Consider the following 66,332-nt stretch of genomic DNA (forward strand, 5'->3'; position numbering starts at 1 on the left):
AATACCATAAAGGGTGTACAACCGAATGATGAAGACATGATGAAAGTGTCAGCGCCCAAGAAACCAGTTCCAAATTTGCCACGAGTTCCTCAGATACATCCAGACATGTTGGGGCACGAGGGGAAAAATTCAGACGGGCGAGTATCTGTGTTTTTTCTTCTTCCATGCTGACGTGTGTGTGTGTGGGACTTCTTGTGATCCTGGGGGTAATGTATTGGACTAAATGTGAGACAGAAGACTTGGTGATTTTCATTCATTAAAGTCCTTGGTCAATTGTGGGACAAAGATGCTTTTATGCCCTTGATCAGTGGTAGTGTATGATGCTATTTGGGGAGCCAAAGGTCTATTGTGACTTTTGATCAAGTTTGTGGGTGGAGAAGAGGGGGGTTTGGTTGGGCATGTTGAAACCTTTTGGTTTTGAGGGTAGTGTTTGTTTGGGGGGCCTGTTGAAAGTGTTTTGAATGGGTTGTGTTTTGGGGGTCTGGGTAGAAATCCAACAATGTAAACAAACTGTGTGGGAATAGAATTAGGTCTCCCAGAGCATTCACTCCTGGCCCAATTGGGAATCAACAAGCAGTTGTCTGGACAGTTATTTTTATATCCCTTTGGTGTAATCTTTAAAAGTATGTGGAACATTTTCACAACTCAAAGCACATAAATAAAATCAGATCATTGAAATGTCTCATGCTTCAAAACTGTACGTACATGTTCAATTGACTGAGTACATCAAACCCAGGCATTAAAACTTTACACTGTACATGAAATGAGTTTTATGATATGGAAATGTGAAGTGCACATTTGGAATCACAGGGTACATTACCCCCAGAAGCCTTTGCAAGTGTTAAACCTGCATAAACATTAGTGATTCTCTTTCACCCTAAAACAAGACGGCCCCTCTCTATAGCCTTTGTAATTGGGGTGTGGTGTGTCTGGACTTGTAGATGTAGCCTGGTTTTGATTACTATGAACACATCAGATGTAATTATTACATTTGATTTTTAAGATCAATAAGGATCTCTCTCTCACACACACACACACACACACACACACACACACACACACACACACACACACACACACACACACACACACACACACACACACACACACACACACACACAAACACACACACACACACACACATGTAATAATTTTGCACGCCCAATTTTTCAGTTTTTGATTTGTTAAAAAAGTTTGAAATATCCAATAAATGTCGTTCCACTTCATGATTGTGTCCCACTTGTTGTTGATTCTTCACAAAAAAATACAGTTTTATATCTTTATGTTTGAAGCCTGAAATGTGGCAAAAGATCGCAAAGTTCAAGGGGGCCGAATACTTTCACAAGGCACTGTAATCTGTAATAGTTTGCAAGCCCTGCTACATCCGATGAGCGTTGGAGCCGGTGTAGTACGATTCAACCTTTGTCATGCATTGACGCTTTGCCTGTTTGATTGTTTGTCAGAGGGCATAGAGGGATTTCTTATAAGCGTCCGGGTTAGAGTCCTAACTCCTTAAAAGCTGCAGCTCTACCCTTTAGCTCAGTGCAGATGTTGCCTGCAATCCATGGCTTCTGGTTGGGGTACGTACGTACTGTGGGGATGATGTCATCCATGCACTTAAGGAATCAGGAGGATATAATTAGTCAGATTTGCCAAATGGAGGGCGAGGAAGAGCTTTGTACGTGTCTCTGTGTATGGAGTAAAGCTGGTATAGAGTTTTTCTTTCACTCTGGTTGCACATTTAACATGCTGGTAGATATTAGGTTAAACAGATTTGTTCCCTGCATTAAAGTCACTGGCAGTGCCGCCTCTGGATGAGCGTTTTCCTGTTTGTTCATGGCCTTATACAGCACATTGAGTGCAGTCTTACTGTCAGCATTGGTTTGTGGTGGTAAATAGACAGCTACGAAAAATATAGATGAATACTCTCTTGGTAAATAGTGTAGTCTACAGTTTATCATGAGATACTCTACCTCAGGTGTGCAAAACCTCGAGACTAGATTTCATGCACCAGCTGTTGTTTACAAATATACACAGACCACCACCCCTTGTCTTACCGGAGGCAGCTGTTCTATCTTGCTGATGTAGTGAAAACCCCACCAGCTGTATGTTATCCACGACTAGCTGAAACATAAGATATTACAGTTTTTAATGTCCCGTTAGTCGGATATTCATCCAATAATTTGAAGTTGGCTCATAGGACTGATGGTAGAGGCAGATTAACCACTCGCTATTGGATCCTTACAAGGCACAATTAGTTAAGAGCCCGTTAAACAGAAGCCATTTCCTCCTGCGCCATTATCATATCATATGATATCCCATGCTGATCCTAGCTTAGCCAACTAACTATAATTATTCAGATCGCCACCAAAATTCAACGAAGCTAGTAGCTACTAGCCAGCCTATTTGTCTTCTTTAAAGTTTTATGGCAGACGACACCTATTGGTGTATTGCCGCTACCTACTCTACGGGGTATTGAAACAAAAATATTCCATTGTGGGAAGGGGGGGGGGGCAACATAATACAAAAATTAATCAAACAACCATCTCACTCCTTCAGTCACATTGAAATCAAATCCTTACACAGGCTCAGGTGCCTGTGAGGACAGAGCATTCATCGACAGGATTCCTTGAAATGCCTCTGTAGAAATATTCCTGAGTCACAAAATATGCTCAGCCGCACTCTCAATGCCTATTCTCTCAGATTTCCTCTCTGTTTGCGCTGTCCAGTTGATAACCAAAGTGATAAACGCTCCGAAGTCCACCTTCGTAACATGCAACACGTCAGATCCCTCTATTGACAAGGAATATAATTTTGTGTCCCTACTCCTTTTTTTCACCTTTTATTTAACCAGGCAGGCTAGTTGAGAACAAGTTCTCATTTGCAACTACAACATGGCCAAGATAAAGCGTAGCAATTCGACTCATACAACAACACAGAGTTACACATAGGAATAAACAAAACATACAGTCAATAATACAGTAGAACAAAAGAAAACAAAAAGTCTATATAAAGTGAGTGCAAATGAGTTAAGGAAATAAATAGGCCATGGTGGCGAAGTAATTACAAAATAGCAATTAAACACTGGAATGGTAGATCGGCAGAAGATGAATGTGCAGGTAGAGATACTGGGGTGCAAAGGAGCAAAATAATTAAATAAACACCAGTATGGGGATGAGGTAGGTAGATAGATGGGCTGTTTACAGATAGGCTAAGTACAGGTACAGTGATCTGTAAACTGCTCTGACAGCTGGTGCTTAAAGCTAGCTTAAAGCTAGTCTCCAGCTTCAGAGATTTTTGTAATTTGTTCCAGTCATGGGCAGCAGAGAACTGGAACTGAAAAAGAAGGGTCAGCACTGCAAATATTGACTCTTTGCATCAACTTCATGTAATTGTCAATAAAAGCCTTTGACACTTATGGAATGCTTGTAATAATACTTCAGTATTCCATAGTAACACCTAACAAAAATATCTGAAGACACTGAAGCAGCAAACGTTGTGGAAATTAATATTTGTGTCATTCTCAAAACTTTTGGCCACGACTGTACATGTGAGAAGGGAGAGACTCTCATTAAAAAAAACAATATAATGGATTGAGTGGGCTTCCGCGATCCATCTCTAGCCCATTATTAGCTGTAGTTGTCTGCAAAAGTGAACCATTTTCCCTCTTCTCTGTGAGCAAAAACCCCCTCGCCCTGGGATCCAATGAGATTCCTAAACAAGTAAATGGATGCGGTACCTTATGGCATTGCATGGTTAAGTGCCCAATCAGAATGCATTTTTGGATTTGAACTACAATGAAATTATTACATCCCCCTCCCTCACCCCTCCTCAGATCATGAGAGCACACTGTCCCGGTCTGTGCTACTTGCAGCACTACACTGGCAAACCCAAACAGGGTAATTCATATACCATTTGTTATGTTTATGGGGAAACCAAACTAAAACAGGGGGGGGGTAAAAATTCTATCTGGACGGGTCCATGACCAGCTTAGCCAACCCGTAGCGCCGGCCCTGGTTGTTAGAATTTTGGAGAGTGAAATGGTCTGTCTGAAAAGTCTACATTCTGATTGTCTACAACTGTCTAAAAATGTGGCCACAATCAAAAGACACACTGCGATCTGATTGTGATCAGATCATCCTGCCCACCTCCAGAGGTAGTCAGACACACATTGTGTCTGAATATCTTACAAGTGTAGACTGATCTGGACAGAGAAGCCATTTAAATCAAAATTATTCCACCCTCATTGACAGGTGGCACCATTGATTGATTGGTCACATCAATATTTGTCTTACATTAAATAAATCATAGTTTGAAAGAATAGCTGTGAAATAATTTGCATAAAGAAGGGACCAGGAAATCTGGTCACAATGCAGACAGTGGATGGATAACAGAATGGATAATCAGAAGGTAGACAATATCAGGACAGAGAACCCATGTTAGCACCAGGTATAAACGGGGCTATAGAGAGGCATTGGGATTGAGCTGGTACATACCGAAGCAGTGCCGTAGATTGGTTTAAGTGTCCAAGTGAACCAGAGAGGCCCTTTAGCACTTGATCGTTTTTCTGCTATGGTGTAGACTACAGTGCTGCTGACAAGTGGGATGTTACATAACCAGTTCAGAGTGCCTTCCCATGCAAACCAGTGTTAGTTAACAATAACAGGTTAAGTTCAGTCCAAAAAGGAAACTGATGGTGGACAACACTCCTTGGCTGGAGAAATAACTTTTTTTCTTTGACAGTGACTGCCCCCACCTGGTAAGTATTGAAAAGTACCCCTCTCTGCATTCAAAACAAATACGACTTGTGTTGGTGCTTCTTCTCTCACCTCCTGGATTTTCAATGATTCTTATAATGTTTAACCTTGCTCAACTGGTAGCATCACATTTGCTAACGGTTTCCAATCGCATCAGCCCAGGGTGAAGAGTTTGTTTTATTATTTTGAACATGTGGGAGAATTGCTCACAGACAAAGTAAGCAATTCAGGCCCTCAAATGTTGAAAGTGTTTATTTGTTAACAAATGACTTTGCAATAACCATAAACAGGCATAGTATCAAACTGAATATAGAACAATAGTTGATAACAGGACAAAATGAAGGCTTGTGCTTTACAAAACCTTGGAAACAGAATTGAGGGCAGAGGCTGGGCAGTGGGTTATTGGAATGCTGCTTCATGTAGAAGTTGGTGTATTTTCAATTTTACAGCACTCTTCTTTCTATGGGGGAGCTTCCTAAGATACGGGAGTAAACTAAAGAAGAACATCTCATCCTCTATGTCCTCCAGTCCATCCATCTGCCACCTCCTCTTCCGGCTGGGCCCATTGGATCCAGACACAGTGTCAGGAGAGGGAGCATCCTCATCGTCTGCCTGGCCCCCCTCGATCTCATGGATAATGTAGGCTGATTTATCGTCCACACCTTCTGTGGCACTTTCCCTGTTCCTCTCCCTTTCCTCCTCTTCCAAATCATCTGTGGTGTCTCCTTGCAAGCCCTTGGGCTGGATGAAGGGGGTAAGGAAGGACATGCTTCTGCTGTGCATCCAGGTCTTCTTGTGAATGTCCAGCTCCCCAGATGCTCTCCTCTGCTGCTCAGCCCGCTTGAATTTGACAAAAGTGTCCCTCAGGTTCTTCCATTTATTCCGACAGTCATCCACTAAACACCCCAAATGACACGTAACACAAAAAGAAGAGGGGAGTGGGGTCAGGATATCTGCATCGAACACAAATAGAGCAAATCTCAATCTGACCTATGGATAGTCTGATCATGATTAAAATACACACATTACATTTCTTGAATGTTATGTAAACATGTATTTATTCCTAATTTACCTTATTGCAGGGATCACAATGTTGTTTTATTTGAGGGATAACAATTGGCAGGTAGCTAGATAGCTAAGGATGTAGCTAGGTACGTAGCTACATAGGTGAGAGAAAGTTTGGTCAACAACAGTTCAAATAGCTAGGTAGCGATAGTTAGCTAGTTGGCTAGCTTACGAGCTAACGTTAACTGGGTCGATAGCAAGCTATTGCTAGCAGCAAGCTGACCTTACCAGGCATTTCCACTTGCAGACTTACAGCCCTCCATGCCCTTGCCTTTCTCTGTGAGTCCCTGTATGAGTTTAAAGTTACGTTATACAACTCAGGGTAATCCGAAACCGCCGAAATGATTCTGTCAGCCATTTGCATGTTAGCTTTCAAAGCACTCGCTGCTGCTACTACTCGCTTTGAATTCAAAGACAGTGCGCATGCGTATCAAATGTTTCCAAACGCTGATAGGTTCAACTTGAAACGCTTGCTTGCTGGCTAAAAGCCTTTACATGGTCTGTCTGATCTCTGCATTGGCTGTGCAGCATTTACGAAGATATGGCCTCTGCTGAAGTCAGAGCATACACACTTCTTGCGTTCCGCTGGGCAGCCGTGAAGGAAGTTGACAAGGAAGTGAGTTTGTGTTTATACAGGACCTCCCGCACTCACCTACCGTCAACCAATCATGTCAATGCAGAGCTATACGTAGCCCTCCACATTGTTACAACATTTGAGAGGCGCACAGCGATGCAGTACAGAGCTCAATTTGGCCTCTGCATTCCTCCAGAGGCTCTATAATTGCGTCACATCATCCATACGGTGCCTCCACCACATTTCAGATCAAGCATAAATTGACTTTAAATCAGCTACCACAATGCTTGAGACAGATGTAACTAACTAGCTAAAACAAATAGATTTTATTTATGAAAATCAAAACAGAACAATTCTAAAATGCAACGTTAAATGTTGCGAAAAATACAAATCATGCAGTAGCATGTGCAGCCGGATAAAAATGATGTAGTTCATGTGATTTGATAAAGCTAACTGTTTTACGACAGGAAACACTACGACGAGGTGGCCGAGTGGTTAAGGCGATGGACTGCTAATCCATTGTGCTCTGCACGCGTGGGTTCGAATCCCATCCTCGTCGATTATTTTTTATCCCTAGCCAAAGTGTACAGTCATCAGTAATACACAGCAATTATGTATGTTCTCTGCTATCCAAAATATTTTGTCGATATTTCCACGCATAATGTACAAACCACATTTAGTCAGAAATTCATTTAAATTGAAGGCATGCATGGAAAATGTATACTGCATGTTTTTAATTAACATTTCAGAATGGTATTAATATAGTCAGATAAAGTGCAATACAGTAGAAATCACAGAGGAACACCAACAAATACACACAGCAATATAAATATTTGCTCTCTTAGTTTGTTAGCACAACAAGTTCAATGCATACTATTGTTTTACTATTTTTCCTTTAGTTTATTTTGCCTCATTTTTTTACTTACATTTTTTTGCATTGTTTGTTGAGTTGTAAGTAAGCATTTCACGGTAATTCAGCGCATATGACAAATAACATTTGATTTGTTTATTAGCCTAGTTCTTTTTCAGTGCTCATTATCATCTTGATAACCCATGTTGTGGGATCCTGTCGTTCTCTGCTCAGTGGCTTGAGAACCAGCTGGGACTCCTTGGGAGCTTGTGGCACCATATTCACTGCTCATCCTCAAAGAAAGGTGACTTCTCTCCCTTCTTTTCTCATAGGAGCATTCAGTGTCTTTACTGCCTGTGTTCTAGAAGGAAACAAAACCGCTAGCTTAAACATTTTTCAATTCGGTTCAGAAAAAGAGTTTTGTTTGAGTGTGACTGCTAAATTATTAAAGTTAGTGTATGTTTAACCAAGAATTTGACTGAAGATTGGAAACAAATGCATATGTGGTCGACATTTCTGACTATGTTGTGCAGGCTTTATGTGTCGGTCCAGAAACCTTTCCTGACCACTTTACCTGACCAGAAAACAACTCCGGGGCTTAGTGCCTATCACCAGGTTGTACCTGGTCAACTCACATGGTCAGGAAAAACTCATGACTCTTATGTGATCAAGACTCCTGGCCGTATGTGAGTGTAATGTTTTATGTACCTTACCTTGTTATCACGCTGATGTTCATCTACAGCATACTGGTATTTGGCAGTGTTGAGACCAAGTAGACCAGCCAGTTTTTCCCCAAGAAAATCACAAGCTGAAGGAAAAAACATGTTATGTAAGACAATGCTTTCAAAAAAATTGTTTCAAGAGCACACATGAATGGAATGCAACTTACTGCGCAATGACTTCCTGCCCAGAGACCAAGTAAAAGCTCTCCATGGGAGTTTGGGCTAAAACACACACACACACACAGATTAGTGCTGCATTCCAACTGTGCTCATGGACTAAACATTATTTATACGAAGAATCAAAATCTTAACTGTTTGAACACTTCCCTACCATGTCTTCAGGCTCCTTAAACACCTCCTCTTGTAATGTATCCTCCTCCTCCTCACTGTCATCTTCCTCCAGAGTCTCACCGCTGGCGAAATGGATGACCCTCCTCTGCAGGGAGAGTGAAAGACCTCTGAACTGTCTCTCCTGAATGTCAGGACTCCGAGAGACACACTGTTAATGACCCCATATCCTCTCATACCTGTCCTGCATAAACAATTCATAAAACATAAGGTCTGTGGTTGTGCTTGATAATGGTGTGTGTGCGTACTACATTAGCTTATGATAAGCAATTTCTACTGACGCCATCTGTTTGCCAAGGGATAGTCTTAAAGGGCTATTAGTATGTTCCATACAGGAAGCAATCATAAAAGTAGCTCTGAATTGGGATACTGAAGACATATTTATAAAGAAATGTCTGTAACCTTATGACAGGTAAACCCTTTAGCCTACATATGAACAGCACTTACTTCCTTGAAACTGTCGCTCATTCTTCACACTGAATAAATTATTTTCCTTTCCTTGTGCTGCTGCCTGTAGAGCAAAAAATGTTTTCTCAGCTCAGAGTACATACATTTCCTCCACTCTGATGGCACTGGAATGGTCAATCAAGGCAACAGAAAAAAAGCAAGATACTCGGTCCTCCATTAGTTTGAAACCTGATACTCAACACACCAGAAACACGTTTTAGTCATGCTTACTGTGTTCACCAGTCAGAGACTGCGGTCATTGGATGACAGGCTACTAATTTCAGTTCTCTTGTAAGGCTGAGGGTTGGGCTTGTTCCACTGTGTAGAATTTCAAGGTTTATTGTTAACTGCTATATGCAGTGATGTTGTTCCTCTGGCTAATGATACTTGAGTGCAGCACACACACACCCTGCTCTTACATCAGGAAAATAAGTGTTCGATTGCGACATAAAATAGTAACCCAAGGTTTCTTGACATTTTATTTTAAACATTTTCCATGAAGAGCACCATTAGATGAAAGAGTAATGACCTTCAGGTTGACTTGTGTAAACATTATGATACAGCAAGCTGTTTTCATAAATGTGTTAATTAAAAATATATCTAATTGGTCCTTAAAATGTGAAAATGAATTGTTCCAATAATAAAAAGGTATTGTAGAGAACATACATGTTGTATATGCCTTAATTTCTGTGTGACTATTAAGATTTAAAGTGCAAAGGCATTATAATGTGCTTTGAGGTTGAACAGAAAGAATGCACAATTTTCTAAATTGATTGGCAAGTTAGTATACCATACTGGAGGTTTACGTTTTCCCCTATTGTACCTCCTCAGTAGATGCTAGCTGTCATTAACATACTTTCAAAAACAACTCTTAGGCAATTACAGCGAATCAGTACTCTAGAAACTACAGTAATATGTATATCATTGTCATCTACAGAAAACAAACATTTGTAATTCATTTGATTAATTTACATACATAGTAGGCTACTTCAACAATTTTCCATATGTAAAATAATGTGCCATAATACAACATTACTCCCTTCACTGAAATGGTTTAAGCGGGTTATGATTGTCATTCAAATATGATGTCAGATTGTCAAGTCCATTTCTTTCTTCATTAACCATTACTCTAGTGTTCCTGCACTTGTCGATCACTAATAAATCCAGTCTTAATTAGGGATAGGCCCATTTTTTCTACACTTCCTGTCTGAATGACATGCCCAAAGTAAACTACCTGTAGCTCAGGCCCTGAAGCCAGGATATGCATATACTTGGTACCATTGGAAAGAAAACATTTGAAGTCTGTAGAAATGTTAAAATAATGTAGGAGAATATAACAAAAGAAATGGTAAGAGAAAATCCAAAGGTACACCAAACAGATTTTTTTTTGAGAGAGACCATCTTCTTAGAAATGCAAGAGAAAGGTCATATTGAAAATTAGCTCCCTGGATGCAATTCCTATGGCTTCCACAGGGTGTCAGCAGTTTATGTTCAAGGTTTCAGGCTTGCAACTAAAAACGAATGAGAAATATCAGTTTTAGAAGGACACGTCTTGGAAATTTGTGTTTGGGCGCACCATGAAGACATTACACATCTGCTAAAACCGGTTTCCTATTGAACATACTTCTTGCCTAAATAAATATTATAGTTTGATTACATTTTACGGTATCTGAGGAGTAAATAGAAACGTTTTTTGACTCGTTGAAACAAAGTTTAGGGGTAGATTTTCAGATTATTTTCTCTGCAAGTTGATCGAGTGGATTACTCAAATCGATGGCGCCAACTAAACTGACTTTTTGGGATATAAAGAAGGATATTATCTAACAAAACGACACTACATGTTATAGCTGGGACCCTTTAGATGACAAATCAGAGGATGATTTTCAAAAAGTAAGTGAATATTTAATCGTTATATGTGAACATATGAAACCTGTGCCGGTGGAAAAATATTTTGATTTGCGCGCCCCCCAGTTTCACCGGAAGTTGATCCTTTAAACCAGCAACCATGGCCACTAGTCAAGAGTTTTTTTTTTTACAACACATTTCTGAGCGTCAGGAAGACCTACATCACCTTCCATAGGGCACAATGTTACGGAACGTTCAAAGGTTTCGTGTAAAACAGGCCTGCTCCTCTCTCATGCAGAGTCGTCATGCGTGACATTTATATTTAGAACATCGAGCTTTCCTGAGAACTTCCCAGATGATATTCCATGTTCCTACTGAACAGCCAGCCTTGTTCAGGTTATTTTGACCCAATACAAGCACCGCCTATTCTTCAAGTCTCCAATAAAGAGGGGAATATTAGACAATGGTTATTATCATAAATACAGGCCATACCCAGCAATGACTAGCCTTGGGTATGAATAATGTGATCATGTGTGTACAGTGTCCTTTCAGTTGCAAAAAAACTGTGATTCAATTAGAGAATCTCAGCGATTGAAAAATAAAATTGAAAACATACAAATGATTGGATAATCGTCGTGGAGTGTTATAAGTTCTTACTATGTTAATTGTCCGTTTCTTAAATGACAGCAAAAAATAAAGATCCAAAATCCCCAACAGGACGAGTGAGAGAACATTTCAAATATAAAGTCTGGCCCAATAATATTTGATCACGAACACAAAAAAAATAGTTGTTTTCTATGTATAAAATGAACTACAACAGATGGTCATACTACTGTAAATCACTGATCATAAAACAATACAGATAAAACAAACTAATGCATCAATAAATCCATGCAGTCATGTTTTTCTTGTCACCCCCTCCCCCCCTCTGTGTTTATGATATGAGGCACCCTGTATCTTTCTGAGGCATCAAATCTGGTTCCTTCATTGGCTCAACCTCTTCTTCCTGCTTGGGTTTGGCCTGCAATCAAAATGGCCAGAGGGAAAAAATGTGAAACCATTTGTTCCAGAACCAGACAAAAAAAATTAACAAAATCCTGTGTGTTTTTACATGATTATTATCAGTAACCTGACAAAATATGTGAAGACAAAGCTATAGTAACCAAATTATCTGTTGCAGTGCCAAATGTCTGAGCAGCATTACCTTCTCAGCTTTGGCCCCCTTGGTGAGGTCAAAAGTGGTGTAGACTTCAGGGGTGCACTGCTCGCTGACGGCTGGGAACTCAAAGGATATTGGCTCGGCCAGGCCATAGCTAGCCTTCAGCTCCAGCTGGGGCACCTCGGCTGGGACCTTGTGAAAGTATCTGGAGCAATGAAATTTGTGCATAAATGCTACAACTACTTACTGTTATTTACTATACACAAATAAATGTTATTCTGGATGTGTGTGTGACTCACATGAATCCATTTTCTCTCTCGCACTTTTGCAATGTATTTTTGATCAGGCCACCCAGCGTGGTGAAGAAGAGCTGCTCAGAGGGCTTGGCTGTGCTACCCGGCCCTTAGGTCTGACGGTACTCTTTGCACAGAGCCTCGGCTCTGGAGTAGCCTAAACACAGCAAGCATGCGGTATACGTGTTTACAATTGTTAAGATGAAGAGACATCTGTGTAGTGCTTCAAAAATGCAAAACACAATCTAGCACAGAAATACCAACACTTTTCTGCTTCTTGGAGAGATTTTATTGACTCACCACACTTTTCGCTCGCGAGGAGAGTTTGTCCATGGTAGCAATATGCCTAGAAGTGACAAATAATAGCATCGTTAGAATTAGTATCTTAGCATTTACAGAACAATCAAAACAAACAAACTCAACTGTCTAGACTGCTCAAGGACATACATAGGCCATGTAGAAGTGCTGTTTCAGCTGGAGGTAATTCCTCCACTTACTGCTGCACTCTGGTTCCAGGGTGTTCAGTGTGTGGTCTGTGAAGACCGAGAGGATATCATTATTTTGAGTGATCAGCAGGACAAACAGTGGTTAGATCAAGACATTCCTATATAAGATCATTACAAAAAATGAAACAAAGTCAGGATGTGACAGGAAACCCCTAAATACCTACCAGCTTTCTGGTAGAAGTTTGCGGTCTCGAAGGCCAAGGCTGCAATGAGAGTGGTGTTATGCTTGAGTTCAATCGCTCTGGCAATCATCACTACAAACATAAAATTAAGTTAACAACTGCTGATATAATTTTACAGCATTATGATATCGTAAGTCCTGTTCTCACTCAGTGTAATCCCACATACACACTGCCATGAGATTGGAGTCTTATGACAGAGTTTTCCCTGCCAAGACACGTTGTCAGCTCCTGACCCTAATAATTATGCAGAGAAGTGGACTGAGTCCAGTGTAGCTACCTTCCTGTGCCTCTGCTTTGCACTGGACCATGTAGGTGTCCATGACTCTGGGGTCTAGGTCCCGGGCCCTTCTCCGCTGGGGTGATGAGGCGGGGGATGTAGACCTCCTACAGGAGAGAGACCAGAGAGGAGGACGGGTCTGCTGCCAGACACAACCATACACCAACAACCAGAAACTTGGGTTCAGGTTGATGATACTGTAATGTATTCACATTGTTCACCATGTGTTGAGGTTAATGTAAAGTGGGCAATATGGGAACCATAGTTGATGGGTTTATCAGTGTGTTTTTTTTTTACTTGCTGATTATCTCACTATGCAAAGTGACTTTAGGTGTCTTGAAAAGCTTTTAAAATAAAACATATTAATATAATTATTGTCATTATACAGAGACAAAATAAGCTTATCACCTTGAGGTGCTTGAAAATCCCAGCAGCAAATTTCAGGCTCCTGTGGACATCTTTTGCTTCTACCTCAGTTACACTGAAAAGGGGTGAAAATTAGAATGTTAATATGTTCCCTTTACAATATTGATATGTCAATGGAACAAGTGTGAAATGACAGCAAGGTCATAAATGACCTTTCTTGCATATTGAGATATATTGTATGAGAATAAATTAGTAAAGCAGAAAATAAACATACTTTTCCTTTCCTGCAAGTCTTGAGGCAAACTTGGCGTGCCAAATTGCAACATTGAAGGCCATGGAGACCAGTTCAAAAATAGCATCTTGTTGGGCACTAAAGGGACAATGGGACAGGATGTTAATAACAATAATAGTATTGGAGAGAGACCGTGTATTTCAATAATGGACGGAACCATCTGTTTGAGGTGAGAGAACTAAATAAAATATTGAGCCTGAGTAATGAAGTAATAACACATTTATAAAATGTCAGCTGGAAATACAAAAGAACAAAGACAAGGCTATAGGTAGTTCTCAATTAAACATCACAATACAGTGCAGAGCATTTGACTTAGTTGCTGGGTGGCAAGGAGAACTCCAGCATAGTCAGAACTACACATTTACAATTATTCTACATTTAGCTCTATCAGACCATGCAACTGCCTGTTTTTCATGTTCAGTAAACATTCATTTATCTTGTAAACTTTGATTTGTGAGGATAGCCTATCCATTGCAGTCGGAAAGTATTCAGACCCCTTGACTTTTTCCACTTTGTTACGTTAGTCTTATTCTAAAAAATGCTAAATAATTTCCCCCCCTCAATCTACACACAATACCTCATAATGACAAAGCAAAAACAGGTTTAGACATTTTTGCAAATGTAATACAAATAAATAAAGGTCAATCAGAAACCCTGCGTTATCATGGCTGTGTGCTTAGGGTCGTTGTCCTGATGGAAGGTGAACCTATGCCCAAGTCTGAGGTCCTGAGCACTCTGGAGCAGGTTTTCATCAAGGATCTCTTGTTCATCTTTCCCTCGATCCTGACTAGTCTCCCAGCTCCTACCGCTGAAAAACATCCACACAGCATGATGCCACCACCATGCTACATTTGTTGGTACTCTTCCCCAGATCTGTGTCTCGACACAATCTTGTCTCGGAGCTCTACAGACAATTCTTCAACCTCATCGCTTGGTGCATGTCAGAGCAAAAACCGTCAACTGCGGAACCTTACCGATTAATCGGAATGGCCGATTAATTAGGGCCGATTTCAAGTTTTCATAAGAATCGGTAATGTGTATTTTTGGACACCGATTTGTAGATTTTTTTTTTTACACCTTTATTTAACGCAGCAAGAAGCCAAGGTAAGTTGCTAGCTAGCATTAAACTTATCTTATAAAAAACAATCAATCTTAACATAATCACTAGTTAACTATACATTGTTGATGATATTACTAGTTTATCTAGCATATCATGCATTGCATATAATCGATGCGGTGCCTCTTAATTTCTCATTGAATCACAGCCTACTTAGACAAATGGGTGATGATTTAACAAGCACATTTGCGAAAAAGCACTGTCGTTGCACCAATGTACCTAACTGTAAACATCAATACCTTTCTTTAAAATCAATAAACAAGTATATATTTTTAAACCTGCATATTTAGTTTATATTGCCTGCTAACATGAATTTCTTTTAACTAGGGAAATTGTTACTTCTCTTGCGTTCCGTGCAAGCAGTCAGGGTATATGCAGCAGTTTGGGCTGCCTGGCTCATTGCGAACTGTGTGAAGTCCATTTATTCCTAACAAAGGCTGTAATTTTGACTGGTACTGTATACCGTGAGGCTACACTGATGTATCTGAAATTACTTGATAATTTGATGTTTACTGACCATGAAAAGCATGCAGTTACTTGTTGTATAACTGATGACAGAGCAAAATTTACACAGTTGTTTTGCATGGAATAATCGGAAATGTGTAGTTCTGACTATGCTCTTCAAGAGGTGATATTACAACAAAATAGTGAACATTTATTTAACAATCCCTTAACCTCTTACACTTATGGTGGCGCTATTTCATTTTTGGAAGAAAAACGTTCCCGTTTTAAACAAGATATTTTGTCACAAAAAGATGCTCGACTATGCATATAATTGCTACTGTTCGAAAGAAAACACTCTGACGTGTCCAGAAATACAAATATCTTCTCTGTGCGTGCCCTTTAACGTGAGCTTCAGGCAAAACCAAGATGACTTGGCATCCAGGAAATGACAAGGATTTTTGAGGCTCTGTCTTTCATGATCTCCTTATATGGCTGTGAACGCAAGAGGAATGAGTCTGCCCTTTCTGTCGTTTCCCCAAGGTGTCTGCAGCATTGTGACGTATTTGTAGGCAGATCGTTGGAAGATTGACCATAAGAGACCACATTTACCACGTGTCCGCCCGGTGTCCTGCGCCGAAATTGGTGCGCAAAAGTCACCTGCCAGTATTTTTCCATGGGGCACAGAGAGAGAAGCAAGCTTCCATGAACTGCATGTCAATGAAGAGATATGTGAAAAAACACCTTGAGGATTGATTCCAAATAACGTTTGCCATGTTTCGGTCGATATTATGTAGTTAATCCGGAAAAAGTTTCACGTTGTAGGTGACTGCATTTTCGGTTCGTTTCGGTAGCCAGGCGCAATGTAGAAAACGGAACGATTTCTCCTACACACAGACGCTTTCAGGAAACACTGCGCATTTGGTATGTGGCTGGGAGTCTCCTCATTGAAAACATCCGAAGCTCTTCAAAGGTAAATGATTTTATTTATTTGGTTATCTGGCTTTTGTGAAAATGTTGCGTGCTACATGCTACACAAAATGCTATGCTAGCTTTGCATACTCTTACACAAATTAGTCAATTTCTATGGTTCAAAAGCATATTTTGAAAATCTGAGATGACAGTGTTGTTAAGAAAAGGCTAAGCTTGAGAGCAAACGCATTATTTTAATTTTATTTGCGATTTTCAGAAATCGTTAACGTTGCGTTATGCTAATGAGCCTGAGGCTTAGTCACAATCCCGGATCCGGGATGGGGAGTTTCAAGAGGTTAAATGACACGCAGTTGTCAATGTTTTTAGCAGAGCTGGGAGTCTCCTTTCCCCGCAGCATTGAACACTCTGCACCGTATTGTGGCATTTTATTGATAACGACCTATTGTACTGTAACTAACACCTTGACTGCCATTTACTGTATGTTGTATGTGTAGAGCTCTGACTGTGGGGCTGATGGGGGTAACTAACCACCTCTGTGAAACCACCTATGGGCTAGATGGCTTTACCTTGGGGTGTTTCCTTGCAAAGTGTCAGTCCACTTGAAGTTCTGCATGAACCGAAGCTTGTTCTCTTGTTTGGTGCCATCCAGAGATGCAATGAATCCTATGTCACGTCAAGCAATCAAAAGACCAGAAACAGATTAATAATAGATAAAAAAGGAATAGTGATGCATGATGAGCAGCGTGTAGAGACCATACAAAAACACTATAAAAAACAGTGAGCACTGCTAAAGACAGAGGAAAAAAGGCATAAACAAACAGCACAAGTTCACCTTGTAAGAGTGAGAAATAAGTATCTGTGGCATTTTTCATGATCTTGGGATCGCAGGTTGTATCTGTGAACATCTCCAAGAGTCTGGCCCTCAATGTCCTCAAGTCACTATTGAGGAGAGAAATATAAACGGTCAAGCAATTATGTGTTCTCAACTGACCCTTCGCTAAGCCCCGCAGCAGAATTTTGGACAACCAATCGCAGTGCTCCAATGGATAGCAACTGTTGTCGAGTCAGACACCTTGGATTCGCTCATGTTTAAATCGCATGAAAGCCAGTGAGGGGTACGGCAAAACCGGAGAGTTTTCTTTAAAAATACATGTTTAAATGGCTAAATAGTTGAACAGTGCACCAGGAGTACTTGCTACTACCTGAAATGCAGAGCCTGTGGTTGGAGTATTTTTTTAATCCAAAATTATACTTGTTACATTGTTTGCCACCTCAGCTGGTTAGCTAGCTGTCTCATTGACTGCCAAACATTGCTAATGCTAGCTAGATAGCTACTTAATATAACTTGTTTTCTCAAAATGTATGTTAGCTAGCTAAGTTGTATGCATAACATTTAACTCCAATGTTGTCGACATCATAATACAATTTGAGAGCACTAGTTAGCTCCAAAAGTGGTGTCAGGACGTGGCTTTCTTTGCGTATAGCGAGTACCATCCCCCGCTCTCTCACCACCTCCCTCTTCCCCCTACACCCAGGCTCTGTTATCTCAGGTCGTAAATTCCTTGAGGAGACCCTCTTCCCTCCCGGCCATGCAGTATAGAGAGAGGGTTCACAGTAGAACAAAGGAACTTCTTCTACCTCACAGAACTTGAGAACTGAACAAAATCCATGTTTTGGAGAATGTGTAAACGGTCGGTGGAGAATCCAGCTACATCCGGTCCATTTTGTCTAATGTTTGTGACCTCATGATAGACAATACAGCCACAATACCATAACTCTGTTTATACAAGAGTCCCGTTATGAGATTTGCATCTAATTATTGTATAAAATGAATGAGTAAAGATTAAACTATTTGCGAAATGATGTTATGCAATTTTAAACTGTTTAATGAAAGAGTTAAATTTGAAAGGGAATTGGATTCCAAGTCATTGGCCCGCCCCATTAACACAGACATTGATCTGGCGTCATGGGACAGCCCATTTCTGCTGTTCCGAATATAAACCCCACCTGGAGAAGCCCACTTCAGACCAAGCGTACCTCGATTACCGAGAGGGCTAAGGTTTGAGTAGAGACAATGCATTCCTCGGTTTTTGAATTCCTAACCAAACCACGTGGAACATTGGCTACACTGGTGGGAATGGTTCAACTCTGAGACTATCGATTCCAACAGAATAACTACACATAACTATACAGCAAGAAGCCAAGGTAAGTTGCTAGCTAGCATTAAACGTATCTTAGAAAAAAAACAATCTTAACATAATCACTAGTTAACTACACATGGATTATGATATTACTAGTTTATCTAGCTTGTCTTGCGTTGCAAATAATTGATGCGGTGCCTATTAATTTATCATTGAATCACAGCCTACTTCGTCAAACGGGTAATGATTTAACAAGTGCAAGTTGCACCAATGTGTACCTAAGAGGTCGACCGATTATGATTATACCGATTAAAATCGGTCGATTTTTTAACATGTATTTGTAATAATGACAATTACAACAATACTGAATGAACACTTATTTTAACTTAATACATCAATAAAATCAATTTAGCCTCAAATAAAATGAAACATGTTCAAATTTGGTTTAAATAATGCAAAAAAAGTGTTGGAGAAGAAATTAAAAGTGCAATATGTGCCATGTAAGAAAGCTAAAGTTTAAGTTCTTGCTCAGAACATAAGAAAGCTGGTGGTTCCTTTTAACATTAGTCTTCAATATTCCCAGGTAAGAAGTTTTAGGTTGTAGTTATTATAAGAATAATAGGACTATTTATCTCTATACCATTTGTATTTTATATACCTTTGACTATTGGATCTTCTTATAGGCACTTTAGTATTGCCAGTGTAACAGTATAGCTTCCGTACCTCTCCTCGCTCCTACCTGGGCTCGAACCAGGAACACAACGACAACAGCCACCCTCGAAGCAGTGTTACCCATGCAGAGCAAGGGGAACAACTACTCCAAGTCTCAGAGCGAGTGACGTTTGAAACGCTATTAGTGCGCACCCTGCTAACTAGCTAGCCATTTCACATCACATCGTTAAACCAGCCTGATCTCAGGAGTTGATAGGCTTGAAGTTAAACAGCAGTGCTGCTGGCAAAATGCACCGAAAGTGCTGTTTGAATGAAAGCTTACGAGCCTGCTGGTGCCTACCATCGCTCAGTCAGACTGCTCTACCAAATCATAGACTTAATTATAACATAATAACACACAGAAATGCGAGCCTTAGGTCATTAATATGGTCAAATCCGGAAACTATCATCTCGAAAACAAGACGTTTATTCTTTCAGTGAAATACGGAACCGTTCCATATTTTATCTAACAGGTGGCATCCATCAGTCTAAATATTCCTGTTACATTGCACAACCTTCAATGTTATGTCATAATTACATAAAAGTCTGGCAAATGAGTTTGCAATGAGCCAGGCGGCCCAAACTGTTGCATATTCCCTGACTCTGCGTGCAATGAACGCAATAGAAGTGACACAATTTCACCTGGTTAATATTGCCTGCTAACCTGGATTTCTTTTATCTAAATATGCAGGTTTAAAAATATACTTTTGTGTATTGATTTTAAGAAAGGCATTGGTGTTTATGGTTAGGTACACGTTGGAGCAACGACAGTCCTTTTTCGCGAATGCGCACTGCATCGATTATATTCAACGCAGGACACGCTAGATAAACTAGTAATATCATCAACCATGTGTCGTTATAACTAGTGATTATGATTAATTAAGTTTAATGTTAGCTAGCAACTTACCTTGGCTTCTTACTGCATTCGCTTAACAGGCGGGCTCCTCATGAGGCAGGTGGTTAGAGCATTGGACTAGTTAACCGTAAGGTTGCAAGATTGAATCGCTGAGCTGACAAGGTAAAAATCTGTCGTTCTGCCCCTGAACAAGGCAATTAACCCACCGTTCCTAGGCCGTCATTGAAAATAAGAATGTGTTCTTAACTGACTTGCCTAGTCAAATAAAGATTAAATAAAAAGGTGTAAAAATATAATAATAAATAAAATATTTTTTTAAATCGGCATCCAAAATTACCGATTTACGATTGTTATGAAAACTTGAAATCGGCCATTCCGATTAAATCGGTCAACCTCTAGTACCTAACCATGAACATCAATGCGTTTCTTAAAATCAATACACAAGTATATTTTTTAAACCTGCATATTTAGTTTATATTGCCTGCTAACATGAATTTATTTTAACTAGGGAAATTGTTACTTCTCTTGCGTTCCGTGCAAGCAGTCAGGGTATATGCAGCAGTTTGTGCCACCTGGCTCGTTGCGAACTGTGTGAAGACCATTTCTTTCAAACAAAGACCGTAATTAATTTGCCAGAATTGTACATAATTATGACATTACATTGAAGGTTCTGCAAATTAACAGCAATATTTAGACTTATGGATGCCATCCGTTAGATAAAATATGGAATGGTTCCAGCAGTGGGGCGGCAGTGTAGCCTAGTGGTTAGAGCATTGGACTAGTAACCGAAAGGTTACAAGTTCAAATCCCCGAGCTGACAAGGTAAAACTCTGTCGTTCTGCCCCTGAACAAGGCAGTTAACCCACCGTTCCTAGGCCGTCATTGAAAATAAGAATGTGTTCTTAACTGACTTGCCTGGTAAAATAAAATAAAAAAATGTAATGAAAGAATAAACATACATATATATACACACACACATATAAAGAAAAGAAAAAATACATTTAAAATAAATAAAAACAAAATCTGCTTTTTTTGGTGCTCCAATAATCGGTACTGAAAAATCATAATTGGTCGACCTCTACTAGCTCCACTTAAGTGATAATGCCAGGCTCGAGGCGAAGTTGAGGGCTGACAAACCGTGCCAATATATCCACCAAACACCGGCTTTGAGGGCATTATCACTTTTATTCAAAATAATAATGATTGATATATTTTATATTAAAAATGTTATTTTTATGAATGTATTCATACTATCTCATCCTTCCACAAGATATACTGTCAGGATTTGGCCAGGGTTGTTCCGGGTTTTGGTCACTAGATGCCCCCATTGTGCTTTTTGACCTTATGTTTTTTCCCTTGTTCCCCATTATTATTTGCACCTGTGCCTCGTTTCCCCTGATTGTATTTAAACCCTTAGTTTCCCTCAGTTCTGTGCTCTGTGTTTGTATGTTAGCACCCAGCCCTAGTGTTCTGTGTATTCTTGTCGATTCCAGTGGATGCTCTTGTGGAATTCTGTTTTTGTTTTTGAGTATCTCTTGAGGCTTTTTTGTGCTATTCCTACCACCTTTTGGATTTGCCATTTTTGTATTGAAGGACTTCTCCTTTTTACTTTATTAAATACACCGTCTTAAGTACTGCTGTGTCTGCCTCATCTTCTGGGTTCTGCTGACTATTCGTGGCTCAGTTGGTTAAGTGACTGTTTCTCACTCCGGAGACCCAGGTTCGTAACCGGGTCCTGACAGAAACACAGAGCCAAAAATGAACCCAGAGGCAGCCAGTTCCCAGGACCTTTTTGCCATGCTGTCCCACCACCAGGAGACTGTCCAACGCCACGAAGCCGCCCTGGTTCAGCAAGAGGCCTTAATGGCTAGACATTCTCATCTTCTGTCGGAGATGCTGACTTCCATTAAGCAAATATCTGATCGTCTTACCCCGGCAACAGTTTCCGTCCCAGTACCTCAGATTCACGTACCCATGGCAGTTAACCCCCTGGCTGAACCTAGTCTTCCACCTCCCCAACGGTTCTCAGGTGATCCAAGTGCTTGTAAAAGGTTTCTCACCCAATGTTCTCTCTCCTTTGAGCTACAACCCTCGTCGTTTCCCACCGACCGGTCTAAGATCGCTTATATCATCACCCTGCTGTCGGGAAAAGCCCTGGCCTGGGCTACTGCTGTGTGGGATGCCCATAGTTCCTGCTGTGCCAGCTACTCTGCCTTTGCTGAGGAATTCAAACGAGTGTTTCAAGGCCCAAGCAGTGGTTCTGACTCAGCCAAACAGCTCCTGACTCTCCACCAAGGTTGGCGCAGCGTGACGGACTATGCCATCCAGTTCCGCACGGTGGCAGCAGCAAGTGGCTGGAACAACGAGGCGCTCACGGTGTGCTTTCTGAAAGGCCTTTCCGACACTATCCAAGATGAACTGGCCACTCGGGAACCACCGGACAATCTCGAGTCCCTGATCAAGTTGGCCTCACGCATTGACCAGCGTCTGAGAGAGAGAGAACTCAACCGTAGACCTCTAGCCCCTATCAGTCCCAGCTCCGAGTCCCCACCTTTATCCTCGCTGGCTCCATCGGAACCCATGCAGATTGGACGCATCTCCCAGGCTGAGAGAGACCGCCGGATGAGGGAGCGACGCTGTCTATATTGCGGCAAACCGGGCCATTTCCGTTCCACGTGTCCCGGGCTCCCCCCGGTCTGTCCCGTACAGACCGGGGGGAACTGTAACGGGAAACATAACCTCCTCCCATCCGTCCAACTCCCGTCTGCTCATTCCAGTCACCCTCTCCTGGGACAACCACAAGCTTCACCTTCAAGCCTTGGTAGACTCTGGAGCCGCAGGTAACTTCATGGATGGTGTCTGGGCGAAGGAGAATGGCATTCCCTCTGAACCTCTAAGTGAACCCATGAGGGTCACTACATTGGATGGAAGCCCTTTGGGATCTGGACTTGTCACTCATGTCACTACCTCCTTGCGACTTTCAGTTTCACAACACCAGGAATTGATGAACTTTCATTTGATCTCCTGTTCCGAGTTCCCTCTCGTCCTTGGATACCCCTGGCTTCACAGCCATAACCCTCACATCGACTGGTCTGTGGGCACTATCAAGCAGTGGGGTCCTACGTGCCAAGCTACTTTATTTTCCAGAATTCCCCGAGTTCTACTCCCGAGTCTTTAGAATCCATCGACCTGACCCGAGTTCCCGAGTGTTACCATGACCTCAAACTGGTGTTTAGCAAACAGAGGGCCACCATGCTACCACCCCATAGACCTTACGATTGCCCCATCGACCTGTTTCCGGGCACTTGCCCCCCAGGGGTCGGATCTTTTCCCTATCTCCACCCGAACGAGCTGCTATGGATACCTACATCAAGGACGCTCTGGAAGCAGGTCTCATGCGTCCATCCACCTCCCGGCGGGAGCAGGGTTTTTCTTTGTGGCCAAGAAAGACGGTGGATTACGTCCTTGCATCGACTACCGGGGACTCAATGCCATAACCGTCCGTAACCGTTACCCGCTACCCCTTATGGCCACAGCCTTCGAGCTGCTCCAGGAAGCAGTTGTTTTCACTAAGCTTGACCTGCGGAACGCATACCATCTTGTGCGGATCAGACCTGGTGACGAGTGGAAGACCGCTTTCAACACGCCTACTGGTCACTATGAATACTTGGTGATGCCCTTCGGCCTGACCAACGCCCCAGCGGTGTTCCAAGCGCTCATAAACGATGTGCTTAGGGATATGCTTAACATATTTGTGTTCGTTTACTTGGATGACATCCTCATCTTTTCGAGCTCCCTTCAAGAACACACTAAGCATGTCAGACAAGTACTCAAACGCCTCCTGGACAGCCATCTGTACGTTAAGCCGGAAAAATGTGAATTCCATTCATCCCGAGTACAATTCCTGGGATTTGTAGTGGAACCCGGTCGAGTCCAAATGGACCCCAGGAAGGTAGGGGCGGTAGCGGATTGGCCCACCCCAAATCCGTTAAGGAAGTTCAGCGTTTCCTGGGCTTCACAAACTTTTACCGCAAGTTCATCAAGAACTTCAGCTTGGTGGCAGCCCCTCTCTCAGCTTTAACCAAGGGTGGCAATGCAAGGTTTTTGTGGGGAAGAGAAGCTGAGACGGCCTTCCAAGGACTCAAGCAGCGCGTTCTCTCTGCTCCCATCCTGATACTACCGACTACGGATGAACCATTTGTGGTGGAGGTAGACGCATCAGAGGTTGGTGTTGGAGCTGTCCTGTCTCAGAGGGGTGAAGACAAGAAGCTTCATCCGTGCGCTTTCTTCTCACACCGGCTTACCCCGACTGAGAGGAACTACGATGTGGGGGATCGTGAACTCCTAGCGGTTAAGATGGCATTGAAGGAATGGAGACACTGGCTCGAGGGGGCTTCTCACCCGTTTCAAGTGCTTACGGACCACAAAAATCTGGAGTATATCCAGCAGGCGAAGCGGTTGAACTCTAGACAAGCTAGATGGTCTCTTTTCTTCAATCGATTCCAGTTTATCCTCACCTATCGGCCCGGGTCGAAGAATCTCAAACCGGATGCCCTGTCCCGAGTCTACGCTCCTGCCATTCGAGATGACACGGACATGCCTGTCCTTCCTGCTGCTAAGATTGTGGCTCCGATCTCGTGGCAAGTTGAGGATACCGTGAGACGTGCTCAAGCTAGCGAACCGGACCCGAAAGGAGGTCCTGCCAATCGGTTGTTTGTCCCCAAGGCAGTGAGGACTCAGGTCCTTCTGTGGGGGCACTCCTCTCGCCTCACCTGTCATCCGGGCGTAGGTCGCACCTTGGAGTTCATCCAGCGTAAGTTCTGGTGGCCTACCATAAGAGAAGACGTCGCCACTTTCGTCAATGCCTGTCCCGTGTGCTGCCAGGGCAAATCTTCTCACCTCCGCCCTCAAGGACTCCTTCACCCTTTACCTGTTCCCCACAGACCCTGGTCCCATATCTCATTGGACTTTATTACTGGACTTCCTCCATCCCATGGCAATACTACTATCCTAGTCATAATCGACAGGTTTTCAAAGGCGGCCAGGTTCGTCCATCTGACTAAGTTACCTTCTGCCAAGGAAACGGCTGAGTTGGTAATTAATCATGTGTTCCGAGTCTTCGGCATTCCTCAAGATATGGTTTCTGACAGAGGTCCCCAGTTCGCCTCAAGGTTTTGGAAGGCCTTTTGCCAACTCATGGGGGCTTCTGCCAGTCTATCTTCAGGGTACCATCCGGAGTCCAACGGCCAAACAGAGAGGATGAATCAAGAGCTGGAAACCACCCTCCGATGTATGACTCGTGACAACCCGTCCACATGGTCATCCTTTATTGTTTGGGCCGAATACGCGCACAACACCTTGCGCTCCTCCTCCACTGGTATGTCCCCGCACGAGTGTCAGTTTGGCTATGCTCCTCCATTGTTCCCGGACCAGGAGGCAGAAGTCAGAGTGCCTTCAGCCTTGAAGTTCGTCAGACGCTGTCGGCTTATGTGGAGGAAGACCCGTCTTAATCTTATGCGTTCCTCACAGAGGTACCAACAACAAGCCATCAGACGTCGCCTTCCGGGCCTACCCTGCGCCCCGGCCAGAGAGTCTGGCTCTCCACAAGAGACTTACCTCTACGGGTGGAGTCTCGCAAGCTGTCCCAAAAATACATCGGTCCCTTCAAGGTTGCCAGGAGAGTTAACCCAGTTTCTTATCGCCTACACTTACCCAGATCCCTTAAGATTAATCCCACATTTCACATTTCATTGTTAAAACCTGTTGTTTTTTCTCCCCTTGTCCCGGCAGACAGACCTCCCCCTCCGCCTCGTGTCATTGGAGGCCAGCCGGCTTATACCGTCCATCGGATACTGGATTCCCGCCGGGTGCAGCGGTCCTGGCAGTATCTGGTGGACTGGGAAGGCTACGGTCCCGAGGAGCGCTCCTGGGTTCCTGCCAAAGACATCCTGGACCCTGACCTCATTCGTCAGTTCAGGGCCCTCCACCCTGAGAGAGCTGGTAGGAACGTCAGGAGCCGTTCCTAGGGGGGATTCTGTCAGGATTTGGCCAGGGTTGTTCCGGGTATTGGTCACTAGATGCCCCCATTGTGCTTTTTGACCTTATGTTTTTTCCCTTGTTCCCCATTATTATTTGCACCTGTGCCTCGTTTCCCCTGATTGTATTTAAACCCTTAGTTTCCCTCAGTTCTGTGCTCTGTGTTTGTATGTTAGCACCCAGCCCTAGTGTTCTGTGTATTCTTGTCGATTCCGGTGGATGCTCTTGTGGAATTCTGTTTTTGTTTTTGAGTATCTCTTGAGGCTTTTTTGTGCTATTCCTACCACCTTTTGGATTTGCTATTTTTGTATTGAAGGACTTCTCCTTTTTACTTTATTAAATACACCGTCTTAAGTACTGCTGTGTCTGCCTCATCTTCTGGGTTCTGCTGACTATTCGTGGCTCAGTTGGTTAAGTGACTGTTTCTCACTCCAGAGACCCAGGTTCGTAACCGGGTCCTGACAATATACAGTGCCAGTCAAAAGTTTGTACACCTACTCAGTCAAGGGTTTTTGTTTATTTTTTACTATTTTCTACATTGTAGAATAGGGGCATCTTCTGTATACCACCCCTACCTTATCACAACACAACTGATTGGCTCAAACGCATTAAGAAGTACAGACAACAAGGCACACATGTTAATTGACATGCATTCCAGGTCACTGCCTCATGAAACTGGTTGAGAGAATGCCAAGAGTGTGCAAAGATGTCATCAAGGAAAAGTGTTTGTTTGAAGAATCTTAAATATAAAATATATTTTGATTTGTTTAAACACTTTTTTGTTTACTACATGATTCCATGTGTTATTTCATAGTTTTGATGTCTTTACTATTATTCTATAATACAGAAAATAGTACAAATTTAAAAAACAACCTTGAATGATTAGGTGTGTCCAAACTTTTAATTGGTACTGTAGTCCCGACACAAATCTAGGGATGCTACCCAAGCCGGCTGCTAGTTTGTTCAATCGATACCATTGCCAGTGACGTGACTCAGTCGTTCAGTCTTTTTGTTCTGTATCTATGGACGTGACCCAGTTGTTCATTCTAAAATTATCCATTGCCATTCTGGCTGCTAACGTTCTTATCCCTTGCTTGCTAGCTAGCCAACTATGGCTAACTTACAGTCACATCAAACAGTGCAGCCAGGACAACAACAAAGTAGCTGCATTTGCATGAGCAGTTTCCAAGTGACATTTATTTGGATACATCCATAACAATGAGCTAATGATGCGCGATTTCCCCGGCTTATAAAATGTGCTCTCTCGTCCGGACACTTTTGTTCGAGAGCTAGCCTACAAAAAAAACAACATGAGCTGGCGCACACCCAGAAAATAGTTTGTGTGGAGGTGGTGACTAACGGCAAATAAACTATAAAAATAAAGACAGTTGCACACCCCATGTGTAATCTCCCAGCAATTGAATGGGTATTTACCGAGAGCTAGCCTACAACACAGCTAACACAATCACTTCAAACTAAAGCTGGAAAGACTTTAAACTACCTGCACTTCGTTTCGTTTTACCTGTTTTCTATTGATAGTTCTTTGTATGTACCCATAAAATTATGATGATTCATGGTTTCGACTGGCTGACTAAAGCTGCCTACCTGTCTGTCTCCTCCCGACATGTTCATTACTACGGGACAGCTGGAGATCGAATTTGAATATTGAAACGTGTAAATGTCGGAGAGACAGACAGCAATGTCTGTACAAACCTCCGCTGTTGAAAACTAAATGTTAGTCTAAAATAAATGTAAGATAATGTCTAGAGGCTTTTTATAGTGGAAATCAAGTTTATAAATTGCCTGGCTGGGCTGATAAGAGAGTGGATTGCAGTGTCAGATGGAACAGAGTAAATAGGCAATTTAAAGTAAAAAATTTAGCCGGTGGTAACTTGTGGAATAGACACCTGCTGGAATGCGTTTTTAACCAAATCAACATTGAGGATTAGACCCACCTGTTGAATAAAACAAACATAATTTTACCAGGTTCCAGTGAACCACTTGTAATACCAGTCCACCACAACATACCCAAATGTTTCCTGATTAGTAAGGGGTAGTCCGAGTTCAATTTCATTGTGTATTAGAAATACAGTTTGAGATCATTGTCAGGGGATTTCGCCAGCAGTTGACTCAGGAATAGAGAGAAATAGTAATGGCATCTTTTTGTGGGCACTAAACTCCGCCATGGCTCGTTGGACAAAGCCTATTTGGAAATTAATACCATTTTTTTAGGGTTTTTGGATAAACGCAGAAAATAAAGTCTGTGCTAAACACAGGCTTAGGAGATCTTATACGTGATGTTCTATGAGAAAATCTAAATCAGCTAAGAATTTAAGTAATAAAAAAAAGCACATAAAGGCTTCATAATTCATAAAGGCCAGGTTAACTGACTGATATTATCTCATAGGACAAAGCGTATAAGATCTCCTAAGCCTGTGTTAACCTCACTTATTTTCTGCATTTATCCCAAAACCAGAGTCCACCTTAGGATAGGCTGAACGAACCTGAGGCAACTCATTTCCTGCAAGCTGGCAAGCTCTATTGCGCTTCCTGGGAAAAAAATGTTGTAAGAGTAACCGAGGGGGGCGGGGCATAGCGAAGGGTCAATTGTCATAGAATGGATATCAATTGCAAAGTGTACACATGTACATACTTGCATATCTTATTTGCTGATGGGCTACCAGCAACTCCATAGAAGTTGAAGGAAACAGGTGCAGTTGCTTTCAATGGGTTTCGGTGGAACCAATGAGTCATTCTGTGGCTTGGATGGTAAAAGCTGGATGTCTGATAGATGAAGCAAAGGGAAAGTGACATCAATTAACAATATTCAAACATACATAATTGCATATAAATTGGCCTGATTATCTACAAATAAAAGACTGGTGATATGATAGTAAACGTATCTTACTTGTTGGCTGTGGCTTGATGACAGCAATCAATGACGGTCTTGCCTTGACGTGTACACTGATGGCCTAGCAGCTAGCACAACTGCTTGGCTAAGCTTCGCTAGCTTCTCACTATGTAGGCTAGACGGGTGGGCTGATTGCTAGAAGACGTATTGTAAACCTCTTCCACACTACATTGTTCGTATAACGTTACTAGATAGCTACCAACTCAACTAAATAGACGTGAATATTACTAAGGAGCTAGTCTATAACCTAAACTAAATTATGAGGGGATTCCGTTGGTTTACTCTAGGAATCAAACAGAACGAGACGAGGACAGTCTTTATTGAAAATGTCCCATAGAAACTCTCGTTTTCGCTGCAAACGTTCCACGTTTGGAGTAAACGGTTCCGTTTGCAAAGACGTTTTGCAACGGAATACGACTAATGAATACCCACCCAAATGTGACAGCAGCAACTCCCAACTAGCTAGCTAATGTACTGAAGCTAACGTTAGCGACCTAGCTTTCGAATTACCTAATGGACAAATACAAAAATCTATAAACACAAGTCTAGTTTGTACAATATTATGGAAGTGACATTTACGAACCTTGGATCTGACAATCTGAAGATGCACTCCCGGAAATAAAGGCACAGAATGGATCTTGACCAGTGGAAAAGCGTATTGAGTCATGTGACCACTTGCTGCTTCTTGGGACAGGTCTAGTATCAGCTTTTCTGCTTTAAATGTAATGTTAATACATTTTAATTAAAATTGTAAACTGATCACAGACCAGTTAAAACTATTAACTGTACCAAATAAACCCACTGATTGGAGAGCTTTGGGCATTTAATTTCCTCACATGAACATATCACATTCATAACCAGCCCATTTACAAACCATCACTTCTGAAGATTGGCATCACAACCTACTTTTGTCTTACCATCTCATACTGTAGTTACATTTCTTTGGAGAATAAAAACCAATACTAGAGCAAATAGACAGATATGCTATCCAAATGCTTATGTAAGGCTATTGTAATTTAAAGTAAAACATGGGCAGAAACACTATTTCAAGCTTTTGTCTGAACATAATTTCACAAATCATATTAACATTTCCCAATAGGAATATTGCCACGTTCACGTGCAAGTCGGAACTAGGAAACTCAGAAATGGCCAACTTGCTACCTGGTTGTAGTTATACGGGTGCCACGTTCAACCAGTTAGCAAGTCGGACATTTCAGAGTTTCCTAGTTCCGACTAGCATGTGAATGCGTCATTTGGATCAGTTATTAACCAACATTAAACAGTTAACAAAAATATCTGCAAAAGATTGTGCTTTAGAATAAAAGGTGGGGGGGTATCAATCTAATGTATTTATGAAGCTATTTTTTTACATCAGCAGATGTCACACAGTGCTATACAGAACCACAGCCTAAAACCCCAAACAATGCAGATGTAGAAGCAGGGTAGCTAGGAAACACTCCCTAGAAAGGCAGGAACCATGTATGAAACCTAGATAGGAACCAGGCTCTGAGGGGTGGCCAGTCCTCTTCTGGCTGTGCCAGGTGGACTATAAGAGTACATGGCAATTGAAAGCCAGATTGGAATAACCATTGGAGTAACCATTCAATGATATTCAGCATTCATTTGTCATATAAATGACTATACAAAACATCAACAACACATGCTCTTTCCATGGACTGACCAGGTTAATCCAGGAGAAAGCTATGATCACTTATTGATGTCACTTGTTAAATCCACGTCAATCACTGTAGATGAAGGAGAGGAGACAGGTTAAATAAGTATTTTTAAGCCTTAGACAATTGAGACATGGATTGTGTATGTGCCATTCAGAGGGAGAATGGGCAAGACAAAAGATTTAAGTGCCGTTGAAAGGGGTATGGTAGTAGGTGCCTGGTGCAGAAGTTGTCAAGAACTGCAACGCTGCTGGGTTTCACACAACAGTTTGCCGGGTGTATCAAGAATGGCCCACCACCCAAAGGACATTCAGCCAACTTGACACATCTGTGGGAAGCATTGGGGTCAACATGGGCCAGCCTCTTTGTGGAACACTTGACACCTTGTAGAGTCCATGCCCCAACAAACTGAGGGTGTTCTGAGGCCAAAGGGGGAGTAACTCAATATTAAGAAGGTGTTCCTAATGTTTGGTATACTCAGTGTATATTGCATATAACATCTTAAACTACACATGGTATAACCAGCAGAAAGGGGAATGTCTACAAGGCACTGATTAATAAAAATGTAAAAAAATAAAAGCAGCAACTGCATCCTATACATTTTCACTACTGAAGGGAAACTCTTCAATGCACCTTAGGTTACATTTATATCTGTATTTTAAAAACAGATCCAAGGATGTCAGCTGGTTTAAAAAAAGAAAAAAAATCGGTGCAAATTGTCAAATGCAAAGGCATAGGAGAAGGAAATAAACAGATTTCCCTTTTAGGCAAATTGTGTGGGGGGGAGGGAAGAGGAATATCGTGCAAGGCTATGAAAATATTTGCTAAAGCAAAAATAGGTAATCCTTGTCATAATGATAAGAAATTAAACACACACCAATATCAGTAAATTCCTGTTGTTCCAATGTTAAAAAAATATAAAAAAATTAAACCACACATTTCAGTCAAACAAATGTCATACTGTAGTTTATGTACAGTAAGTAATTCCCCAGTAAAACCAATTGTCAGCCACAAAGTGATCATTGGTTTAGTGGCATATATATAACAAGACATTTCATGATTGTCACTTTCTATATACAATACAACCTATAGCTGTGTGCATTACATATCAAACAATTACTTTTGCTGTTGGTTTTCTATTTGTACTGTATGCACCACATATCATTTAAAGCACAACTATTATAATTGTAGATGGGTAAGGGATTCTGAAGCTGGGCAAGCGTCACCCCATTTGGGCAAACGGCTCAACTCTCTTATCTGTTCTGAAGAATGTATACAAATGGCAACGATCTAACATGTAATAGAAGTCAAGGATGTATAACGCTGATTCAGTTTTATTTTCTATGTAAAGTAATTTATGTGCACCATAATAATTAGCTGCTGGTCCTGAAACATTGTATGCTATTTTTTATGAAGTATAACATCGTAATGCTTTACATTAAAAAGCAAAAATAAAATCAGCTTGTTTATAATCCGTTTTGAAAAATAAAGAAATATATTTGGCGATCATGTTACTTTTGGTAATAAGAGTAATAACAACCAAGCTATAAATCACAGTGCTGCATACACACCATAACAAACCCCTTGGAAGACCTCATTTAAAAAAAAAAACATATATAACACACTGCAGCCTTTGGAACCCTGAACATTTTAAATGGCACTTGTTGACTCAACCCTCTCAGTACATCAAAAAGATGAGAATGAGAAGTCCATTGTTCATAGACGTTTGGCATAGTTATTACAAAGGACATGGTCACGGATATCACCCCACCCTCCGTTTTTCATATGAGCCTTGTGCTCCACTGAATCTGCATTTGTTAGGGCCAGGGACTGAGGGAAGAGGTAAGCTTTGGCAAGCTTAAGGGACACCTGTGCTTTCTTTAGGGCCAGCTCAGGGCGACAGGCTTCCTTGTTCTGGTGCAGCCCACAGTTACCAGTATGGAGAACCCTGGACCCCTGGGCCACCAGCACTTTGAGTGGCTTGGAGATGCAAGTCCCTGACAGGTGCTGGAGGGTCCAGTCCCAGTTGTAGTCATCGTAGGAGCAGAAGTCATTGTTGCAACCCATCAGCTTGTAGTACACCTCTCTGGAAATGCCCATGCCAATGTTGTGCTTGGTAGACATCCACCCGGCAGTCTGCACCTTGTTGCTGAGCTTATCAAATCCTGCCAGGCCGTTGTGGTTGCCTAGCGCCAGCATGTCACAGTCAGGGCAGCTGCTCTTCCTGTATTTAACCATCTCCTTGAAGAGGTGGTAGAGGTCGGGCAAGATGAAGTTATCCTCCTCGAGGAAGACAACAAAGCCACTGTAACCTTGCAGAGCTTGCACTCGCTCCCACACAAAGTGAAGTTTCCACCACCAATGGTGTTTGGTCTGTGTGATGGAGGCGTCCCTATAGTGGCCATACGAATCTGGATGCTCAGCGTTGAGGCATCCTGTTTTTAAAGCATCATCCTTGGATATGTCTCGTGGACAGTCCCGTGAATCCTGCCCAGGAAACTCACTGGGATAGAGCTGTGTGCTGTAGGGGAAGTATATTTGCAAGACCTTGCAGAAAGTTATCCCTTGCACTATGTAATTGATTTCCTCTGAAAAATAGTCGTGGCTGAAAATCAGCAGTAAGTTGTGGACCTCAGCTGTATTTTCCAATGACTTGATGAGTATTTTGAGGTAGTCTGGTCTGTTGTGAACCTGAATAACCAGGACCAATTTAGTCTCCCCAGGATACTTGTTCGCATTCTGAACGTATTGCTTGTAATTGGCATTGTAAATAGACTTGATCAATTCTGGAACAGAACTGTAATGAAACTTTGCCTTGTCATCAGGCAACATGTTTTCCTGAGCGACAACACCCGTGACTTCATCGGAAATGAATACACGTGTTGTGATCATGACAGTGGCAATAATAAAAGAAACACCAAGGATAATGAGCAGGTTCTTTTTGAGAAATCGTAACCTCATTTTCGTAACGTTAAAGGCAACCGTTGGATACAATAATGATGGTTTGAATCACCTGACTATTGAAAGCGTCCTCATCTTGTTTGCATTTGCCATTTTCGACGGAACCCAAATGCAGCAGTTTCCACAGAACGTTACAAACTGGTACGCGAAGAAATCGTTCGTTGATGATGACTCTTTTTGCTGACACGGATCTGTCAGTTCGGTTGATCGATGTCATCTGTTGCTATTGCTGTTTAGAAGTTTAGCGATCGGGTGTATCGCCTGTGAAAAGTAACAAGATTATGAAATAATGTTGTATTCTCTATGTCAGACATTTTAGATTTGTTTCCATTCATTAAGTTAATTTACAGTGGTTGAGTTGACTTACCAAGAGCGAGGTGTCATGTATCACTACAAGGCTATCCGGAAGAGTGTTTTAGGACTTTGGACTGCCATATAATGAACGTGTAACAAAATTGAGTGCTGACGTGTCCTATTCAGCCAACAGGAACAGGCAGAATTCTTGGTGAACGAATCAGTGGCCTATCTATGCTTATGTATTACGGGACCTACACTATAGGCTACATCCATGACTTTGGAGAAGATATGTTGAGAGTAATGGTATAGTTTATGCTATTCAGTGTTATATTAATTCAATTAAGAATGAGTTTCCAGTAATCAGAATATTACATTTTGTATAATTTGGGCATGTTCTTTCTTATGTCCAGGCCAGTGGTGATTTTAGCATGTACATCTTGGTGGAGTCCCCCCCAAAAATATGTGGGATCCATGCCAGCAAAGCCACAACACAACACTAAACAATACATGAATTGCACTATCCCACTGCTACACCTGGCTATCAGCGGAGCCTTGTCTGGCAGCAAAACAGTTCATTCAACCTCATTTACTGCCTTTAAAAAAAACATAGCTGATATGGCTGACTTGCTTAAACAAATGTGGTTTCTACTGACAATTGAGATGTACACACTATGGCATAAGGGGACGGCAAGCGGATAAGAGACAATCAATCCGTAATTTCGATTAAATCCTTCATGAGCAAGTTAGGACGGACATAGTCAATATAACTATTTGTTCAGCACTTTTGAAATGTACATCGACAGAATTCAGAACACGGGCTGTTCCTATAGTGTACTCACTGTACACCAAGTCAGAACCGTAGGATAAATAAAAGGGGCATATAAGCAGACAATGAAAGCTCTTACAATATCCGATGATTACATTTCTCAAAATGTCAGAACATGAAGGGAAATTAAGAGGAGAAAATAGACCAAATGATTAGGGTGAGGCACATGGGCTACTAACAACTTACTACACAATATACACTTAGTATTACTTTCTTAGCTACCATATACATATCTATCTGGCATATTACATAATTTATGCAGCAGCATACATGTCACGTCCTGACCTTAGTTCCTTTTTTATGTCTCTATTTTAGTTTGGTCAGGGTGTGAGTTGGGGTGGGCATTCTATGTTTTGTTCTGTGTGTTAGATTTCTATGTGTTTGGCCTGGTATGGTTCCCAATCAGAGGCAGCTGTCAATCGTTGTCTCTGATTGAGAACCATACTTAGGCAGCCTGTCTTCCCATTATGGGTGATGGGTAGTTGTTTTCTGTTTTGTGTGTCTTCACCTTACAGAACTGTTTCATTCACTCTCTCGCTGTTGTTTTTGGGGTTATTGCAGTGTTCAGTTTATTTATTAAAATCAACATGGACACTTACGATGCTGCGTTTTGGTCTGATCCTTCCTATTCCTCATCCAAGGAGGACAACGATCGTTACAATACAAGACATTTTTGGACATACAAGACCTTGTTGTGCTGTTGCCACTTGAACGGGAAGGTGGTGCGGCAGTCATTTGTGGGTATATTTTGTCATCAAACTTTGTCATCGAAGTCTGGCATTCTCTGGATTTATGGTGCTTTCAAGACAATTGGGAACTCGAAAAACAGAAGGTTGAATCATGATGACGTCAGTGATCTTCAGGTCATAGCTCTAGAAAGAGGCCCGAGTTCCCAATTCACAATTCCGAGTTGGATGAAAGTTCAAAATGTATTTTCCCAGTCATAGCTCACTTTTCCCTAGTTCTCAGTTGTCTTGAACTGACAAAAATTTGATTTCAGTTCTGTGTTAACAGTTGTTTTGAGCGCGGCACAAATTATGCTTCATTGACAGCATAGCCAATATTGAATGTTTATAATTTTAAACTAGGAAAAGAGACCCTTAATCTTAGATTTGGAACCACACAGCCACTCCACTGAATAGCAGGCTAATGATTGCTTTGCTATGCGTGCAGTTAGCCACTGATTCCTTCCAAACCACTCATTGTTGAATTTGCGATTTCCAACTTGTTGTGTAATGTTTATGTTGAATGGCCGATGAGCACCGATACGGTTTATCTGTAATTTCTCTTGATTATTTCTCTTCATATGACAAGGATTAAAAATATTTGCCAGTAGATTGTCAACTTGATTCATGATGATGACTGATAGCTAAGATTTTGAAAGTATGATGTTGACATGATCAGTCCAATCAAAGCTACTGTAGATATAACGTGATTAGATTTATCTGTGGCCAATGACCTTGAGCCTTCTTGGATGGACACTTCTACTGTAACTCTATGGCAGCCCCCAAGGGGCTAGAATCTTTTAAAGGTCTACCCTTAGGCGGTGACATAGTGTTCCCATGAGTGACAGAACACTGAGACAATCACAGTGCAATGCTCCGTATTTTCTTCTGGCACCACCAAAGAAAGCACTGAACATGGCTGAAACACCAGCATTGTGGAGCTTACTTACTCAAGAAAACAAATAAGAGACCATGTTTGTATGCAGCTTTATTAACTCAGTGATATACAGTGCCTTGCGAAAGTATTCGGCCCCCTTGAACTTTGCGACCTTTTGCCACTTTTCAGACTTCAAACATAAAGATATAAAACTATTGTTTTGTGAAGAATCAACAACAAGTGGAACACAATCATGAAGTGGAACGACATTTATTGGATATTTCAAACTTTTTTAACAAATCAAAAAAAATTCCCATTCCTCCTTGCAAAACAGGTTGGATGGAGAGCATTTGTGAACAGCAGTTTTCAGTTCTTTCCACAGATTCTCGATTGGATTCAGGTCTGGACTTTGACTTGGCCATTCTAACACCTGGATATGTTTATTTTTGAACCATTCCATGTTGCTTTTACGCCAAACATAACGTTTTGCATTGTTGCCAAAAAGTTCAATTTTGGTTTCATCTAACCAGAGCACCTTCTTCCACATGTTTGGTGTGTCTCACAGAAGGCTTGTGGCAATCTTTAAACAACACTTTTTACGGATATCTTTAAGAAATGGCTTTCTTCTTGCCACTCTTCCATAAAGGCCAGATTTGTGCAATATACGACTGATTGTTGTCCTATGGACAGAGTCTCCGACCTCAGGTGTAGATCTCTGCAGTTCATCCAGAGTGATCATGGGCCTCTTGGCTGCATCTCTGATCAGTCTTCTCCTTGTATGAGCTGAAAGTTTAGAGGGACGGCCAGGTCTTGGTAGATATGCAGTGGTCTGATACTCCTTCTATTTCAATATTATCGCTTGCACAGTGCTCCTTGGGATGTTTAAAGCTTGGGAAATCTTTTTGTATCCAAATCCGGCTTTACACTTCTTCACAACAGTATCTTGGACCTGCCTGGTGTGTTCCTTGTTCTTCATGATGCTCTCTGCGCTTTTAACGGACCTCTGAGACTATCACAGTGCAGGTGCATTTAAACGAAGACTTACACACAGGTGGATTGTATTTATCATCATTAGTCATTTAGGTCAACATTGGATCATTCAGAGATCCTCACTGAACTTCTGGAGAGAGTTTGCTGCACTGAAAGTAAAGGGGCTGAATAATTTTGCACGCCCAATTTTTCAGTTTTTGATTTGTTAAAAAAGTTTGAAATATCCAATAAATGTCGTTCCACTTCATGATTGTGTCCCACTTGTTGTTGATTCTTCACAAAAAAATACAGTTTTATATCTTCATGTTTGAAGCCTGAAATGTGGCAAAAGGTCGCAAAGTTCAAGGGGGCCGAATACTTTCGCAAGGCACTGTATATTACATTGTTTGCAAACTGATATGTGACACATTTTAATGTCAAAACAATATGCAAAATAGGCAACAACAACCCAAAGAGGTGGTGCTCAAAACAGGCTCTTCCCCACCTCTTTTTATATGTGATGCTCTAAATGACAGGTCGCCACTGGTCCAGGCTATGGCTTGTGCAAGGATCTCTTCAATCAGGTTGGACTGGTTAAAGCTGCCTGGCTGGTATGAATGAGACATGCCACACTCACATGGAATATATGTGTTAGGGGTTGTTGATTACAGTAGTTAGGTGCAGAAACATACTTGTTAGGGTTACAAAATGAAAACACAACTGTTTAAGCTGCCACAAAATGTTCCAAAGACAAACGCTTCTCTCGTCAAACTAGAATCGCCTTTAACTATTCAATCCAACATTCAACTATGTCATGGTATATGTATGCTGTTGTGCCCTTGTAGCCTTCCACACTAGTCTATTACATAGGGTCTTCCACCAGGCGGCTGTGAAATTCTCTCCACAGTTTGATGACATTCCAGAGGGCAGAAAACATCCATATGATAATAACCACACAAACATTTACATGGAGTTTTGTTTTGGATCCTATAACAGAAAGGGGATCTGGGGTGGATCTGTTAACGCCTAACCCCACCTGGCACCGCTGACATTTGTCTCTTTCCCCCACCCAGACCAAATCAACATGGTCACACACCAGAGGTACCAGCCCTCGCCCATATAACCAACTTTCTGGGTCAGACAAAAGCCTAAAACATTTACATGAATCACAAGTTGCTAAGTAAAGTTGTTCATAACTTTCACCTGTAGATGGCAACAGTAGACAGCAAATACAGTACCTAGACCCGTAATGCACTGCTGTATCACATTTTGTTATCCACTTCCCCCATTACTCTACTTTTTGTTTCTAACCAGGGATCCAGCTCCTTGTGTTCTGTACTATGACTTATTGTTCTCATTATAAGCATTCATTCATGTGCATGAATCAACTGCATTGGTTATCATAGCCAACAGAAAAAAATGGTTATAACCTAGCTGGTTAAACAGCAGTAAGGAATCGACTCTGCAATAAAAATGTAATGATTTGTAATGATATACAATGCATTCAGAAAGTTTTCAGACCCCTTGACTTTTGTTACGTTACAGCCTTAATCTACACACAATATCTGATCATGACAAAGCGAAGACAGGTTTTTAGACATTTTTGCAAATGTATTAAAAATAAAAAACAGAAATTCCTTACTTACATAAGTATTCAGACCCTTTGCTATGAAACTCGAAATTGAGCTCAGTTGCATCCTGTTTCCATTTCTCATCCTTGAGATAATTGGAGTCCAGCTGTGGTAAATTCAATTGATTGGACATGATTTGGAAAGGCACACACCTGTCTATATAAGGTCCCACAGTTGACAGTGCATGTCAGGGCAAAAACCAAACAATGAGGTCGAAGGAATTGTCCCTAGAGCGCCGAGACAGGATTGTGTCGAAGCAAAGATCTAGGGAAGGGTACCAAGAAATGTCTGCAGCATTGAAGGTTGACAAGAACACAGTGGCCTTCATCATTCTTAAATGGAGGAAGTTTGAAACCACCAAGACTCTTCCTACAGCTGGCCACCCGCCAAACTGAGAAATCGGGGGAGAAGGGCCTTGGTCAGGGAGGTGACCAAGAACCTGATGGTCACTCTGAAAGAGCTCCAGAGTTCCTCTATGGAGATGGGAGAGCCTTCCAGAAGGACAACCATCTCTGCCAATCAGGCCTTTATAGTAGAGTGACCAGATAGAAGCCACTCCTCAGTAAAAGGCACATGGCAGCCCGCTTGGAGTTTGCCAAAAGGCACCTAAAGGACTCAGACCATTAAAAACAAGATTCTTGTGTCTGAGAAACCAAGATTGAACTCTTTGGCATGAATTCCAAGCGTCACATCTGGGGGAAACCTGGCACCATCCCTACGGTGAAACATTGTGGTGGCAGCATCATGCTGTTGGGATGTTTTTCAACGGCAGGGACTGGGAGACTAGTCAAGATCGAGGGAAAGATCAACAGAGCAAAGTACAGAGTGATCCTTGATGAAGACCTGCTCCAGAGCCCTCAGGACCTCGATGGGGTTAAAGTTTACCTTCCAACATAACAATGACCCTAAGCACACAGCCAAGACAATGCAGTAGTGGCTTCTGGAAAAGTCTCTGAATGTCCGTGAGTGGACCAGCCAGAGCCCAGACCTGAACCCGATCGAACATCTCTGGAGAGACCTGAAAATAGCTGTGCAGCAACGATCCCCCTCCAACCTGACAGAGCTTGAGAGGATCTACAGAGAAGAATCGGAGAAACTCCCCAAATACAGGTGTGCCAAGCTTGTAGCGTCATACCCAAGAAGCTGTAATCGCTGCCAAAGTACCCTTTGTCTGAAAACTTATGTAAATGTTATATTTCCGGGGGGGGTTTGCAAACATTTCTAAAAACCTGTTTTTGCATTGTTATTAGGGGTATTGTGTGTACTTCACATGAAACAAGCTCACAATCCCTCTGTGCCTGTAACTTTAACCACATGAGACATGATGCTGGTGTTTTTAATCTAAAGGTTAGACCAGTGTTTCAGGCTAATTTGTGGTCTCAGTCACTGAAAAGTTGGATGATCACATACATTCTCTGAGCTACACACAGCATGGGATCAGACACAACATCTCACAATGTTGTAGTTTTATGTTTGTTTTACCAAATTTGTGCATCATGTTTCAAGGAACCTACTTATAGTCTTTATTTAAAAAAACATCCAAGATGGAGTAGCAGTGCAGATGTGGTGTGTTGTCCTCTCGTTTACTTTTTATATTTTTCGTCTTTTTTTGTATATATTCCAATTTAAATTTTAAATTAAATATACCTTCCGGTAACCCGCCTCACTCAATGTGACACGGATACGCTATTTCTTTAGACCTTATAGCCATAACTTTCATCAGAAGGTAGCCAGCTAATTATCTAAGTTACTAGCCATTTAGTCATTGTTAGCCACTGCTAGCAGCCTTTACCCTCTGCTCAGGCACCAGCCGTTTTTTTTTGCCAGGATAATAGCTTCATTGCTCACACTCACTTATAGCTGCATCATAATTACTCTGCTCACTTTTCTGGATTTCTTTTTATCGTACTGTTGCACATTAACCTCTTACACTTATGGTGGCGCTATTTCATTTTTGTAAGAAAAACGTTCCCGTTTTAAACAAGATATTTTGTCACAAAAAGATGCTCGACTATGCATATAATTGCTACTGTTCGAAAGAAAACACTCTGACGTGTCCAGAAATACAAATATCTTCTCTGTGCGTGCCCTTTAACGTGAGCTTCAGGCAAAACCAAGATGACTTGGCATCCAGGAAATGACAAGGATTTTTGAGGCTCTGTCTTTCATGATCTCCTTATATGGCTGTGAACGCAAGAGGAATGAGTCTGCCCTTTCTGTCGTTTCCCCAAGGTGTCTGCAGCATTGTGACGTATTTGTAGGCAGATCGTTGGAAGATTGACCATAAGAGACCACATTTACCACGTGTCCGCCCGGTGTCCTGCGCCGAAATTGGTGCGCAAAAGTCACCTGCCAGTATTTTTCCATGGGGCACAGAGAGAGAAGCAAGCTTCCAAGAACTGCATGTCAATGAAGAGATATGTGAAAAAACACCTTGAGGATTGATTCCAAACAACGTTTGCCATGTTTCGGTCGATATTATGTAGTTAATCCGGAAAAAGTTTCACGTTGTAGGTGACTGCATTTTCGGTTCGTTTCGGTAGCCAGGCGCAATGTAGAAAACGGAACGATTTCTCCTACACACAGACGCTTTCAGGAAACACTGCTCATTTGGTATGTGGCTGGGAGTCTCCTCATTGAAAACATCAGAAGCTCTTCAAAGGTAAATGATTTTATTTATTTGGTTATCTGGCTTTTGTGAAAATGTTGCGTGCTACATGCTACACAAAATGCTATGCTAGCTTTGCATACTCTTACACAAATTAGTCAATTTCTATGGTTCAAAAGCATATTTTGAAAATCTGAGATGACTAGGCTAAGCTTGAGAGCAAACACATTATTTTAATTTTATTTGCGATTTTCAGAAATCGTTAACGTTGCGTTATGCTAATGAGCCTGAGGCTTAGTCACAATCCCGGATCCGGGATGGGGAGTTTCAAGAGGTTTAATATGCTTCTTAAATATATTTTTAGTAAGCTTTCTTCTTTTTTTTAAATGTAATTTTTTTTTTTATTCTCCCCAATTTCGTGGTATCCAATTGTTTTTTTTTAGTAGCTACTATCTTGTCTCATCATTACAACTCCCGTATGGGCTCAGGAGAGACGAAGGTTGAAAGTCATGCGTCCTCCGATACACAACCCAACCAAGCCGCACTGCTTCTTAACACAGCGGACATCCCTACCGGCCAAGCCCTTCCTAACCCGGACAACGCTAGGCCAATTGTGCGTCGCCCCACGGACCTCCCGGTCGCGGCCAGTTACGACAGAGCCTGGGCGCGAACCCAGAGTCTCTGATGGCACAGCGCCACCCGGGAGGCCCTTAGTAAGCTTTCTAACCACCAATGTAACATTGTGGTCAGATATGCCAGTTAGTAAATTGCTGGACTTAGTTATTGGATCAGGTCTGTTCGTAAACACCAGATCAATTTGAGTCTGGGATGACTGTGTTACTCTGGTTTAACCTTGTATTTTTTTGAGTCAGGTTGAAATAATCTGTGATCTCTTTCAAGTTTTATTTTCCCAGTTATAATTGAAATCGCCCATGAAGATGATCTCCTTATGATCACATTCTTTAAGCATGTCATTTAGATGGTCATAAAACGAGATATCAGTGGTTGATATTATGGTGGTTGATATAATCCAATAATAGTGAGAGACATATGAGGGGAGAGGAAGACATTCAGCCCAATACATTCAATGTCATTGAAATGTTTCAATGTGATACAATTGCATTTAAAGTTATCTTTCATGTACATAAGCAATCCAACCCCTCTGCCCTCTTCAGTCCCTCCTTAATATGGAATATCAAGAGACATTAAGGCAGAAATAGGAGATTTCTTCAGCCATGTCTCAGAGAAACAGACAAAAATCCAGATTAGAGTTGTTCAATAAATGTTCTCCCTGTTCACTTAGAAATTATGTTACGAATATTCAGATGACCTCCCAATATTGCTCTAGCCTTGGAACGAGGGTCCCAGAGCATTTTAGCCTGATTAATGGTTTGAAAAAGTTTCATCGTACAATGTTTTCTAATATCTGGGTTAAGGGAACTGAGTTTGTTTGGGACATGTATCAAGAGTTGGCATTAAAATGAAATTATCAGTTGATTGCTCATTCTCCTGAAAAGCTATGTAAGCAACAGAAGTTATGCTCACATACACAGAATGTTCTTCTCTGAACCAGATAATATAAGTTACTCAAATATAGATGATTTCAATCCTTCATCAACGATTTCAGTATGGATGGCTAATTAGGGGGACTTTTCTCCACTTCTCCCAGAATTACAGTACATCCTCCATATCAGCCTTTTTTCTGCAGGTGACCTAACTCCAGACTCTGATGGCGAACTTGGTACCCTGGGCCGATTGGGTGTATGTTGACTCTGGATTGATTCAATGAAGGCCAGCGTTGATGTTTGGCTGCCTTCTTTTGTATTCCCCAGAGAGCTGCACCGCCTTTGGAGTCCCTTATTAACCTCAAGGTTTTCTATTGGGTTATGATAGTCACTGGTCTCAGTAGCCACTTTCCCAGCTTCATTTTTAACATTTTTCCTCTTGTTCTTATTTTTGAGAGGCAACTGTTGCAGACTCCAGGTATCAACTCCAAATCAAATAAAATCAAATGGTATTTGTCACATACACATAGTTAGCAGATGTTAATGCGAGTGTAGCGAAATGCTTCTGATGCAGTAGATGGTATAGAATACAGTATATACATATGACATGAGTAATGTAGGGTATGTAAACATTATATTAAGTGGCATTGTTTACAGTGGCTAGTGAGTGATACATGTATTACATAAAGTTGGCAAGATTGCAGTAGATGGTATAGAGTATGGTATATACTGTATATATGAGATGAGTAATGTAGGGTATGTAAACATTATATTAAGTGGCACTTGTTTAAAGTGGCAAGTGATACATTTTTACATACATTTTTCCATTATTAAAGTGGCTGGAGTTGAGTCAGTATGTTGGCAGCAGCCACTCAATGTTAGTGGTGGCTGTTTAACAGTCTGATGGCCTTGAGATAGAAGCTGTTTTTCAGTCTCTCTGTCCCTGCTTTGATGCACCTGTACTGACCTCGCCTTCTGGATGATAGCGGGGTGAACTGGCAGTGGCTCGGGTGGTTGTTGTCCTTGATGATCTTTATGGCCTTCCTGTGACATCGGGTGGTGTAGGTGTTCTGGAGGGCAGGTAGTTTGCCCCCGGTGATGCGTTGTGCAGACCTCACTACCCTCTGGAGAGCCGGTTGTGGGCGGAGCAGTTGCCGTACCAGGCGGTGATACAGCCCGACAGGATGCTCTCGACTGTGCATCTGTAAAAGTTTGTGAGTGCTTTTGGGGACAAGCCGAATTTCTTCAGCCTCCTGAGGTTGAAAAGGCGCTTCTGCGCCTTCTTCACCACGCTGTCTGTATGGGTGGACCAAATCAGTTTGTCCGTGATGTGTATGCCGAGGAACTGAAAATGTACTACCCTCTCCACTACTGTTCCGTCGATGTGGATAGGGGGGTGCTCCCTCTGCTGTTTCCTGAAGTCCACGATCATCTCCTTTGTTTTGTTGACGTTGAGTGTGAGGTTATTTTCCCTACACCACACTCCGAGGGCCCTCACCTCCTCCCTGTAGGCCGTCTCGTCGTTGTTGGTAATCAAGTCTACCACTGTAGTGTCATCTGCAAACTTCATGATTGAGTTGGAGGCGTGCATGGCCACGCAGTCGTGGGTGAACAGGGAGTACAGGTGAGGGCTCAGGACGCACCCTTGTGGGGCCCCAGTTTTAAGGATCAGCGGGGTGGAGATGTTGTTACCTACTCTCACCACCCGGGGGCGGCCAGTCAGTGATCTGTTTCATTCTCTCCGTCTTTGTCCTTGGGAGCCGAGGAATTATCCTCTTCAATCTTCAATCTCAGTCTCACGTTCAGTCATTTCAGCTGAGATATGTGATACGTCTGCCCTACTCATGGGTACAGAATAGTTGTCCTGCACATAGTGTGAAAACGTTTCCTCTATGCACCTTGTGTTGTCCAGTGTAGTAGGACTGTACTGCACCATCTGCTGACCCCCTCTAGTGTGGGATTGTGTCAGCCAGTCCGGTCTACGCGCAGGACCTGGTCCATCATAAAATACTTTGATCCAGTGAGGGCCCATCTTTATAGACTGTGTTATAGGATTGATGGGTGCTGCTTCAACATATACAAAATTATCTCCATTGGAGCAGTTTGTAAGTTGACCCTTCTATCTTCTCATGCGCCTCATCACCCTCCCCACCACCATACATCCAGCTTTAGCCAGAAACTCAGTCACAAGCACTATCATCTGCTGATTCAGGTAGTTCTTTAATTGTAACTTGAATTGAGTTCTGATCAGTCATGCGTGACTTCAAACTGAACTGATTATTTTCTTTGAACACATTTTCCTCTGACTGTTATTCCTCTGATCATATACAAATTTGGCTTTGATTGACACTTTATATTTTTCAATATTAAGTTGATCATATACCTGTGTAGTAGCCATGTAATTACTATAGTAACAACAGTGTTATTACATAGTATCATGTAAAATAATCATTCAATTGCAAAAAAGGACAGTTCAGAGATCACCACATTAAATGTAATGTCATCAAGCTCATGGCAAGCTATTTTACTATACATTAATTAATTTACAGTAACCCTGAAAAGAATGAACACCGAAAGAGTGAATGGGAGATTTTAATAGATCCAGAGGCCACAGCGGTGGATCGTCTTTCCAAAAAATGCATTTTCCACAGGGCCTTATGGTGATGGAGACGAACTCATCATACACAATACCACAAACGTATCCTACAGTGTGTGACATTCTCTTTGGACTTAAACAGCTGTTTCTAGTCAGAAATGTCTCTAAGCAAGCCAACCAGAGAGAAAACAGTGGATGGAACTGGGCCACAGAGTAGCACCGAGCCACACGGAAAACGGCAGTGTGGTAGAAAGCTGAGCTGAGCAGAAACAGCTGGAGACGTGCCCCTCTGACACTTGCCCTGTCACTCGCACCAGGATATTGGGAAAGGGGAGTGTGTGTGTGTGTGTGTATGTGCACGTTCAGTGTTTAGGTGGTGGTATCACTTTATAATCGTCAGAGAGCAACTGAAACATGAGTAAAGAGCAAGTCATTCTCATAATGTGTATAACAGAGTTGATGGATTGTCACGCCCTGGTCTTAGTATTTTGTGTTTTCTTTATCTATTTGGTCAGGCCAGGGTGTGACATGGGTTTTTGTATGTGGTGTGTTTTGTCTTGGGGTTTTTTCATAGGTATTGGGTTTGTAGCTTAGTGGGGTGTTCTAGCTTAGTCTATGGCTGTCTGAAGTGGTTCTCAATCAGAGGCAGGTGTTTATCGTTGTCTCTGATTGGGAACCATATTTAGGCAGCCATATTCTTTGAGTGTTTCGTGGGTGATTGTCCTTATGTCCTTGTTTCTGTTGTGTGTTAGTTTGCACCAGTATAGGCTGTTTCGGTTTCCGTGTTACGTTTGTTGTTTTCATATTAATTCGTGTTTTTCCTTGTTTCATTAAAATATGAATCACAATAGCCACACCGCATTTTGGTCCGACTCTCTTTCACCACTCTTTCATAGAAAACCGTGAGATGGATGTTTTCTTGTTCATCTCAAGGGTCTTTTGAACAATGCACATACTTTCTATTGCAAGCTATCAAAGATTCGTACAGGCTTCATAGCTTAAACTTTAATTAGAACTATAGGCAACTGTACATTGCTGTTGAATTTGTGACACTATGCAATAAGCGTAACCAAGCCGCCACTTCTCCAGGTGCACAATATATTCTGTGAGAGAGTTTCACACACACAAACACGCACGCTATAGCGAGAGAGCAGAGAGGGGGAGTTTTCATAGTATTGACATCGCTTTTACAGTAGCCTTTCACGCAACTAATGTGTAATGCAAATGAATGATAAAAGAGTGAACGTTTGCCTACGTACTTCTTTTAGTAGGCTCCACACGGCATTGGTCCTACTACTGCATACAAATGTAGGCCTTTCTGAAATTCAGCCATATACACAACAACTTTTCATTTTGCACACAAGAAAGCACACAATGTTGAAGAGAAGCCCCACGAAGACTGGTAGCCCAAGATACGCTCATTAAAACAGCACACACCACACACCGTAACCATCGATTCAGGACCATGGACAGAAGGCTACCGACAGTCAGATGAAAGGACATGTCACGACTTCCACCGAAGTTGTTTCCTCTCCTTGTTCGGGCGGTGTTCGGTGGTCAGCGTCACCGGTCTTCTACCCATCGTTGATTCGCTTTTCATTTTCCATTTGTTTTGTCTTGTTTTCTTACACACCTGGTTTCCATTTCCATCATTAATTGTTGTGTATTCAACCCAATCCTTGAGGAGGGAAGTTAACCCACTGATCCCCAGGTGCCGAAGATGTGGATGTTGATTAAGGCAGCCCCCTGCACCTCTGATTCAGACAAGACACATTTCACTTGAAGGCATTCAGTTGCACAACTGACTAGGTATCCCCCCTTTGCTTTCCAATTTCAGCACCACCGGAGTGGACATCCAGAACAACAGGAGTACTGCGCCAGGGCTCCCCTCAGAGCACAACTAATTAGGCTACATTGGTCATTGTCCCTTAACCCTTCAAATAAAGCAAAGCTGTATATCTATCACTGGCAATTAGACCCGCAAAAACAAGAAGCCTAATGACATTAATAATCACAGATTAATCTATTAAGTGAAAAGCAAAGGCTATACATTACATACATTTTTTTTTGCCAAACAACCAGTATGTTGTTACATGAGGGGAAACCAATGAATAAATAATTCTGTCACGGGGGCCACAGCCATAAATATTGTAGCTTACTATTTAGAAGAGTTGCAACCTCCTCGATGCTGTGTTGAACCTCATGAGAAGCTTCTGATTTCATTATCCTTCCTGGCAAAATGTACTTGTTAGGTCCCTCTCAAATGCAAGCTGAACAAGCTTCGCTTTTCATTGATGTAACATGCTCTGTGTTTAGAGTCTGTGTTCACTGAATACATTCTTCATGGTGGAGAAAGAATTTTCACACATTGCTGTAGGTGCCCCAAAAATGTTAATCATGTTTCAGTGCCAATAGAACAGTTGGCATTGCTGACAAATGCCCGTTGTATCTTTGATGAACACTGAGTGGGGTTCTTTTGTTGTTGCTGGCTGTGGTTGTTGCTGGCTGTGGTGGCTGCTGGTTGTTGTTGTTGTTGGCTGTGGTTGTTGCTGGCTGTTGTTGTTGCTGGCTCTGGTTGCTGCTGGCTGCGGGTGTTGCTGGCTGTGGTTGTTGCTGGCTGTGGTTGTTGCTGACTTCACTTCGCAAGAATGTGCGAGCCACAATAAACTCTGCTTCCACTGGTTCAGTTCGTTAGTTGCTAGTTGCTGGGGTAATGAAGGTGCAGGTGCTTGTTGTGATGTTACCCTCATGCTGCTGACGCTAGGCTCTGGCTCTTTTCCATCTTGTTGGTCAGCAGGCAGTGAGGGGAGTGGGCGGGTATTACATTTGATGCTAGGCTCCTCAACCTCGGTGGTCAGGCCTGCTGCAGGTAGCTCTTGACATGGTGGTCCTCAGTTTTTTTTAAATCTATTTATTATCTATTTATCTATTCCCAGCCATTTTCGGATATCCATGCTGATCAAAGTTAGCCAACTAACTATAATTATTCAGCGCGTCGCTACCAAAACTTAACGAAGCAAGTAGATACGAGCTAGCCTATTGCTAGCTGTAGCTGTCTGCAAAAGGGAAGAAAAAAATCCCTCTCTGTGAGGAAAACCCCTGTAGTTAGGAATCCAATGAACTTCCTAAACAAGGTAATGAAGGCGGTACCTTATGACATTGCATGGCTAGGTGCCCAATCAAAATATATTTTTGGATTTTAACTACTAAATATTAAATTATTACATCCCCCCCTTCCTCACACACACCTGGCAAATAGCCTTTGTCCTTGTCTGTGTTACTGGCAGGCCAGGCAGCGTTACATTGGCAAAACGGTGCAGGGTAACTCATACACCATTTGTTATGGTTATCGGGAAACAAAACTGGGTGGCACAAATTCTATCTGGGAGGTCCATGCCCGGCTTTGCCACCCTCTAGAGCCGGCCCAGGGGAAGTCAAGTGTTCATGATGTAATATTTAATGAAACGAACTGAACACTGAAATACAAAACAATAAAGTGAACGAACGAACCAAACAGTCACACGGAAAACAAACACCCACAAACCAAAAGTGAAACCCAAGCTACCTAAGTATGATTCTCAATCAGAGGCAACTAACGACACCTGCCTCTGATTGAGAACCATACTAGGCCGAACACAAAAACCAACATAGAAAAACTAACATAGACTGCCCACCCCAACTCACGCCCTGACCATACTAAAACAAAGAATAAAATAACAGAACTATGGTCAGAACGTGACAGTACCCCCCCACCCCCCCAAAGGTTCGGACTCCAGACGCAAAACCTGAACGTATAGGGAAGGGACACTCTGGCGGCTCAGGACAGACAGGAGACTCTGGCGGCTCAGGACAGACGGGAGACTATGACAGCGCTGGGCAGGAGGAAGGCTCTGGCAGCGCTGGACAGGAAATGTAGGGAGAGACAGCACCTGTAGGGAGAGACAGCCTGGTGCGGGGGGCTGCCACCGGAGGGCTGGTGCGTGGAGGAGGCACCGGATACACAGGGCCATGGAGGCGCACTGGAAGTCTCGAACTAATGGCCTGCACAACCCGTCCTGGCTGGATGGTGACTCTAGCCCGGCACGTGCGGGGCGCAGGCACAGGATGCACTGGGCTGTGCAGACACACGGGAGACACAGTGCGCAGCGCCGGCGCAGGATATCCTGGCCCGAGAAGACGCACTGGCTGTCTGGAGAGCAGGGCTGGCACTATCCGCCCTGGCTGGATCCTCACCTTAGCCCGGCAGATGCGGGGTGCCGGGATGTAGCGCACCTGGCTAAGCACGCGTACTGGGGACACCATGCGCTCCACCGCATAACACAGTGCCTGACCAGTACGACGCCCTCTCTCTCCACGGTAAGCACGGGGAGTTGGTGCAGGTCTCCTACCGGACTTCGCCACACTCCTTGTGTGCCCCCCCAAGACATTTTTGGGGCTGCCTCTCGGACTTCCAGCCGCGCTGCATTGCTGCCTCCTCATACCGGCGCCTCTCTGCTTTCGCTGCCTCCAGCTCTGCTTTGGGGCGGCGATATTCCCCTGGCTGTGCCCAGGGTCCTTTGCTACCCAGAATCTCCTCCCAAGTCCAGTTCTCCAAATATCGCCGCCTCTCCTGCTGCTGCTCATTACCACGCTGCTTGGTCCTTTTGTGGTGGGTGTTTCTGTAACTGCATTCAGAGGTGGAAGAAGGATCGGACCAAATTGCAGCATGGTAAGTGTTCATGATGTAATATTTAATGAAACGAAATTAACACTGAAATACAAAACAATAAAGTGAAAGAACAAAAACTGAAACAGAACACAAAAACCAACATAGAAAAACAAACATAGACTGCCCACCCCAACTCACGCCCTGACCATACTAAAACAAAGAATAAAATAACAGAACTATGGTCAGAACGTGACAGTACCCCCCCACCCCCCCAAAGGTTCGGACTCCAGACGCAAAACCTGAACGTATAGGGGAGGGACACTCTGGCGGCTCAGGACAGACAGGAGACTCTGGCGGCTCAGGACAGACGGGAGACTATGACAGCGCTGGGCAGGAGGAAGGCTCTGGCAGCGCTGGACAGGAAATGTAGGGAGAGACAGCACCTGTAGGGAGAGACAGCCTGGTGCGGGGGGCTGCCACCGGAGGGCTGGTGCGTGGAGGAGGCACCGGATACACAGGGCCATGGAGGCGCACTGGAAGTCTCGTCCTAATGGCCTGCACAACCCGTCCTGGCTGGATGGTGACTCTAGCCCGGCACGTGCGGGGCGCAGGCACAGGATGCACTGGGCTGTGCAGACACACGGGAGACACAGTGCGCAGCGCCCGGCGCAGGATATCCTGGCCCGAGAAGACGCACTGGCTGTCTGGAGAGCAGGGCTGGCACTATCCGCCCTGGCTGGATCCTCACCTTAGCCCGGCAGATGCGGGGTGCCGGGATGTAGCGCACCTGGCTAAGCACGCGTACTGGGGACACCATGCGCTCCACCGCATAACACAGTGCCTGACCAGTACGACGCCCTCTCTCTCCACGGTAAGCACGGGGAGTTGGTGCAGGTCTCCTACCGGACTTCGCCACACTCCTTGTGTGCCCCCCCAAGACATTTTGGGGCTGCATCTCGGACTTCCAGCCGCGCTGCATTGCTGCCTCCTCATACCGGCGCCTCTCTGCTTTCGCTGCCTCCAGCTCTGCTTTGGGGCGGCGATATTCCCTGGCTGTGCCCAGGGTCCTTTGCTACCCAGAATCTCCTCCCAAGTCCAGTTCTCCAAATATCGCCGCCTCTCCTGCTGCTGCTCATTACCACGCTGCTTGGTCCTTTTGTGGTGGGTGTTTCTGTAACTGCATTCAGAGGTGGAAGAAGGATCGGACCAAATTGCAGCATGGTAAGTGTTCATGATGTAATATTTAATGAAACGAAATTAACACTGAAATACAAAACAATAAAGTGAAAGAACAAAAACTGAAACAGAACACAAAAACCAACATAGAAAAACAAACATAGACTGCCCACCCCAACTCACACCCTGACCATACTAAAACAAAGAATAAAATAACAGAACTATGGTCAGAACGTGACACAAGCTCGAGGTCAGGGCAGGCAGAATGGTCAGGCAGGCGGGAATGGAGTCCAGAAAACAGGCAAGGGTCAAAACTGGGAGGACTAGAAAAAATAGAATAGAAAATGAGTACTTGAAAACACGCTGGTTGACTTGAAAACATACAAGATGAACTGGCACAGAGAGACAGGAAACACAGGGATAAATACCAGGGAAATTAAGCAACACCTGGAGTGGGTGGAGACAATCACAAGAACAGATGAAACAGATCAGGGTGTGACAGCATCTGCATTCATCAACTTTTGTGTGGTTATCCTTAAATACATGTCCAGACTTGCCCAGAGAGAAATGTTAATGTTGTCAATTGTGTATTCTAGATAATATTTTATTTGAAAAAATCACCAAAATTGCATTTTACCTACTTCTTTAGTATTTTACAGATAGAAAAATGAAAAAAGTATTCATCCACAATCTGATCTGGACAAATCCAGTCCTTGCGGGTCTTAGCATAAATGTTTTGTTGACTTCATCCAGGGTTCAGAAAAATGTAGTTGTGCTATATACAAATATATGCACATTTAACAAGCTATTTAATGAAAATTCTGAATGTTAGAACCAGGTATAATTGGGGTGAGAGAGAGAGACAAAGATAGAGAGAACTGAGTATTGAGTTATGGAGATGGTACATGTAGTTTGAATTTGCATGAGGCCATATAGGCTTGTTGTCAAGATGGGTCTTCTTTGGTGCACTAAAACTACTACAGCTGTGAGACAGCAATGTTGAACTGTTACCCAGTCTTATGAGTCACAGAGGGGGAGGAATGTTTAAAAGCCAGCAGATAGGAGCAGTGTGACTAATGTGAAGAAAACAAGAACATTACATTTTGGGGATTGAGAGCAGCAGTTCTTGAGAGAAGAAGATCCACTTACGGATGTCACAGAAGACAAATGTTGACCATCTCCTTGTCACTTTCTGACCTTAGTTCCTTTATTATGTCTTTGTGTTAGTTTGGTCAGGGCGTGAGTTGGGGTGGGTAGTCTATGTTCTTTTTTATATGTTGTGTTTAGGTGTTTGGCCTGGTATGGTTCTCAATCAGAGGCAGGTGTCGTTCGTTGTCTCTGATTGAGAATCATAGTTAGGTAGCCTGTTTTCCCCATTTTAGTTTTCCCCATTTCACCATACAGAACTGTTTCGTTTTCATTTCTGTCTTTCTCCTTGTTATTTTGTTTTTGGTGTTCAATGTTAATAAATTATCAACATGGACATGTACCACGCTGCATATTGGTCCGATCCTTCATACTCTTCGTCAGAGGAAGACAAAAACCGTTACACTCTTTGGTAACAGCTAACAAAAGTGTAGTTTGTTTGTTGTGTGTTAGGTGTACTGTACAAATACTGAGTATTTGTCTAGATTCTAGAGATGGCATAATGAAGGACCAATAAGGACTGTGGAGGTTTTAGACATGTATTAAGTACATTCAATTCAATTAACATGTTGAACATATTGAATATGATGAATACATTAGCATTTTGGTTCAGTAAACCACACGTGATAGGTCACTTTTGTCTGGACCTGGAAACTTTAAGCTTTACTTCTGTGTGGGAGTGGGATAACATAGTCTGCTCGCCAGAAGGCTATCTGTGTTCAAACTTTGCCAGTCTCAAATGCAACACCTCTGCCATGATCTTCTGGCCAATGTGCGTAAAAAGGGGAGGGAGGCAAATCCAGACTCATTGTGGAGAAGAAACATCAGTTTGGCCAGAGCGATGTGGATGGTGTGGTGGAATTAATGTAATCAAAATGAGAAACTTTTAGATTTCTTCAAAACAATCAAACTTTATTATTTAATTAGTGCAGTAATGGAGCTGGTCGGTAATCACCCCTGGAGGTGATCACTGAGAACTCAACCTGCTGGTTTGAGCCACATCATTTTATAGCAAAGTCTATCCTCCTTCAGTCTACATGACGAAAAAAACAGATGTATGGAATGGGTCACAAGGTTAAGAGTTGTATGAAATATACTTATAATTCAGACAGTATCTGCTGTAAAAACTGTCCTCATTGTGTAGAGACCAGGGTCTGCCCCCCCAACTCCATACTGGAGCCATCTCCCTCTGGTACCCCAGTACAGAAACATTAACTCATGCTCTGGAATGCGGTATCACCCAAAGACATCGTAAATCTCCTGTCCATGTTAAATCTCCCAGAGGCCCACTTTCAGTTCACACAGACGCAATGGAGTTATAAGAACCCTCTATTATGTGGCAGAAAACAACCATTTGATGCAATTACAGCATTGTAATATAATCTTACAATTTTGCTCTCACAACGGGTAGGCAAGCAAACAGACTTTACAAAGAGTGTAGCAACCTGTCACATTACATAACAGAAAAGTTCAAACTAACCCGATTTAAAACACCTCATAGACCACTTGTCAATTTGTCTCCTTTTGACAGGCTATTGTATGTTTTGGGGGACTTTTTTTCTGCATCCATCTAGCCAATATTTTAGATAAAGAGGGAGGAACTGAGGTAGCTACAATGAATCATGCCATGGTCCTTTAAGATACAATATGTATGTGGGAGAGCTTCACTACATAGGCCTGGCCGATGTATAGTTAGTTACAGCTTCTACCACTCTGTGCCAGACAGTAAAATCTTGAGACCGGCCACCTTTTAACACTGAGATAGTGTCCTATTTCCTTATATAGAGAAGTGTCCTTTATGGATACATTATGGATTAAGTGTTTGTGATTTCTCCTTGCAGTTGGCCTGAGGAACCAAATGCACAAACATACAAATTCTCAGTAAATTCGTGAAGTGTCATCACATGGCGCACTTCAACAAAGTTTACTTTGAGTTAATGGGATGCGAAGGTAAACTCATTGCTCTTTCCTAGGATTGATATTTTGCCAAATGTTTCAACAGCAAATCAGGAGACAGATGATGGAGGATTCCTGAAGGAAGCATCTGGCCCTGTTGAGGAAACGCCAGCTTCTACAGAATATGCATGGCTTGTGTGAGAACACAACACTAGCGTGGTAGGCCAACGGCTGCTGTGGAGAGGTTCTAGGACATCTTTCCAGACCAGCCAAGGTTACCAGACCAGCCAAGGTTACTGAACATCAACAGCTCCACTCTCCATAAATTCATCATGGTCTGGAGGGGATCCAAAAACCCTAAGCTCGTTTTTGTTATGAAAATTCACTTAAATGAATTGATGGTCAAGTTGATTATAGACTTTTGTAATATGGAAGGAATTATAACTACTGTATGCATCATGACTACCAATGCGTCAATCTCAACAAAATCAAGAGCTTGACACAGGCTAACAGGGATTTTTTTCCTTTACTCTCTATTAGACTGAAACTTTACCAGTTGAAAGTATGCATAAATACAATATATTATTGTATTACAAGTTCAATTTATTAAAACAATTGAATATGCAAATGTGGCAAACCGTCCTTAAATATGTGCTAATTTGCATATTTTGAGAATCTGTTTTTCCAAAACATTTCTTCAAGGCAGAATTATTTTTGTTTTGTTGTGATAAGACACTCAATGGTCAGACTTTACAGAATATTGTCATTTCATGGAATTATATATATTTTTAAACACTATTAACCTGTTGAGTGTAGGGGGCAGTATTTTGATGTTTGGATGAAAAACATACCCAAATGAAACTGCCTATTTCTCAGGCCCAGAATCTAGAATATGCATATAATTGTCAGATTAGGATAGAAAACACTCTAAAGTTTCAAAAACGGTCAAAATATTGTCTGTGAGTATAACAGAACTGATATTGCAGGCGGAAACCTGAGGAAAATCCAACCCAGCAGTGCTGTTGTTCCTGAAAGCTCTCTGTTCCATTACCTGCCTTCTTTTGGGCAAATTCTCATATTACTTTGCTCAATTTGTCACATACAAGGATTTTGTATGGCTGTTGAAATGTGCAGAACATTAAATCAGCTATGCCCCATATGTAAGGCCCTCTGAGTTGTTGCTGGTGACGCTTTACTTTCTTGACTGTGTCATGGGACCTGCGCCTATGCTTGGCACACTCTGTTGAAGCAGCATCAGCTCTCACAACTCCTCTCTGATTGCACCAGTGTCACCAAAGTGCTGTCAAGACACAATTTGTTCATCAGATTTGTTATAGCAGTGGCTCCCTCACTGAACATAGCTACTGCCATACTGGCTGCTACATCAATGCGGCTTTTGCCCACGAAGACAGTTTTGGGGCATCGAGACAGTACTACAGAGTTCAGACATTCATTTTCATTCTGGGTGCAAGATTCTTTTGAGGACATTATCATTTGACATCCTATGATATACAGGTACCATTTTCTGTGCAACCTCTCTATTAAAAAATATATGGCCTCCAAGGTTTTTGTGACAGGGTGGATCTTTACCATTTTCTATGGCTCCCTGGTACCAGCACCAATGCACAATGCTGTATTATTGACTGTATGTTTGTTTATTCCGTGTGTAACGCTGTGTTGTTGTATGTGTCGAACTGCTGTGCTTTATCTTGGCCAGGTTGCAGTTCTAAATGAGAACTTGTTCTCAACTAGCCTACTTGGTTAAATAAAGGTGAAAAAGAAATACATAAAAAACACAGTGAATTGTCTCTTGTGCCAAGTGCGTCGAAGGATACATTAGTCTATGATGGTATCAGTAACTGTTATGTTTGGGTCTATATCTGTATCCTCATCCTCCTTCAGTAACTCTGCTATGTCTGGGTCTATATCTGTATCCTCATCCTCCTTCAGTAACTGCTATGTCTGGGTCTATATCTGTATCCTCATCCTCCTTCAGTAACTGTTATGTCTGGGTCTATATCTGCATTCTCATCCTCCATCAGTAACTCTGCTATGTCTGGGTCTATATCTGTATCCTCCTTCAGTAACTCTGCTATGTCTGGGTCTATATCTGTATCCACCTTCAGTAACTCTTATGTCTGGGTCTATATCTGTATCCTCATCCTCCTTCAGTAACTCTGCTATGTCTGGGTCTATATCTGTATCCTCCTTCAGTAACTCTTATGTCTGGGTCTATATCTGTATCCTCATCCTCCTTCAGTAACTTGTATGTCTGGGTCTATATATGTATCCTCATCCTCCATCAGTAACTCTGCTATGTCTGGGTCTATATCTGTATCCTCCTTCAGTAACTCTTATGTCTGGGTCTACATCTGTATCCTCATCCTCCTTCAGTAACTCTTATGTCTGGGTCTATATCTGTATCCTCATCCTCCTTCAGTAACTGTTATGCCTGGGTCTATATCTATATCCTCATCCTCCTTCAGCTACTCTGTTATGTCTGGGTCTATATCTGCATCCTCATCCTCCTTCAGCAACTCTGCTATGTCTGGGTCTCTATCTGTATCCTCATCCTCCTTCAGCAACTCTGCTATGTCTGGGTCTATATCTGCATCCTCATCCTCCTTCAGTAACTCTGCTGTGTCTGGGTCTATATCTGTATCCTCATCCTCCTTCAGTAACTGTTATGCCTGGGTCTATATCTGTATCCTCATCCTCCGTCAGTAACTCTGCTATGTCTGGGTCTATATCTGTATCCTCATCCTCCTTCAGTAACTCTGATATGTCTGGGTCTATATCTGCATTCTCATCCTCCATCAGTAACTCTGCTATGTCTGGGTCTATATCTGTATCCTCATCCTCCATCAGTAACTCTGCTGTGTCTGGGTCTATATCTGTATCCTCATCCTCCTTCAGTAACTGTTATGCCTGGGTCTATATCTGTATCCTCATCCTCCGTCAGTAACTCTGCTATGTCTGGGTCTCTATCTGTATCCTCATCCTCCTTCAGTAACTCTGTTATGTCTGGGTCTCTATCTGCATTCTCATCCTCCATCAGTAACTCTGTTATGTCTGGGTCTATATCTGTATCCTCCTTCAGTAACTGCTATGTCTGGGTCTATATCGGTATCCTCATCCACCTTCAGCAACTCTGCTATGTCTGGGTCTATATCTGTATCCTCATCCTCCTTCAGTAACTCTGCTATGTCTGGGTCTATATCTGTATCCTCATCCTCCTTCAGTAACTCTGCTATGTCTGGGTCTATATCTGTATCCTCATCCTCCTTCAGTAACTCTGATATGTCTGGGTCTATATCTGTATCCTCATCCTCCTTCAGTAACTCTGCTATGTCTGGGTCTATATCTGTATCCTCATCCTCCTTCAGTAACTCTGCTATGTCTGGGTCTATATCTGTATCCTCATCCTCCTTCAGTAACTGTTATGTCTGGGTCTATATCTATATCCTCATCCTCCTTCAGCTACTCTGCTATGTCTGGGTCTATATCTGTATCCTCATCCTCCTTCAGTAACTCTGCTATGTCTGGGTCTATATCTGTATCCTCATCCTCCTTCAGTAACTGTTATGTCTGGGTCTATATCTGTATCCTCATCCTCCTTCAGTAACTCTACTATGTCTGGGTCTATATCTGTATCCTCATCCTCCTTCAGTAACTCTGCTATGTCTGGGTCTATATCTGTATCCTCATCCTCCTTCAGTAACTGTTATGTCTGGGTCTATATCTATATCCTCATCCTCCTTCAGTAACTCTGCTATGTCTGGGTCTATATCTGTATCCTCATCCTCCTTCAGTAACTCTGCTATGTCTGGGTCTATATCTGTATCCTCATCCTCCTTCAGTAACTGTTATGTCTGGGTCTATATCTGTATCCTCATCCTCCTTCAGTAACTCTGATATGTCTGGGTCTATATCTGCATCCTCATCCTCCTTCAGAAACTCTGCTATGTGTGGGTCTATATCTGCTCTTCTAATTATCTGTGCAGCACTCTGACTGTAGCACTCTGAATTTCTGCAACTAAAGTTTGGGGGGGAGGAGTACTCATTATGTCTGTCGACATCACAGACATAACTTCAAGACTACATATCAGCAAGTTACCCTATGTAAATATTAGCAAATCACTATGTATTAACTTCATGTAAAGCTAATCTCTCACTAATCACATTAGGCTACAGCCCTATGAAACTTCAGGCCTGTGTGACAGTCTCATTGTATAGATGTGTTTTCCTATCACTCTGTTTTGTTCACTTTGAATACATTTGCTAGAGCGACAAAATAAATATAAGGCTATTTCCTTGCCTGCCGAACCCCCCCCCCCCTATATCTCGGGACTGCAAGGCATGGCACACTTCAGAATAATTTTTGGTGACCTATCATATATTATATATTAAAAACATATGTTGTTTGTGCTTTTACTCTAGCAGTGAACAGGTTAGGTAGCAGTTTTGTACTTATCATATTGCATATAATATACTGTATATGTTACATTTTACGCCATCTACCATAACATGTAATACGCCATCTACCATAACATGTATTTGTGGTTTCAGCATATACTGTACAAATTGATAACTTTTAAATGAATTTGATTTGCTAAAGGTACATTGATTCTCCCCTGATCCTCTTTATTTTCCCCTGTCCTTATTTCTAAATTTAGTTAAGTGCACAATATGTTGTACTCCCAAATGTTTTATTTCTTGATGACTTGATTGAAACCCCATTAAAACTTTAAACAATGATTTCCCCCAATGCTCTCGTTATTTTAGCTCGGACTTGAGATTTCCGTTATATTGTGTGTGTGGAGGGAAATGGCCATCTTGGCCTGACAATCACATTTTAATTTCCAATTAATGTCCTTTGGGTGTTGTCTTTGGCAATGACAAGCAAACCCATTGAAATGTTAGAAAAGTAACCCTGTCACTCGCTGCCCAGTGCCAAAGACCTTGAGCCTGTAAGCCTGAGTGATTGTGCCATTTCTGGCAATACAAAAAGTGACAAAAGTATTTCAATACTTGTTAGTCAACATGCTAAGGGTCAGAAAGTTAATGAAGTAATCCACCTCTTTCCTCACAAAGTCTCCAGTCACATTAAACTTGGCCAGTTGGATGTGCTTTATTGACTGATGATTGGAGAGGACATTGTGTTTTGTACATATTACACCACATCCTCAAGCATCCCTATGCCAAGGTATTGTTTGCATGGGCATGGAAACCAACCTGTATTGGGGGTGATAAAGATGAAAATAAAATGCTCAACTCAATAAATTTACGTTTTGTACTCATAATATTTACAGATATTTTCCAGGAGCTGACAGGATGATTGAGTCCCCATTGCTTAAAACGTTGACAATTGTTACTGTGCCCCCCCCCCCCCATCAGAATATGTTTTATGTAATATATCCTGCAACTGCATTGACAGAATGTTAACACACTTACAGTAGGGTGTTCAAATGTAAATTATTTATTTTTCAAAAAACAAAAAAAATCACAATCGTGAACAGGAGTAGCAAATCACCGAGCAGTCTCCTGCTAGTCTACCGTCTGTTTATTTATACGGGAAAAAAACAACTCTATGAAGAACAGAGGTTAGTGAGTGACAAAATTGTCTCCATATAAAAGGTTCAAAATACCAGAGCTTTGGAAATGATTCCATGCAGTCTAGATGCATATCTGAGCTTCATTCATCCCTGTGTTTCATTGTGTGACTAAGAAATCAGTAAGAGGACGGTGGAGACCAATAACAGAATTTGCCCTAATACCGTGTTTGAAGCTAGAACATGGTAGTATCAGCCAATTTGAGTCTGGAACCTGCTATTTGCTCTCAATAAGTTATTTTTTAAATGACAGACTTCAGATCAGCAGCCTAACGTTTCCTATAAGGACTTTTTAACTACAACTTCACTGGAGCGATTATGGTTGAATTCCTGTTACCGTTGTTTCCATGCTCTCTCAGACATTTGGTTTCCGTTTTATAAAATAATCAAATTTTTGTAATTTTTCCGCTGTCCCGGTAAATCCCACAAGAGGGCATAAGCAATCATATTGCAAATGTACAAAACATCACAAATCACGACGTGGCCTTATCTGCTAAACGGAAAATATTTCGAAGCTGAAACTTGGTGAGCGTAGGTTTGGCATAATAGGCAGTTGGCCCCAAACAAGATGGCGTCTAGGCCTCAACGGTTTTTGAGTTATGGGCATTTTTCTGGGATTAAAGGTCCAAAATGAAAATAGAGCAATAATTTTTCCGCTTCACGTCAAAGTCAAGGAGCCTCCGGTGTCAATAAAAAAAGAACCAGTCATTTATCTCTCGTCATTTAAGAGATATCGTACAATGTCAAATTGGCGATGTTCAAAATAGGCATTTTTTAAAACAGTTACAGATCCAGTTGCAGGGTGTTCATACAAATCTTTTTAAAGTGTGCTGCGGAGCTCTGCGATTTTTGTGATTTTCTGTGATTTTCTGAAATAACACACACTCACTAAACCCCCTGTAAATAACTCAGTTAATACTTAAATACTTAAAACTCAGGATTCTGTAAAGGCATACCCCAATCAGGATATGAGTTTACTTATAGCTTCCTGTACCAACCAGAAGTGCCATAATTGGTGTCACAGGGGCTGTTTCGAAGGTTTAAAAAAGTCAGATCTTTCCAAAACTTCATACGTGTGATTAGGCAACCCCCATGAACTGTAAATCAGTAATTTTTCCCATAAAATTTCAAAGAAAAACTAAATCTCATGCACACACACAGCTTGGAAGGAGGGACATATTGGGGTGCATAGAGACAGACAGTGCCTGCAATAGTTAGCTTTGTTCGAGCTAAGAAAGACCCATCAGACCTTGAGTTCTGAAACTTTAGAAACCTGTTCTAGACCTCAGGTCGATAGTGCGTGGTGAGTTACATGGCTCTAGAAGGTTCTCGGACCGAGAAACAGCCTCGTACATTTGCAATGACTTCAATTCATTTTGACCATTACGAAAATTACGACATTTAGAAAAGTCTCAGAGACGCAAGACTAGGTGCATTGAAACCGGCTCGGCTCATAGAGACGGACCCCAATGTTTCTGTCTGATAGCTCATTCAAGGACTCCGTAGCAAGGCATGGAAAAAGTGGATTTTCAGAACCAATTAGGGTCTTGCTCGGGCACCGAAGGACCTATTGAGCCGAAACTCAGGATTCGGGGTCGCCTCACATAGGCCTACACATAATGTCCGAACTGGACCCTCAGCTAGAACATAACTATGTGTTGTACGTTTTTATTATGTTTTATACTGAAGGAGCTTTGAATTATGGGCCTGCTCTGAAATATGTGATGGTTGGCTTCTAAATGAGTTGGAAAAAGTGGGTTTGGTGTCAATTGGTATCAGTTTGGTGTCAGAATGACATCTAATTGACTGATGGACACTGACTTGCTAGTTGACTTTTGTACGTTTGCAATATGTAATACCCTGATGGGGCTATGGGAAATACTGCCCCCTTTGGATGAATTGTGTGCCCAAAGTAAACTAAAAAAAAAACTGTCAAAAATTGCTAATATATGCATATAATAAGTATTATTCGAATAGAAAACACTCTAAAGCTTCTAAAACCGTTAGAATTATGTCTGTATGTAAAGCAGAACTCACAGGGCAGCCATTCTCCCAAACTCTCTCTCTCCTAAGAAAGTTGCTCCAACTTTGACGTCATCGCCCCCACCCTTCCCAACCAGCTATGGATCTGGGAACAGTTTCTATTTCTTCAGCGCGCTCTCGTCTTTCAATGAGACGTGGAACAGAGAAAATAGCACGAGCTTTGACTGCTTGGCGTGCAAAATACTGAGGTGTCACGAGTTTTCAGGAGCTCGCTCTGTGAAAAGGGACTTTTTTTTCCAGTCTGGCTGAAGAGAGTTCGTTATGTTTGATTTAATCGCCAATTGTTTTGTACGTTAAAAACATCCTAAAGCTTGATTCTGCACTTAGTTTGACCAGTTTAGTCGACATATAATATGTAAATTTGAAGTTTTGATGCGCAATTTTCGTGATCAGAAGTCCTTTTTGGGGTAATTCACCTGAAGATGTTAGCTTTTGCTAATACAAAGACACACCAACAGCAACCAAACATTATATTAGGTAAGTATAACTCCTTCCACGGCATTCTTGTCGAAGACCATCAAAGGTAAGGGAATATTTATGTTATAAAATTGTATTTTTGTCGAATCCAACATAGTAGAGAAATAATGCTAATGGCTGAGCGCCGTCTCAGATTATTGAATAGTGAACGAATTCTGTAACGTTAAAAATAAATGTAACACAGCGTTTGCATTAAGAAGAAGTGTATCTTTCTAAATATATGTAGAACATGTATATTTAGTCAAAGTTTATGATGTTTATTGCTGTTATCTGGTGTTAGCTGCCGGAGATATTTATAATTCCTCCAGTCATTTCTGCTGCATTTTTTGAACATGGCTCAATGTAAATGGAGATTTATGGATATAAATGGCATATTATTGAAAAAAACATAAATGTACTGTGTAACATGTGCTATTACTGTCATCTGATGAAGATTTTCAAAAGGTTAGTGAATTATTTTTCTTTTAATCCTGCGTTTGTGATTGTGCTATTTTGCATAGCCATGTGGCTACATATTGTATGTTTCCCTAGTGGTGGTTTAACATAAATATGTGCTATGTTTTCGCTGTAAAACATTTTAAAATTCTGACATGCTGGGTAGATGAACAAGGTGTTTATCTTTCATTTAAGCTATTGGACTTGTTAATGTGTGGAGGTTAAATATTTTTAAGAATATTTTTGCTTTCCCTGCGCCACCGTTTGGGCTGAAGGGGGGGGAGGGGTTCCTAGTTGGGAACCCGTAGCCCCATATGGTTTTAAACGGAGAGGGACCATCACCAAAATGGTATTCTGAAATCAACACTAAAAATGGCATCACCAGACTGTGCCGAGTTCAACGAGTCGCCCCGCTTGACCGTAGCTCGCTCTGAGTGCAGCGACCTTGAAAAAAAGAAGGCCCAAAATGAAGCCTGGCCCTCAATGTCCTTTGCTTTTGGGTGATAGTGAGAGAACCGTTAGGGTGAGAAGCACAATTCGACCTCAGGTACGTTCCTGAGGTCCTCCCAATCCGTGCAAGCCTAACCTTGACCGTGTGGCATTAACCCTTAACCTCTTGAAACTCTAGGGGCGCTATATCATTTTTGGATAAAAAGACGTGCCCGTTTTAAGCGCAATATTTTGTCACAAAAAGATGCTCGACTATGCATATAATTGATAGCTTTGGAAAGAAAACACTCTGACGTTTCCAGAACTGCAAAGATATTCTCTGTGCGTGCCCTAGAACGTGAGCTACAGGCAAAACCAAGATGAAACGGCATCCAGGAAATCAGCAGGATTTTTGAGGCTCCGTTTTCCATTGTCTCCTTATATGGCTGTGAATGCGAGATGAATGAGCCTGCCCTTTCTGTCGTTTCCCCAAGGTGTCTGCAGCATTGTGACATATTTGTAGGTATGTCATTGGAAGATTTACCATAAGAGACCACATTTACCAGGTGTCCGCCCGGTGTCCTGCGCCGAAATTGGTGCGCAAACCTCAGCTGCAAGTATTTTTCCATGGAATTCAGAGAAGAAAGCAGGCTTCCACAAACGATATATCAATGAAGAGATATGTGAAAAAACACCTTGAGGATGATTCCAAACAACGTTTGCCATGTTTCGGTCGATATTATGGAGTTAATTCGGAAAAAGTTTGACGTTGTTGGTGACTGAATTTTCGGTTCGTTTCGGTAGCCAAATGTGATGTACAAAACGGAGTGATTTCTCCTACACAAAGATTCTATCAGGAAAAACTGAACATTTGCTATGTAACTGAGAGTCTCCTCATTGAAAACATCCGAAGCTCTTCAAAGGTAAATGAATTTTATTTATTTGGTTATCTGGTTTTTGTGAAAATGTTGCGTGCTAAATGCTACTCAAAATGCTAAGCTAGCTTAGCATACTCTTACACAAATTAGTGAATAGCTATGGTTCAAAAGCATATTTTGAAAATCTGAGATGACAGTGTTGTTAAGAAAAGGCTAAGCTTGAAAGCAGGTGCATTATTTTCATTTTATTTGCGATTTTCAGAAATCGTTAACGTTACATTATGCTAATGAGCTTGAGGCTATAACTGTATACAGGTTTTTTTCATAGCCAAACGTGAACAAAACGGAGCGATTTGTCCTACACAAATAATATTTTTTTGAAAAACGGAACATTTGCTATCTAACTGAGAGTCTCCTCATTGAAAACATCTGAAGTTCTTCAAAGGTAAATGATTTTATTTGAATTATTTTCTTGTTTTTGTGAAAATGTTGCTGGCTGAATTCTAGGCTTATAGCTATGTTAGCAATCAATACTCTTACACAAATGCTTGTTTAGCTATGGTTGAAAAGCATATTTTGAAAATCTGAGATGACAGTGTTGTTAACAAAAGTCTAAGCTTGAGAGCAAATATATTTATTTCATTTCATTTGGGATTTTCATGAATAGTTAACGTTGCGTTATGCTAATGAGCTTGAGGCTATAAATAGAATCCCGGATCCGGGATTGCGCGACGCAACAGGTTAACAGTTAAAAGAAGGTGTTTACATCAAACAGTTTGCATTGACTTCTCTCCCCATAGGAATACATTGCCTGTACCCCTAAATTCAACCTGAAGCCTATGTGGGTTATGAATGCCGTATGAACCTGTCTTCGGTGACAGTCCATCAGGCCACAATGAGGTCTACCTGTGTTGATTCTAAGCTTCTTGGAGCAACCGAAAGTGATGAAATTCACCGTAAGAGTGTTTTGAAACACATAACCTGTCATTATGAAATTCACTGCATTCAACCCTGTGTAGATCAGTCAAGTCTTAACTTAAAGACTTAAAACTCAGGATTCTGTAAAAGGCTACCTCAATCAAGACATGTGTTTACTTATAGCTTCCTGTACCAACCGGAAGTGCCTTAAAAGGGTGTCATAGGTGCTGTTTCGAAGGGTTTAAAAGGTCTGATCTTTTTAAAACTTCATATGTGTGACTAGGTAACCCTCATGAACTGTAAATCAGCAATTTCTCCCAACAGATGTCAAAGAAAAGCTCTCACACACACACACAGCAAGGATGGAGTGAAAAAGTGCGGTGCTTAAAGACACAGAGAGCAGGCAATGGCATTACCATAATCTCTAGGCCGTGCCAAGTTCCAGGAGATATCCCACTTGACCGTAGCTTGCTCGGTCTGAGCGCAGCGACCATGAGAAAAGTAGGCCCAAAATGAAGCCTGCCCCTCAACGTCATTTGCTTTTGGGTGACATTGAGAGAACCTCAGCTCTGTAGTATGTGATAGTTGGCTACTAAATGAGTTGGAAAAAGTGGGTTTGGTGTCAGTTTGTATCAGATTGGTGTCAGAATGATATCTAATTTACTGATGGACAGTGACTTGCTGGTGACTATTGTCCATTTGCAATATGTTAAAACAGTGAGGTACCATCACCAAAGTGACATTCTGAAATTAACCCTAACGAGCGATGGAGAGGAACCAGAATCACTGCCCAGCCATCCTAAGTTCAGTCAATTTCGCATTCCTGCAGGATTTTTGAGCGTGACAAATTTGTGATGGTAAATGCCCATTGAAACATATTGCAAATGCATGTGCACTTGCAATATGATTCAACAGTGAAAAAACATCACCAAATGGACATGATGAAGTCAACACAACGAGCGATGGAAAGGAGCAACTATCACTGCTCGGCCATCCTGTGTTCATCAGGTCAGTCAATTTTGCAATTCTGCATGATTTTTGAGCATGACAAATTCGTGATGGGACATGCCCATTGAAACATATTGCAAATGCACGTGCATTTGCAATATGATTCCATAGTGAAAAAAACATCACCAAATGGACATGATGAAATCAACACAACGATTGATGGAAAGGA

The 66,332-nt window shown here is 41.9% G+C and overlaps 3 protein-coding genes, 1 non-coding gene and 1 pseudogene across 5 annotated transcripts; 1 reads left to right on the forward strand and 4 right to left on the reverse strand.

Annotated features, from left to right (window-relative positions):
• Nucleotides 1-4,993: 4,993 nt before the first annotated feature.
• LOC135557657 (uncharacterized) lies at nucleotides 4,994-6,447 on the reverse strand. The gene is made up of 2 exons (XM_064991145.1): nucleotides 6,051-6,447; nucleotides 4,994-5,653 (listed from the first exon to the last, which is right to left on the reverse strand). Exons 1-2 carry the CDS (start codon nucleotides 6,184-6,186, stop codon nucleotides 5,157-5,159), a joined length of 633 nt encoding a protein of 210 aa, XP_064847217.1. The 5' UTR covers nucleotides 6,187-6,447; the 3' UTR covers nucleotides 4,994-5,156.
• A 426-nt stretch (nucleotides 6,448-6,873) lies between these two features.
• On the forward strand, nucleotides 6,874-6,955 carry trnas-gcu (transfer RNA serine (anticodon GCU)). The gene has a single exon. It is a non-coding gene; the product is annotated as a tRNA-Ser (tRNA).
• A 160-nt stretch (nucleotides 6,956-7,115) lies between these two features.
• On the reverse strand, nucleotides 7,116-9,132 carry LOC135557658 (protein FAM177A1). 2 transcript variants are annotated; one of them, XM_064991146.1, is made up of 5 exons: nucleotides 8,764-9,132; nucleotides 8,300-8,467; nucleotides 8,136-8,190; nucleotides 7,960-8,054; nucleotides 7,116-7,607 (listed from the first exon to the last, which is right to left on the reverse strand). In XM_064991146.1, the coding sequence occupies exons 1-5, from the start codon at nucleotides 8,782-8,784 to the stop codon at nucleotides 7,422-7,424; spliced, it is 525 nt and encodes a 174-aa protein (XP_064847218.1). In that variant the 5' UTR covers nucleotides 8,785-9,132; the 3' UTR covers nucleotides 7,116-7,421. The 2 variants fall into 2 exon arrangements, with proteins under 2 accessions (XP_064847218.1, XP_064847219.1); XM_064991147.1 differs by having other exon boundaries at nucleotides 8,300-8,404; nucleotides 8,764-9,123.
• Nucleotides 9,133-9,228: 96 nt separating this feature from the next.
• LOC135557654 (BRO1 domain-containing protein BROX-like) lies at nucleotides 9,229-31,358 on the reverse strand (annotated as a pseudogene).
• Nucleotides 31,359-31,452: 94 nt separating this feature from the next.
• On the reverse strand, nucleotides 31,453-33,938 carry LOC135557655 (alpha-1,6-mannosyl-glycoprotein 2-beta-N-acetylglucosaminyltransferase-like). The gene is made up of 2 exons (XM_064991142.1): nucleotides 33,831-33,938; nucleotides 31,453-33,724 (listed from the first exon to the last, which is right to left on the reverse strand). The coding sequence occupies exon 2, from the start codon at nucleotides 33,461-33,463 to the stop codon at nucleotides 32,219-32,221; it is 1,245 nt and encodes a 414-aa protein (XP_064847214.1). The 5' UTR covers nucleotides 33,464-33,724; nucleotides 33,831-33,938; the 3' UTR covers nucleotides 31,453-32,218.
• Nucleotides 33,939-66,332: the final 32,394 nt, after the last annotated feature.

Source organism: Oncorhynchus masou, chromosome 16 (genome assembly GCF_036934945.1).
Source record: "Oncorhynchus masou masou isolate Uvic2021 chromosome 16, UVic_Omas_1.1, whole genome shotgun sequence".
Taxonomy (NCBI): domain Eukaryota; kingdom Metazoa; phylum Chordata; class Actinopteri; order Salmoniformes; family Salmonidae; genus Oncorhynchus; species Oncorhynchus masou.

Bases quoted from the DNA above. Each gene is read 5' to 3' on its own strand.
- LOC135557657 (XM_064991145.1), bottom strand. From the start codon at position 6,186: ATGCAAATGGCTGACAGAATCATTTCGGCGGTTTCGGATTACCCTGAG. The intron at 5,654-6,050 runs GTAAGGTCAGCT...TGGGGTGTTTAG, and splicing joins TCTGCAAGTGGAAATGCCTG to TGGATGACTGTCGGAATAAA.
- LOC135557658 (XM_064991146.1), bottom strand. From the start codon at position 8,784: ATGAGCGACAGTTTCAAGGAA. The intron at 8,468-8,763 runs GTAAGTGCTGTT...GGTCATTAACAG, and splicing joins TGAGCGACAGTTTCAAGGAA to TGTGTCTCTCGGAGTCCTGA. The intron at 8,055-8,135 runs GTAAGTTGCATT...TTTTTCCTTCAG, and splicing joins GGGCAGGAAGTCATTGCGCA to CTTGTGATTTTCTTGGGGAA.
- LOC135557655 (XM_064991142.1), bottom strand. From the start codon at position 33,463: ATGAGGTTACGATTTCTCAAAAAGAACCTGCTCATTATCCTTGGTGTT.